At 43.7% G+C, this 71,157-nt stretch overlaps 1 protein-coding gene and 1 long non-coding RNA gene across 7 annotated transcripts; one reads left to right on the forward strand and one right to left on the reverse strand.

The window, feature by feature from the left end:
- Positions 1-7,867: 7,867 nt before the first annotated feature.
- Positions 7,868-11,132, reverse strand: IRX5 (iroquois homeobox 5). Its single transcript, XM_062586302.1, has 3 exons — positions 10,658-11,132; positions 9,318-9,723; positions 7,868-9,097 (listed from the first exon to the last, which is right to left on the reverse strand). The coding sequence occupies exons 1-3, from the start codon at positions 10,904-10,906 to the stop codon at positions 8,331-8,333; spliced, it is 1,422 nt and encodes a 473-aa protein (XP_062442286.1). The 5' UTR covers positions 10,907-11,132; the 3' UTR covers positions 7,868-8,330.
- Positions 11,133-11,981: 849 nt separating this feature from the next.
- On the forward strand, positions 11,982-30,679 carry LOC134146382 (uncharacterized). Of its 6 annotated transcripts, none has more exons than XR_009959829.1 (6): positions 12,463-12,538; positions 13,797-13,837; positions 19,006-19,169; positions 19,419-19,554; positions 21,593-21,702; positions 26,154-30,679. It is a non-coding gene; the product is annotated as an uncharacterized LOC134146382 (long non-coding RNA). The 6 variants fall into 6 exon arrangements; XR_009959827.1 differs by lacking the exon at positions 12,463-12,538 and adding an exon at positions 13,013-13,137; XR_009959830.1 differs by lacking the exon at positions 12,463-12,538 and adding an exon at positions 13,350-13,659.
- The last annotated feature ends 40,478 nt before the right edge of the window (positions 30,680-71,157 follow it).

The raw sequence follows: 71,157 nt of genomic DNA on the forward strand, positions 1-71,157 counted from the left end.
CATGTGCCCGGTGCTGAAGCATCTGGGTGGTTCACTGCAGAACAGGTCACAGAAAGGGAGAAAAAAAGCACGAGATGGAATATTAAGATGGATGGGCAGCAAAAGGAATGATTTTCCCACTGTTTCATCCAGAGCCTGCTTTGAATTCATGACTCCCTCTCAAGGCCTATGTAGCAGGCCACACTCTCTAACTTGCGTGCAGAGGGCACGAAGGGAGGGCAAACAGGCTGTCGTGACTCTAAAGCACTTCACTACTGTTCCTGCTCCTCTGAGCTTTATTGGAGCCCAAAATACTACATCATTTCAGTAAGTGTTCGTTACTACCTCAGCAGTACTGCAAAATGTTCTCGTTGCACCTTCTCGGTCTTCAGCATGGTGGCCTGCTGACACACAGGGCCTGAGATGCTGCTGTGAAGTCCCAGAGGTAATGAGAGAAGCTGGCTTTCTGTCTGTTGGCTCCAGCTAACTGCGTAGCCATGTGCACCTTTGCTGGAAGATGTGCAAGCTGCAGCTCCCTCAACAAGCTAGACCCATTGCTCTGGACCTTCCGGAAACAGGATGTGGAAGTGAAGAGCTGGATTGATTCACTCCTAGGAAGATGCTGGCTTCAAATCTCAGGCAAACTTACTGCTGACATCCCCTAGAACATGTTTAAATGTTTCTGGTCTTCTGAGGTCCCAAGCTATTGAAAGTATACATGTTGCATATATCAAAAGCAATGCATGGAGCATATGATAGCCTGTTGGTCACATCTGTACACAGGTGAGCACTGAATCACACTTAGGTTGTTTAGAGGAGAAGTGGTATGTCATTTCTCTTAGTCCCTACCCCCCAAAACAGTGATTCAAGCATTAGTAGTACTTGGAAAAGAACCCCCCAAACTGTTTCAGTAGAGGAAAAGGATTTAAAACGTGTAGGCTCAAAACAGTTGCATCAGATCTGACCAGAGCACTGATTAGGTTACAGGGTGGCATCGGGCATGGTCAGTGTGCAGGGATGTTGCCCACATGTCTCCACCCATGGCCGTGTGGCAAGGGGGTGCCTGTGTGTGATTGCTCAGGAATGGCAGCAGATCCCTTTACTCATTCTTTCTTTCAGGCAGCAATAAAGTTGTTTGCCTGGATCCTTTATGAAAGTTAAAATTGGTTTGTCATTTTCTTTTTGCTTCTCGCACCTTATCTAGTTTCTACATTCTTCCCACTTCAGTAGTCAAAGTGATTGAAAGCTGAAAACTGAGCAGATCTGTCCCTGCAGCAACTTTCCTCACATTTCTCATTTGCCGTTTTATCAAACAGGCTCTTTGTCTCTGCCGTCCCCTGATGTTGCCTCTGTTACATGGAGATATTCTTCAGGTCATGAGGGTTAAAAGGGGGCTAAAAAGGAGATCATATTGGACTTGCTTTACACAGACATGTAGCATTAGACCCAACGCCCAATAGAGGAAAGATATACTACTGCTATTTGATGAGCAGCAGGCCAATAAATTCATTAATCATCATTTTATGCCTCATCAAACACTTCCCAAGTTCCTCCATGGGAGTTATACAAATTAGCCACTGAAAAGGCAGTAATTTTAGTTTAGCTAGGTAAGTGCTTTTTGATTGCCTTCCTGAACAATGCTTCCCTTGACAAGCTAATAAATCAGCCCTTTCTGAATCAGAAGTGCAGCAAGTGCGAACAATAACTCCACATAGTTTCTCCGCTGATTTCAGCTGGAAGGCCTAAGAGGATGATCTGGGATCAAAGTCTCTTACTTTATTGCAGAGCAAAAGCTTTCTTTATGAAGAAGAGCAACAGAGAAATGAAGGAAGGGGGGATTTTTTTAAAATCAATTAATGAGCAGAAAAAGTCTGGAAACAAAAAGGGGGACTAAGCCCGGGGTGGCGGGGCTGCGCGGCCGCGGGTGAGGCCGCCGGGAGCCGCGGCTTCCCGGGGCACGCCGTAGTCGAGACTGCGGTTCATCTGCGACCAATCGATTACTTGAGCGTTGCAGGTATTTTGTAGCGTAGGTTTGGATTTGTTGGGTGGCTTTACAGTGGAAAGCCTGGAGGCTGTGCTGTCTTATCTTTTTTTCAAATTGCTGCCTTTGACAGTATCATTTTTTTTTAACTTGGCCGTAAATCATTTCACTAATCAGCTGTCACCAGCCAACATGCATACATTGGCGTTCAGCCGGAGAATTTGTTTTGGAAGGCCTTTAGCAACAAAAACTAGGTTTGTATCAATAACCGTCTGTTAATGCCCCGCGCAGACGGATGTAGAACACGGGGAGGAACAAGGGGGGCGGCAGTGCGGGCGCAGAGCGGGCCGGGGGGGCCGGGGAAGGGGCATTAACTGCCTCGCGCGGCGCATCCTCCCCCGGGGCACCGGCTGCGCGGGGCTGCGCGCGGGCCCGCGCGCCGCCGGGGCCGCCCGCGCGCCGCCGCTCCGCGCCGCTCCGCCCTGCTCCGCCGCGCTCCGCCCCGGCGGGGTCCGAGCCTTCCCCCTCTCCCAGTCTAGACCCGAGGTATTTTAAGTACAGTGTCTCTTCTCCTCTTCATTAACTTTCCTTCCACACATCGCTGCATGCCTCTGAAAATAACTTGGCAAACTGGGAGCCGTTTATCTCTTTTATCTTGGGACCTGATCCAATTAAATAAGTGCACATTTACATTTGCATCCATCAGGCCTGAGCGCGGAGAGGTCTGTGGTTTGCTTTAAGCAAATAAAAGTCGATTTCGGTGGAAAAGAGGTGTCTGAGCGAAATACGCCCCGTTTCGGAGACGGGGCCGCGCTCGGCCCGGCGGCCGGAGGGGCGCCAGGGCCGCGCAGCGGGCAGGATGCGGCCCGCGCTGCGCCCTTCGCCGGGCGGGCGCGGAGCGGCACCGCGCTGCACAGGGGGCTCCTTGCAGAGCTGCCTGCAGCCGCCCGCGCCGGGCTGCGGGCGCGCAGCGAGTTGCCTAATGGTAACCGGGGAGGAGCGGCGTGCCGAGGAGCCCCGTTTTCTCTGGAAGTTTGGGGGGCGCAGAGCTTCCCGCGAAGGGCGAGGGGGCTGGCGGCGGCCGCGGCGAGGCAGCGCGGGCTTCCCCGCGGCGGGCGGCTCCCCCCCGCGCCCGGCAGCGGCCCTGGGAGCCGCGCACGTCGCTCCCGTTGCGTTCGGGTGTTGCACAAAGGCGGCCGCCCCCACGGGGATGGGGACTGGGAAGCCCCGGGCGCGGGGCTGCCGTCGGCGGGGCGGCCCGGGGGCCCCGCGCAGCTCTGCGCGCCCGCGCGACCCCTCCCCGACCCCCCCGCCGGCCGGCGTCAGCTCCCGGAGCGCAGCGCAGCCCTCCCGGGGGTATCGCGCCTCCGGGCCGCGCAGAAAGCGCGCAGGGAAACGCCTCTGCCCTCGCAGGGGGAACACGCGTGCCCATGTGGAGGGGAACCGCCGAGGCTGGGCTGGAGGCGCGTAGCGCCACGCCGGGTGGGCCGGCGGCCGCGGGGGTCCCGTCGGGGCCGCGGCGGGGGCAGGCGCTGCGAGCGGCGCCCGGGGCTGCGGCCGCCCCGCAGAGCGTGCCGAGGCCGCGCGCGGCAGCCGCCGGCCGCACCGCGAGGGCTCCGCACCCGCGCAGCAGCCGCCTCCGCCGGGCGCGCCGTCGGGCTGGGCCGGCGCCTCCGCGGGGCGCGGCCCGGAGGCGGGCGAGGCCGTCGGGCGGCAGAGGGGCGCGGAGACGGGGCCTGGCCGCTTGCGCGCCCGCGGAGCTGCGGTGGAGGAATGCGGGACAAAGCGCCATCTGTGCCCCGCGCCCGCACCGCGGCCCGCAGCGCCGCCGAGGGCGCTGATTTATGCTGAGTGTGCCTTAGGAGAGCTCGACGTCGACTTCGTCTTTCTCTGTCAGAGCCGCGTAAAAAGAAACAGCTGGCCTGAATTTTTAGCACCCATAATTAATTAAGAGCTTCATTCCTGGGATTTGATGATTCAATAAAGCAAGACCCTTATTCCCCTATGTGATTCCAGTGAATATCTACTCCACTCCAATCCTTTGGGGTCCCAAGATAGGGCAGATTAACACCCTTTTTCTGTGGGAGAGAGAGGAAAAAAATGCCTCAAGATTGCATCTGAGGCGCACACAAAAGGTAAATTCAAAACTGCCACTTGTTCTCTGCAAAGGCTCCTTATTCTCCGCTATTGATGTATTTGTGCCAGGTTTTAAAGAAACCAGAGGGGGGATGAGGAATTAACATATTGCTCATTTGGAAAAACAGCCGGTTCTGTTTTTGGTAACACTTGTTCCGTTGCCAGCCACAGATGTCCTTACTAATAATCTAAGCAGGTCATATAAAGAGGGGAGCGGGGGGGGTCCCTGTGCGCGCTGCACCGCGGCCGAGCCTGCGCCGCAGCCCCGGCGGCCCCGCGGAGCTGCCCCGGCGGTTTGTCAGAGCGAAGCGGGCCGTAGGGGACGTGACTTCACCCCGCGCAGTGCCAGCGGTCAAGAGCCCGGCGCTCCGCTTGTGCGCAGAGCGGCTGCGGAGCCGCGCGGGGCGCGCTGCGGCTGCGGGCCGGCTCCGCGGCCGCCGCGCTCGCGCTTCGCCCGCTCGCTGCCGTCGAGCGCGGGCGCGGGCGGTGCGCTTGGGGGTTTCTCCGTCCGTGTTTTAACTTCACGCGCGTTTCCCCCATCCCCAGTTTGAGAGACGAGGGGGTTTAGGTTTAAACTCCTATACTTTACCGCCACGGAAGAACTCGGCATTTCCCCCACCCCAGTCGCCTCCTCTAAACTCGCTGCCCGTGTGGTTCCCCCTTGCCCTCGTAGCGGAGGGGCTTTCGAGCAGTTCCTCGGCGCGACAAGAAACGGTGCTGCTTAGATCCTCTTACCCGAGTTTGTGTGTGGGGGGAGAAGCCCTACCAGCCAGTGTCCCCCCCCCCCGCCCCGGGAGCGCGCTGCCCGCCGGAGCGGCCGCTTGCCCGCGAGGTGCCGCGCCGCGGAGCGGGTCGCTCGGCACCGCGGAGGCGGCGGCCGGGAGAGCAGCGGGGTGGATGTAAGCACGGGCCGCTGCGCCGAGGGGCTAAACTGGGATTTGTTTTGTTTTTAAGCGTGAAAGAGGACGCAGCAGGCTGCGGGCCGCCCGACGGCCCCGCGCCCCCCCGGCTCCGCTCCGTCCTCGCGGCGGCCGCCGGCTCGGGGGCCTTTGGGGCACCCGGCGACGGGCACCCCCGGGGCCGCCCCCCCCACACCCCAGCGGGGGCGCGGAGCGGGGGTGCCGCTGCGCCTCGGCGCAGTCAGCCGCCGCTTTCCGCCAGGCCCCTCGACGGCTTTCTTTTTTTTTTTTTTTTTTTTTTTTTTGAGGGGGGGGGGGGGATATTTTGGCTCATCGTTTGCTGGAGAGGCCGCGGGGGCCGACGTCCCTCCCGCGGGCGCGGAGCAGCGCCGCGCGGGCCGGGCCGGGCCGGGCCGCCCCGGGGGGAGACACCTGCCGCCGCCCCGCTTCCCCCCCGCCCCCAGGCCTCGGCTCGGGCGAGCTTTAATTGGCAGCAGGCGTTATTTTTATTTTAAGATGATCCTCTTTTTTTTTTCTTTTTTTTTTTTCTCCTCTCCTGAGCAACAAATTAACGTGCCAGAGGCAAAAAGGGTGGGCGCTGCTTCACACCCCCCTCCGGTCTATTATAAGAAGTTAGAAGAAAATGGTTCTTATTTTAAAGGCAGACTGTATAGTACATCTCCCGTTGTGGAGAGAAAGGTGTATGAAATCGATGGGGCTATAATAATAGTTAAGGTTTAAAATAGGAGACAGGCTGCAACCTAAAGGAAATGGCTAATTCCCTTAGGAATTTATACATCAAACGAAAACGGTATTGAGATCGCTGATAGACCTATTCAAAATAGCCCTTATTATAAGAAATAGGGCTTTTGAACGAGCGAAGCTCCTAAGCTTCTTTGCAAAGTAGCTTTTTTTTTTTTTTTTTTTTTTTTTTTTTTTTTTTTTGAGATAGGAAGATCAGCTGGGGAAAGGTAGAGCGACAATTAAAAAAAAATCCGTAGCTAGATGAATAATTAAAATCTATTTATTTTGATATAGTCGCTTAACTGCGGGACCTGTTGTCTCTGGAGGGCTGCTGGGGGGGGGGTCGTCTCCCTACTGCGAAGGGGGCTCGGAAGTTTTACCCGAGTTCAGGCAAATACAGAAGTCTGCCTAAAGGTGCCCGGGAAGAGCGAGGGCTTCCCATAACCCGCAGCGATTTACTTCGAAACCAGAGCGGCAGCGGAGCTGCCCGTACTGACATTAGCCCTGCACCTTCACCCCCCCTCGCCCCCAGCACTAGGCAAACTTTCTTCCATTTTAAATAAAGCAGGTGAGTTCTACAAAGCTAACTTCCCTGCGAAAAATACGGCTTCCTACGGGTCTCCCCGACTGTAAAGAAAAGATCCAACGGAGGAATCCGAGTGTTTTTTAAAAAGTCATTTATAATTTATAATTTATAAAGTGACAAAATAACATACTATTATCCCAGGAATATTTGATTTCTTTACACATTCAGTTGGAAACAATTTTGATTTTTAAACCAGATTATCTACAAAGATCATATAACCAAGTGAACATTGACTGCATCTTTAAAACATAAAATACAAACTACTATTTAAAAATCCCGTAAAATGTAAATATGCATGAATAAACCTGTTACAGCTAATAAATGGCTCTGACAAAGTTGAAGAGATTACAAAATAATTATCTGGCTTCTAAAAAAAAACAAACAAAAAGAAAAAGCAACTCACAAATGTAACCGAGGGGTGACTTAGTACCGGCTCCAACGGCACCGCACCTATTCCCAGCGAATTAATCGCGTCGACAGAGTCGCACGCGCTGCGGACACGCTCACCGCGCGTTTTGCGCGGCGAGGACCTGTTCCCGGAGCTGGCGGCGGAGCCGGCTCTGCGCGCTCGCGGCCCGTCCTGGGGGCGAGGCGGGCTGCGCGCGGCTTGCGCGCACGGCGGTGACTGCGGCCGCGGCCGCCGCCCTCCGCGCCCGGCGGCGCTGCGCCCCGCGCTTCGCGGGCGGCCGCGGAGCCCCGCGCTGCCCTCCGCGGCGGCGGCCAAAGCCGGGCCGAGTGTGACACCTACCTGCGAGCGCGGGGAAGCACCGCGGGCCCCGCGCCGCGCCGCTCCGCGCCCCGCGGTGCCGGGCGGCGCGCAGGGGGCGGCCCGGCCCCCCCGGCGCCCTCCCTGCCGCGCCAGCCCCGGCTCCCGCCTTCGTAACGCGGCAGCACCTTTGAAATAGCAATAAGGGCTAAATCTGGCATAAAATCGAACTCATTAGCAAAGTTCACCAGCTGATTGCTTTGCATAAAACACGACACTGATTGGAAGTAATTAGGTTAAAAGATGGGGGCTGCACTTCGGTTTGGTGTTTCTAACAAGTGCTTTTGTGCATGTCCTGATTTAAGCCTTCACCTACAAAACCGCCGCTTCTTTCTGCCCCCTGCTAGCGCAGCCGCTCGCTGCCGGCGCGCAGCTCCCCCCGCGGAGCGCGGAACCGGCCGCGCGCCGCTGCCAGCTCCTGCTGGCGCTTCCCAGCCTTTCAGAAACCGTCAGTCACTTTGGAAACCCTTCAGGTATATTACAAGGGCTTAAACTGAGCTCCGCTTTTCTCTTCAAAAATGTATTCCCTCCCCCACAAGCTATGCACGTATTTGCCCGTTGCAGAAAGAGAGTGGTTTGGATTCTGTTAAAAATCTCTTTTAATTAAATATTTGCATTTTACAAAGGCGACTGCAGTTTTTGTATCTAGTAAGTATAGCCTATTTCCTTTTTTTTTTGCATTAAACTTTAGCTCACACCCAAGGGAAAAAAAACAATAGGCATAAAAAAATTAAATTAAACTTGTATATATATATTTTTAAAACTATGAAACAATTCGGAAAAAAGACACAGAAATGTATATATTTATATTACGAAAACAACATTAATGCCTGTACAGGTGTCTTGATTTCATAATTTACTTCAAAGATACTGTATTATCAATTTAAATACAAAAAGCTACATTAAATATACAGAATAAGATTTAATACAAATCTTTCTCCTTTGTGTGTGTGTGAGAGAGAGCGTGTCACTCGTTTGCTTTTCACTCGGTTAAGACATTTCTGAGCGGTTTCCACCCAGCCATTTCCAATAGACTATAAACTTTTGAGCAGAGTGTTGGGGGCAGGCGGGGGGGGGGGAAGCTGGTCTTTTTCTGTTTGTTTTGTTTTTCTTTTGGTAGTGGAAAAATAACTGCCAAAGCAATTTATTACTCCTTTCAATAAATTAAAAAAAGGAAAAAAAAAAAAAAAAAAAGAACCAAACCGCAGTCCCAGGAGGGGTAAGGAGAAGAAGCCGATATTAAATGTTGGACATACCTTTCTTCAGTTCGTAAGGTGAGTCTTTGCACAGGTCCACTTGGGACTGGCTGCGGATCATTTTCGCCTCCTTGGCCAAGGTGTCGGCTCTGCCGAGGACAGTCTGGTTTAATCCATTGAAGGGGGCGGCGGGGGCGGCGGGCGCGCCGGCGGGGCCGTGCAGGGCCCCGAAGGAGCCGTAGTTCGTGTAGCCGGGGTAGAAGGGCGCCGTGTAGTAGAGCGGCCGCGGCAGGACCGCGCCGTTGGGGAAGGGGCACTGCGCCGGCGGCGAGCGCGGCCGCGGCGGCGAGCGCGACGGGCCGCCGCCGCCCAGCGCCGCGGGGCCGGGGGCCGCCGCCGCCGCCGCCTCGCCGCCGCCGGGCTCCTTGCACTTGTCCGCGGAGGTGGCGATCTCGGCCAGCGACCAGAGCTTGGGCTTGGCCAGGGCCGCCTGCTGCGGGGAGTGGATCACCGAGGCGCCGGCGGGCAGCAGCGGGTGCAGGTCGGCGGCGTGCGGCGGCGCGGCGGCCGCCGAGGGCGGGCGGTAGTGCGGCGGCTCCTCGCCGCCGGCCGCCGGCTGCAGCCCCCGCGCCGCCGGGCACGGCCCCAGCGGCGAGGAGCCGGGCGCCTTGGCGGGGGCGGCCAGCCCGTCGAGCCGCTCCTCCGCCGCCTCCTTGCAATCCGAGTCGCTCAGGCCGCCCTCGGCCTCCTTGGGGCTGGGGGTCTCCCGCAGGCGCTCGCAGCCCGCCGCTGCCTTGGGCTCCGCCGCTCCTGCAGGGGGGCAAAGGAAAGGGGCGTGGGGGGGCAGCCGCGGGGTGCTCGAGGGCTCGCCTGGCCCCCAAAGCCGCCCCCGCCGCCGCCAGGCCCGGCCGCGCTCTCCGCCCCGCTCCCGGGGTCCCCCCGGCACGGTGCCCCCGAGGGTCCCGCCACCCCCGGGGGTCCCGGCCCCGAGGGCGCGGCCGCGGCCGCCTGCCCAAGCCCGCTGCCCTACCTGTGTCCGGCGTGCCGGGGTCCCCTTTCTCCTCCAGTTTCTGGGGCTCGTCCTCGTCGTTTTTCTCCAGGTCGATGTTCTCCTCTTCCTCCTCGTCCTCGCTGCGGTTGCGGGGCGTCCAGGTCATTTTATTCTCCTTTTTGAGCCGCCGGCGGGCGTTGGCGAACCAGGTGGAGACCTGGGTGAGGGTCATTTTGGTGATGATGGCCAGCATGATCTTCTCGCCCTTGGTGGGGTAGGGGTTTTTGCGGTGCTCGTTGAGCCAGGCCTTGAGGGTGGCCGTGGCGTCCCGCGTGGCGTTCTTGCGGTACGCGGGGTCGCCGTAGGGGTAGGAGCCCAGCGGCGCCGCGTACGGGTGGTAGCCCAGGGAGCCGGCCATGCCCGGCGTGTGGTCGTAGGGCGAGCCCTGCGGAGAGAGCGAGACGGCGGTGGCGGGCGGCCTGCGGCGGCTGCGGGGCCTGCCCGCGCCTGCCCCGGCCCGGCCCGGCCCGGCCCGGCCGCGGAGCCGAGCGCCGAGAGGCCGCGGGCGCCGCGCCGAGGGAGCGGGGAACGGGCGGGACGCGCCGGCCGCCGCGGGTGGGCACCGAGCGGGCAGCGCGCCGGGCCCGGGCGGCCGCGACAGGGAAAGAAAAGGGAAAGAAGAAGAAGAAAAAAGAAAAGAGGCAGAGAGCAGGCAGGGCGGAGGCGCGCTCCGGCCGCCCCGCGCCGCGCGGAGGGGAGAAGCCGGGCAGAGGCGCCCGCGCTGGCGCTGGCGCGGGGGCGGGCGGCCGCCCGCTGCCTCCCCCTCGCCGGCAGCTTGCGGCGACGGGATCAGAGCCCCGCAGCGCTGAAGAAGCCCAATTATCGGCGCCGCGCAGCGGAAAGTTGCGTGGCTTTAGCGCCCGGATTTCTCCCACCGCCCGCCGCTGCTGGGTTAATTTCCTTTCAAATCAGAGCGGTCAAATTTTCGCGGAATTAAGATTGCTCTTAAAAATAATTTTTCCCTTTTTTTCTCTTTTCCTTTTTTAAATTTTCTTTTCTTTTCTCCCCGAGGCGCGGCGCGCGTGCCCGGCGCGCTGCGGCCGGCGGTGCCCCCGGGCGCTGCCCTCCCCGCGGCCCCGGCTCGCCCCAGCCGCTGAGGCGGCTCTCGCCCGCTCGCCAGCCCTGCCCGGCGCTGGGTCCAGCAACAGCGTGTGCAAACACACGGGAAACAATGCAGAAAAGTTGCAGGGCGAGGCCGGGCGCCGGGGCTGCCTTTTGTCCGCGGCACCTCGGGCCGGCGCTGGAAGGGGCCGCGGCCGGCGCGGAGGCCCCGAGCGGGCGGGGGATGCCGCCGGCCCGCTGCCCGGCGCGGTGCTTACCACGTAGGAAGAGAAGGCGGCGGCGGCGGCGGCGGCCGGGTCGGTGCCGTACTGGAGGTGGGAGTTGTAACCCGGGGAAGGGGCAGTAAAGGCGGTAGATCCGGCATAAGGGGAAAAAGCGGAGCCCGAAGAAGATCTCCCAAGTTCATCGGTCCTGGGTCCGGAAATCACGCTGGTGCTGTACGCCGGGCAGGAGTAGAGAGCCAAGGAAGCTGACGGCTGGTACAAGTAACCCTGAGGATACGACATGGCCAGGCGCACACATATACCCGGGAGCCCAAGGCGCCGGGAGGGAGCCGCCGCGCTGCCGGGCTGGGGCCGCTGCGGCCGGGGCTTCGCGGGCGCCTCTCCGCCCTCGCCAGCCGGGCAGCGGCGGCACCTTGCCTCTGCGCCTGGGCGGCTGCTCCTCGCTCGCCTGCAGCCTGGCACCGCTTCCTTTTTTCTTCCCCCTTCCTTTCCCCCCACACTCTCTCTCTCTCTCTATTTTTTTCCTTCCCTCGCTCTCTCCCCCCTTGCACTGGGGGGGGGGCGCTTTTATTTTCCCCCTTCCTCCTCGCTCTCGCTTTCCGAAGGGTCCTGCCAAGATGCTAAGTTGGAAATTGCAGCTCCTGACGCCTTGTGCGCGGCGCGGCGAGGCTCCTCCTTCGCGGGGTGTTGTCAGTGGAAGGACTGGCAGGACCCCGCTGCGCGGCCGCGGCCGGGCCCAACCAGCGGGAGGGCTGCGCGCTGCGCGCCCCGCTCTGCCCTCCCCGCCCGCCGCGGCTCCACTGCGCCGCTCCCGGAGCGCAGTCACCTCCGAGACATTTAAGATCAGCTCCAACTTTCTGCATGTGCTAAATACCGCGCGGAGCCGGGCTGCGCTGGAATGCAAGCCAATCAGTATATGAAAAAAAAAAAAGATATTTAATAAGATTTATTAGCCACCCATCTCCCTCCGCCTCCCGCCTCCCCCCCCCCCGCAGCCACCCCTCCTCCTGCTCTCTGCCCCCTGCCCCTCCCTCCACTAAATCACTGGAGCCGCGACAACGTGGGATATACGGGTGGCGGCGGTGTGCGTAGGGGTGTTTGTTGGTTTTTCTTTTTTTAAACTGGAAAAAACCCAAACGATTTTCAGCGGGGCAGCGGTGCGCGCGGGCCAGGAGCGGCGGGGATGGGCGGCCGTCGGGACCGGGGGGGCCGGGCCGGGCCGGGCCGGGCCGGACCTGTTGCGGGAGCCGCCGGGCTGGCGGGCGGCTCGGCGGCGGCTCCCCGGCAGGGTTTGGGTCCGGCCTCGCCGGGCGCTGCTGGAGCCGCGGCGGGGAGCGGGCGGGCGGCCGAGCGGGTCTCTCCCGGCGGAAGGGGCTGCGGGCGGCGCCCGGCCGGGGGCAGAGAGGGCTCGGGAGAAACCTTTCAAAATGAGGCGTTAGCGGCGGATCTAAATAATAAACCAGGTATCTCCCCCCCCAGCCCCTCCGCGCTCGTGAATGCGAGGAAGCGAAAGCAGATTAAAACCATATGAACTCGGGTAAATCCCCGCCGATCAGAAGATGTAATCTCCGTTGATTCCCCCAGATATATTTCCCACCGGGAAGGCATCCCGGTGTACCCCCCCCCGCCTCCCCCCGGGCCCCGCCGCCGCCAGCAGCCCGGAGCCGCCGCGGACAGCGGCCGCGGCCCCCGACGTCTTCGGAGGGGAACAGCTGCCCCGGCCCGGGGCGGCGCGGCTGTTGTTATTTTTTCCCCGCCCGCAGGCGGCCCTCGGGGGGTTGCTCCGCTCCCTCCGCCCGCTCCCGCGGTGGCGCCCACGGACACGCGTGTCGGTGCGAGGGCAGCGCACGAGGCGCGGCAGGGGGCGAGCGCGGCGGCCCCGCGGCGGCGGCAGGCACCGACGCCGGAACAAAGGTGAGCGGCGGGGCCGGCGCCAGCCCCCGCGGGCCTCGCGGCGGCGCCCCGCACGCCCCGCTCCTTTTTTTCCCTTTTCTTCCTTTTTTTCTCTTCTTTTTTCGCGAGTATTGTGAGGCGGGTGCGGGCTGCCCCGCGCCGCCGCGGCCCTGCGACGGCGAAAGCCATGAAGATGAACGGGAAAGAGCGCAAAGAGGAAAGGCAGACGCGCCCCCCGCCCCGGGACGCCCCCTCCCACCCCCTCGGGGCCTCCCCCGCGGCGGGGGCCGGGCGGGGGCCGAGCCGCCGCCGCACTACACTACCCAGCAGCCCCCGCGCCTGGTCCCGCCCCCCGCGGCCCCCGGTTGGCTGCGCTCTCCGCGGCGGCGGGCCCGCCCCTTCTCCCATTGGCCTCTCGGGCTGTCCCTCAGCGCGGAGGCGGGACGGGCGTGTGTAGAGGGCGAGGGAGGGGTAGCGGCTGGCGGCCACGGGTGCCGCCGAGTCCGGAAGCGGCACGGGTAGGAGGGCGCGCGGAGGCGCTGCGGGCCGAGGCGGCGGCGCGTGCCGTGCCGTGCCGTGCCGTGCCGGCGATCCGGGCACTGCCAGCCCCGTGGGGCGAGGTGAGGCGATGGGGCGGCGGCGCCGCCGCGCTGCCCCTGGCGCGCGGGCGCCCCCTGGCGGGCGGGCGGGCGCGCGCTGCCGGCCGTTGGGGTGTCGCCGGCCGCTGAGGGGCCGTTGACCTCTTCCCCCCCCCCCCCCCCCCCCGGTCCCGTCCCGTCGAGGCGGTTGGGGCTGGGGGGAGAAAGCCCTGTTTGTGCCGGTCTCCCGCAGCAATTCCTGTAGTTACTAAAGGACTTATGGAAATCCTGCTTAGATTAAGTGGCTCTCCGGGAGTCTCGGCGGCGCAGCGGCGCGGGCCGGCGGCTCTCCGCGGTGCTCCTCACCGGCACCGCGCCGCGCCCGCCCCCTCCTTCTCTCTCTCTCTTTTTTTTGCTTTTTTCATTTTTTCTATTTTTTTTTAATTTTTCGTGGACGGGTACGTGGTTTCCTCTCCTCAGAGAGCCTGGCGGGGCCGCCCGCGGTCGCGGGGAAGGGCCGTAGCGGCGCGGCCGCGCACTTGCTTACAAGCTCAATCCACACAGGTGTGCACTTTCATCAGTTTTCAGCTCTGCCGTGTCGCCGGTGTTGCCACCGGGTTAATTCTAGCCGCCGCTCCAAAGCATTCTGTGGGTTTTTTTTTTTCTTTCTTTCTTTCTTTTTTTCTTGTTCCCCCACTCAGAAGAGCTGATGCTGTACTCCTCTGACGGGACCTGTCCTTCAGTAAGTAAGATAACCTGGTAGAGTTTCACGTGCTTAACTTTTATTTTATATGTGTGTAGAATGAGTAACTGCTTTTCCTTGCCAACTTACTTGCCGGGAGAAGCAGAAGTTTTAACTGTCTTTTTCCGGGCATCTGATTTTTTTTTATTATTATTTTTTTTTGAGGAGGAGGAGGTAAGGCTAATGTCATGTAAAATGACTTAATTTCTGGTATTTTGTTAATCTTACTTCTGTGTGTGTGCATTTTGCAAATGTAGTGGGTTCGTGCATACTTCCATGCATTGCAGGGTAATACCAAAGCTGATTAGTAAAAGGTAGCTGTAGGACTCAAACACCACCAGGAATGTGTCTATCAAACCAGCATTCTCTCTGTATTATTCCACTATTTTATTCTTTGCAGTTTTAAAAGAACTGTAGATAATTCTTCAAGATATTGAAATATTTAGTTTATATTTATACTGCTCTGGTTGTCACCTTCGCTTTATGTCAAATTTTAGACTCATTTCCTAAGGATATCTCTATTTTCTGCTTTATTTGCACATTGATAGCTCTACTGAGTGACTAGTCACAGCCACTCTTTCTCTGATAGAAGCATATTAAAATGTGAAAGCCTAAGACTAATCTGCTTTGCAGGACTGTTCAGCCCTTCTTTTGATTAAAGGGAACCAAGTTCATTTTAACATTCTCGTTTCCTTGTTCATACAATTCTTACAGTTTTATTAACAAATATAGGGCTCTGAGGATACATTTGCTGCTTCTCGTATTTACTGAAGGTAGGAACATTTGGAGGTATGGATACGGTCTTGTTATGAGGAGTCTGATTTCTAGATGCCAGTGAAATGATGTAACTGCAGGCTGACATTAAAATCCCATGCCTTATATATTTTCATTGTTATTTCTTAGAAAAATTGTTAATACAATGGAAGAAACATTTAACAGTCAGATCTGACTTAACAATGGGTAGGATTTCAGGTTAGCTCTGCAGTTGTTATTTTGTTTGAATTAAGGCTTGTGAATTTAATTTCAGCTGTATAAATAATTAAAATCACTATTTTTATAGTCTTCAGTCTGACGGGCAGATCCTGCGAAGCTTTTTAAAATGGTCTTTGCTTACTTTAGTAGTCTGACTGCAGTAGGATTTCTGACATGAGTGAAACTTGGATTTGAGATGACTGCACAAAATGTGGTGACCCAAAATGTAACAGTATTTAAACCTGTGTATTTGTTTTTCTACACTGATTTTATTTGCCTAATTTCATTTAGGATGTGCAAACATATGTGGTACAGCATAAAATAGCTTAATAAAGTAGTGCATGAATGTATAATAGGGATCAGCTGTGACTATTTTCCTTCTGGGAAGCAAAGGGGGGGGGGTGGGTGATCTTGACAATGACAGCAAACAATGTATTTAAAAAGGACAATTATTGATAATTTCTAACTCCAAGTGGTATGGGTGCAGGTGGCTTGTAGTGGATAGAGTTAAGCTTAGGTATCTTGGATATAATATACCTTAATTTAATTACTTTAATAGCTATTTTCTGTTGAAACTTTAAAATCTAACAATCTTACTTTTATTGCAGACTTTAAAGATCTAATCATTCTTGCGTGCACCTGAAATATAAAACTAGTGCAAGGAAAGGCAACAGATGATTGGTTCAATCATATGATTTTTGTTGTTTTTTGGGGGGTTTTTTTGAGTGTACTTAAAAGATTATGATGGATAATGCTGTCTTGCCAAAGAATGCCGACACAGGTGTTCATCGTTATCTTAATTAAGATCCCGAGAAAATGTCATCTTTCGGCATGAATTATGAAGGGAGATGCATTAGGAGAACATTTCAACATTTTATTTTTTTTTTTTACGGGGCAGACGAGAAGGAGGCTGTTTTCTCAGAACAGTTTTGATATTTCTTTATCACAGTACTTGACCTTAGACACTTACTGATTAATTCTTTCCCCTCTTCAATTCATGAATGTGTTACAGAGAGGTACACACACAACTTCAAGCAATCCTTTAACACCCCGTCTTCCCCCAAATGCCCTCTGTTCTTTTTAAAGCTAGGTGCTATAAATAAATAGTAAGATATGTTGTAGCAGAAGTTGACTGCTTAGAGGTGTTTTTTTTTTTGCAGTGTTTTTACAAGTATTAACAACTCAGACTAATAGCAGAACAAAACAAATGCGTAGGTATTTTATGTATGTGAATGTACTTTAAGCCTGAAGAGAAAAGAAGATATTTTTCTATCCTCACCTTTACAGTAACATGGAAGTAAAACTAATTCATGTGTTGATGGAGGGTGTTTCTGTGTTCTACCATTTTAAATCAGTATGTTATTAACTGAACAATAGCTTAAAATTATGCCCCCAAAATATTGGCAGGAGCATTAGCAGTAAAACTTTGGGGCACTTACCTGCAAATGCTTACTCATGTACATGTTGCTGTTGGCATGTAAGATGAGTTGCTGAGAGTTACAGGTATTTGCAGTGGAGGTGCCAGTGTAAGGTGGTTCTTGGAATAGGTGAATATTCTCATAAGAGTTCTATAAGAACTTCTTAATTCCTCTGCTATTTCTACTGCCTGCATTTACCGGTCAGAGAAATTTTGTCAGCGCTCTTTCTGTGCTTGTGGTCTGAGATTCAGGTATAAACTCATAGACACCTGGCAGAACTTCTCTTTTCTCTATCCAGCAATTGGGTATTAGGTAGCTAAAGTAGATTTTTTTTGTCTTGATTTTCTCAGCAAGCCTCTATATGCAAAATAACTTTTTGTCTACTAAAAGAAACTTCATTATTAATCTTGATTCTTTTTTAGTAGATCAAATAACTTGTTTAGTGTGTGGAATAATATCATATGGAGAAGTGCAGCTGGCAGCCTTGAGCACATAGTTACTGTATTGGACATGTAACTCTCAAGATCTTGATAGTATCTTGGGAGAACCTGAAACTATTTAGGTTCCCTTGAAGGTTCCTTTAATTAACTGGTGCTACTTGCTTGATTTTGTTGGCATGATATGGACTAAGTTTAAAAATGTCTTGAGGGTTTATTTTGCTTACAGTTCTATGGGCATATGCAGAAAAAAGGTTCTAATGGTTGGCTTTAGTGGGGGGGTGGGAAGAAAGTTAGTTGTCTTACGGAACACGTGTGTGTCCGTAGCTCCCAATGCGGAGGTAAATTCTGTTTCTCTGGTTCAACCCCAGGTGCTGCTGTTGGATGGGTGTTGCTGGAGCTAGTATGTGACCTGGTGCGTGAATGTTAGGGGGTGGGTGACTTCTAATGGCAGCATTTTCTTAAAATGAAAACCCCTTTGATCTAATTTATGCTCACACTTACTAATCCCAGTATATATTTGCAGTCCTAACAACTGTTTTAGCAGTAGCTCAGCATTACCTCTGTAATGAGAAACTCAAGGACAGGAGCCTTTTGAGTTTCACGCTCAAAAAAATCTTTTCTTAATGGTTCATAATTCCTTACTTCTATTAATATCAAATTTCTCTAGTTTCTAGGCCTTAATATGGGTAATTCAAAGATGAAGAATTCTTGAATCAGCTTCCTGCAGATTAACGTGAATGCATGCATAGAGCCACAGTCTTCATTTGTTGCTCTCATTGTTTCACAAAAGCTAACTAGTCAAACCATTCAGAGTGAATCCAGGCAATCCTAACAGAAATTCTACTATACTAACAAACTTGTGACTGATCATTCTCTCATAGCCTCTCCCCAGAAGATGCATCTTCCTGGATTCCCTTTTCCCAACAGAGCGAGTTCCTGCCTTTTCTTTTGATAAGCTTATCTTTGCCGCAGATTTCCTAAACATTTCTGTCACAAATTAAGAATTCAGAGTTAACCTCTGAAATATTCTCTGCTGGCTTCTACAAAACTTTTCATGCCCTTCATATTTATTTTATATAGAATAATGTACAATGTAATATTTGGGTCTCCTGTTTTCAATTAAGCTATATTAGGTAACTAAGATCTTCTTTCATATCCCATAAAAAAGTATCAATATCCAGACAGCAGTGTGCTGGGATAAAACAGCTACAGACTTGGCTGCTACTGTAAAGTCAAGAACTAACGTTTTAGCCGGCATGATAAATAAAACTGAGATTGTAACTCTTAGTGTATCGGAGTTGCACTAAATAATGCTACAGTAGGGTTTATTACTGGTTTCGTTGGATAATATGCAGCTGTAAAACCTCCTTGAAGCTTTTATTAAGAATACTCTGTCATTTTAAAAAGATGCCTACAACTTCTTTTTTAATAATAATCATGCAAGAACTACTTGTTTATGCTGACTTTGTCTGTTACACTGGGAGCCCCTGAGTCGCTCCAAGCTTCTGCATGCTTTGAGTTGCATGGACATGTCTTGGGAAGAACACAGCTCTACAGAGACTAGGTTTGAAAGATAACTTTTAAGGTATTTTTGTTTTGCTTGCTTTTTGCTTTTTCTTAAGTTTATTCCAGCATTTAATTTCTTGCTTCAGTTAGACTCGAGCTATTACTCTCTAGGTATAAACGGTGCTACTTTGCGTATATGAAGCTAACCCAGGTAGTATCTGAGGTTGCAGAATGGCTGAGAAACTTTTTTACTAGCTGAGAAGCATATGGGAAAGATTTTTGTGGTAGGGAAGGGACAAGAGTCCTGAATCCTAGAATTTTTTCCTCATTCAATTTCTGGCACATCACGTGACCTAGATTAGTTCATGTAACCTCCTTGCCTCTGTTTACTTAACTGGAACCCTTTGAATGTCTCAGAAACATTCATATTTAAATTACTGCCCATGCTCATAACTTAGACTGCTGTTCTTTTGAGCAAAAGCAAATTCTTATAATTTGTATGATATTTATATAATTTAAATAATTTGGTAAATTATTATTTATTCATTAGTAAAATGCTGTTAAACTTCCATATTCCATAGATGTGTGGTTTCCACATGCACTTGTTTATGATGCACCTTTTAGAAAATATGTAATTGAACATCATCCAGTGGGATGTGGTAGTAAGTGATGGGATTTAACAAGCCAGGAAGATAAATAGGTGAAGAAACTGGAGTATGTATTGCTCAGTCCATAATCCATGTATGTAAGAGAAATTTGCTGTCTCAGTTAGTGACAAATACTATCTTTTCCTTCCATTGCCTCTTTCTCCATATGTCCATTCTTCACCAAGAGAACCCAAAAGAAGAAGCAATGAGCTCCGCAATGAGGAAAATGAATCCGCAGTCCATCCTAGCAAGCACGTCCGAGTACAGGAGGAGACATCATATGAAGCTAGAATGTGTGGATTAGCCAGAAGTTCTTTTTAACCATGTAAAGTCCTACTCAAAGATAATGGTAAGTGATTTTGTGTGTGGGCAGGTGATGATTGATTCATGAAGTAAGGTATTACAGTTGTGGCAATTGCTGTTTTCCTTTGTGGTGCTGGGTTCTGCCTCTTACAAAACACAGAATTAATATTTCCAGGTACATGTAGTCTTGTTTATAGTTAGAGAATCATATGGAGTAGATGGCAAATTCTGTAGTAAGTACTTTTTTTTTCCTTTGCTTTCTTCCCTTTTTTCTTTTTTTTCCCTCTCTCTCCAGATGATCTCGGTGAGTCTGGTCTAAGTGGTCTAAGCAATGCTGAAGGGAAGAACAGAGTTGGAAGGCAGGAGTTGTTTCAGAGGTGCATTCTTCCTTCTATAAAGCCCAAACATGAAGATTTTTGTATTGCTAAACGGTAATATTACCAGTAATACTGCATGATGCAACTGTGAGGGCACTGCTTTATTGTAATTGTTTATTGATCATGTGGAGCTACATTTAATAAATGAACATATACTAGTGATTAAAATCAACATTATGAGTGAGAGCAGTAAATCAAGAAGGTCAGTACTAAAGGAACTAATACTAGCTTTTTTTTTTTTTTTAAGCTGGTATCTGTCCTGTTTCAGATGTTTCCATAACACACAGTTCTGTGAGATGAGAAAGACACAATTAAGAAAATACATTTTCATTGAAAGTAAAGTAACTCTTCTTAGTTAAAATGATCTCTATTGTGTCCTTCACAGTCCTTTTAGCTATTATAGCATCTTAATGCATTGTCCAGCAGAAAGAAGCACTCGTGATGCTGACCCGTGAAATCTCCATAAACATCTGCAGTGCTGCAGCATATGCTGCTCTTTCTTCTCAGGGCTTCCTTTGCTGAGGAGCGTTTTTGTAATGTCCACCACGGTGCAGCCCTCTGTGACCTCTTGCTCCCAAAGATAGAATTTGCATTTCTCTTTCCATTTGGGATTTGTGGAAACTCCCTCCTGGGCCAAATAATTCTCAAATATTGCAAGAAGAGATCTGACAGTATTGTCTGGGAGATGTGACTGGGTGACTGATTTAATTAGTATTAACGTTTATTAAGTGCTTTACAATGGAGGGGAAGAGTTGTTGTTCTTGTTTTTCATGAGTAGGAGAATCAGCATGCAGGAAGAATGGATTCTGTGATTCTATGATCTCTTCTATCTTCTGTGATTCTCGACCCCTCTAACTGGGTGACTGTCACGAGAACTAACAACCCGGCTCGGGAGGAGTGCTGAGGAAAAGTGCCGACATTGTTAGTGTGGCACGCTGCTTCTCCCTCCTAGAATGGCTTCATGTGCTAGGCAGTGCCTTCCCCCTGCAAGTGTCAGTTGGCCACTGAAGAGATTTAGAAGGGCTGATCAGCCTGAGGCTGTCTCTATCTGATAGCTTCATTCTAGAGCTCATCCAAGGAAAAAGAAAACATCTTCCACAGTGTGTTACTGCAACTCATTTCTAGGAGCTGCTCTTGTCTTTTTTAGCTATTCCTTCCCCCTAGCCTCTTTCACTTTCTTAGTAGAGTGGCCTGTCCCCAGGATAAGTTTTCCTGCACCTGGATAGCCTCTAAGACTGCAACTGTGTTTGGGGCTGAGATTTTAGTTTTCTTTTTTAATGGTTCATTTTGCTAAGAGGAGACTCTCTCCAGCTGCTACAAAGAGTGGTTTTAATATGTATCAGTGATGGGTTTGTCTTGGAGATATGTGGCTCCCATGTAGAAGACAGAGACTTAACATCTATTTGAAAGTACCACCAACCTTGGAGGTGCTTGCTTAGATTTAAAGTAAGCCCTGTTCTTTTACCGTTAAAACCAGTGTTAGGGAAAGATGGGGTATTCTTTTGCAAGTGAAGTGAAAATAACTTCATTTCTTTTACTGCTTTTTTTCTCTCAATTTCACAGTTGCAAGATAAATACCCAGAAATAAGTTGGTAAGGCTCATATGGTTAAAATGAATGTGTGATAACAAGTTCTGCACATTAAAGAGTGAGAGCTCAAACCATAGACTCCAAAGTGAAACTCTCCATAAGCAAGTTGGATTTTTCACTTGTACAAGGAACGCGGGCTTAGGCCCACAGTTACACGACAACTTTATCCTGTCTGCTGCTTTCTTATCTTGATTGATCTGCACACGGGTGTATCAAATGCTGCAGTGTTGGGGTGAAAATGGAGTGCGGGGTGAGGCGGAGTGGCAACAAGTAAATAATTTCAGTCCAAGTATTAGTGTTACTCTGTAAAGATAGATTAGTTTTACACCAATGATTTACATTAACAAAGATCTGTTTATAGCATTTTAACAGCACAATAGTTAATTCTTTGTGTAAATTAATCCTTATACAAATTTAATTCCATATACAACAGTAATCTCTGAGTATGAGTTGAAAATATATTTTCAGTTAATTTATGTAGGTATGACTTTTCTTCTCTGCAGTGGTTACCTACTCTAAAGTTGAGTCAGTGTGTGCCTAATGAAAATTGGATGTGAAATGTAATATCTAGAGGACAAAGAAGCATTGAAATCTATTGCTCTTGAAGACAAAGGTACTTCAGACAATTTTTTCTTTCCTAATCTCTTGAGAATTTGATGCGTTAATTCTGTTATGAGCAGTTTGGAGTGAATGAAATTGAAATATCTTTAGAAATAGTATTAATACCAGATATTATGCATACCTTTTCTGAAGCTTAGCTTCATTTTCAAATGTACAGCATTTTGAGAGGCTAGTTTATAGAGAATCTCCTGTTGAGGAATAACAGCTATACTTGTCTCTGCACAAAAGGTTTAAGATGATGTTTTCTCTGTGAAATTTGCCAGTGCTGCAACCATTTAAGTAAAATGTTTGTTTACATAACAGCAGTGGCATTTCTCCTCCTCTTCCTTGTGGTTTTGTCCAACTGGATGTTGTGAGTGACAGTTGCAGTGACTGCTAAGTGTTTAAATGATGACACCATTATGTGAAGTGATTTTGAAATGAGAGATTTCAGCCAAGAATTACATCTGCTCTCATCTCCTTCAAATCATACTCTCTGGCTGTGCAGATTATGATTGATTTGTTTGTGACAGATTGCAGGAAACAGTCATTGATTTTTCAATATTTTACCTTAAAATTATTTACAGTTGTAACCAAGGGGAGGTATTTCCATGGGCTGTCAGCCCCTGAAAGACTGGGATAATATTCCCTGCTCCCTGACAAGACAAATTACCCGTAATGAGTGCAGTAGCTGAAGGGTATACTTTTATTTTAAAATATGTCAATAACCCCAGTGACTAAACGAATATTGATTCAGCATAATGAAGCCTGAGTAATGTGAAAATGAGCTCTTCAAGGAGCATGGTAAAGACTTTCTTTTTAGCTTGTAGCAAGAAGCTTTTCATTCTTTACTGTTAGGTAGTGAAAATATGCGGTCTTAAACAAGTCGTCCTTGAACAGTAGTACTATGTAGTGTCAGGTAACAAAAGACCTTCCTTTTATTTATTTATTTTATTGCAAGTTCTTTTTCTTCTGTGTGGTTTAGCAGATTTGTTGATTGAAGAGAAAAATGCAAGTTATCCCAGGCAAAGATAGAATTACTATTGGTGTTAATGTCTTTTGCAATAATATTCTTCAGCCAGCCTAATGGCATTTTTCAAGTGGATTCTGCATATATGAGCATGGAAATGTATCTAAATAAACTATGGATTTAATTTCTTATTATTGACTTCTTGGACATATTGATGTGTGTTCTATATGATCAGTCTAATATTCTTGTCCTTTAACAATTTAGAATAGCCAGTTTATGAGAACCGAGATATACTGTGCTATAAAACTTAGTTACTGTAGTGCACATTTTTCTTTCTGGGGACTTGTAACATTGCATGTTTCTTACCAAATGAGAATTTTCAAGCAGTAATTCATTTAAATTACAGTAATTTATGCAGTGCCATAGATGTGGTGTGGCAAAGCATATAACAGATTAATATGGATGTACTACAGTCATTCAATTTTGGGATTAGATTAGAAAGCTCGTTGAGGTACAACTTGTAAAAAATATTGAAAACTATAATCTGAAAGGATCAGTCTTTCATTTGTATTTCAGCTTGTTGTGTCATGTTTGGAAAGCTCTGTAAAAGCATTGGGTATAAATAGCTGTGTAATTCAGACGTGTACAAAGATATTTTTGGGGGGGTGTTCATTTATAATGTATCAATGATGAAACAGTATCATAGCCAGAATACTTAGTGAACGTGTCTAACTGGGTACAAAGATGACTTTCCTTATTTTTTGAGGACCAACTTCAATTGCATTAAAGTAGATATTCGGACAGAAGTTTTTCATATTGGCACATAGTTGATCTTTGCAAATATCATTCCTTTAGTACAGCTGAAAAGTATTTCAGGAGGCACTTGAGAACCTGTGGCATTGCAAGTTAAATCACAACCCTGGAATGCGAGATATGCTAGCATTTCTAGTTTGTTTATTTGCAGAATAATATGATGTACATTTGTTAGTTTGTATGGGTTTGTGCACAAAACCTGGGATTTGCAAAATAGTGGAGAATCGTTAATGGGGAGGGAGTAATAACCCCAGCAATAAAAACAGCAGTGATAACAGGAAAATTGGAGACTTTTGGAGATTAAGGTTCAACTGGTAGCATTACACAGCTCACTGCTATTTTATACGTCCCAAATTCTCTGACTGTTCTTTGTTTCTGCACCTCTGTCTCTTCAGCAAACAGCAGGAGATGGGAAGGGAAGGGCTCCTCTTGGTAGCTTTCCTACAGTAGCAAGGAGTCTGTTCAGGGCAGGGTGCCAGTTCTGATGCAGAACAAAGGGCATGTAAACATTTGCTTTAACCACGTCTTTATTTCCTGGAAAACCCTGCGTGAGCTCAGTGGTACCAAACTGAACAAAAGCGGATACTGCTGGAGGTACTGTTGAGCATTAAACAAAAGTGGGCTCTGCTTCAGGGCTACTGGCTTGTTTCACTTGTGAGACAAGTAGCATCTATTGCTCTGCTGCATTTCCCCAAGATCAGTTTGCTCATTAAATGGCTGCTTACGTGGTATTCTGGTTCAGGCCTGAACTACCCGTTTGGCAGTAACGGCAGACGGCATGACCTTGTCCTCAAGAAAAATTGGCAAGTGATTTGCATGCTCTCTAGGTGATGACAGAGACTTTTGGTGATGGTGACTTGGCAGCTCTAATGTTTATTTCTACGTCTCCTTTTAGTGTTACAATTGCTGCAACTTTCAGGTGACTAGTGAGAAACAACCCAAAAAATCAGTAGTCAGCTAAACGTTCTAGTGGCATTTGGAATCTGCAAGGAGCAGAACCTAAACCCAATTGCAATTCAGTTCAGTAAAACTAAAAGCAGAAAATGCTGTGGAATGAAGACTGGGGTAAAGAAAGGAAAACCTCCTTTGTGGCAGAGAGGGTGTTGATGGTAAATCATGAATGGTTGAAAATAGGGTTAATATTTATGGGTCGTGTGTCCCTACACCTTGGGAGACTTGGAAATTCTGATGCATTTCGGTTCACTTGATGCATGGCTCAAAGACAGTATTTTAGTATTCTCTTGTAGTGGAAAGGTCATGCGTTAGTGGTGTGTGTGTTTGCCACAGTTAAGTTATCTGTATACCTGTTTGCTTGTAGGATTCCACTTCTGGTAATGTGGCAGCCAGAGCCAGTAGCTGATTTTTGTACATGTGGTATTTACACGCGTTCTAGGAAGCACCATATACTAAAAGCTCTTACGAGTTTGAGTGGTGATTACATTGCAGAATGTCCTTTTTTTTATGTGTGTGTGTGTATTAACTTATCTTTTAATGTAATGTCCTTGGGCTAGTGGCAACAGTTGGAGTTGCAGTATTCATAAATAATTCAGAGAGGGATAAAGGGTAGGGGTGCTTTGTCATTTGAATCTTCATTATGTGCACACGTTTCATTTTAGATATGGCATTGTTTGAATTCATTCGATGTGATGATTGCACTGACCTGTCATATTTATTTTGATGTCCCTTCGAAGGACCATATGTTCCATCCTTACAATACTTGGCATGAAAAAGAATGCAAGTTGCTAACTAAAAAGGCAGCTAACATCCCACATAGATGAAAATCCTTACTTCCTGTTGTCGCATCAGTAGACGTACTACTTGCAGTGCAGTGGAAGAAAGTACAGTTCTTAAGTCAATGCAGTAACTAAGTGGCTTCATAGTGTAGTGGAAGGTGGAAGAAATCAATGCAAAACTTATTTGTGTTAAATCTGGTATTTAAAAGCTCAGCTGTCACTGAGGTTCTCTTGGTGTGAGAAACCTGGCATATGGAAGAGGGAAAGTACTGAAGCCAACTAGAAATCTGCCATGATGGAGGTATGCCACGATAGCTTTGGGAATACAATTAATCACTGTGTACTTCGAAGTGGGATTGTCACGGACAGTCTTCCAGGAGTGCACTAGAGCCAGTCTGGTTATGCCAGGTTCAGGTCTTTCTTTGACAATCCGAATGTTCCTTTCCTCTTGGAGAAATTGCCTGCTTAGCCAGAAAAAATGTTGGTTAATGCTTTTGGGAAAGCATACTGTGGTAGTTTTCTCTAATTCTGTCATAACAGTTGCATCTGTTCCTGCACTCATTTCTGTACACGAGGAGTATAATCTCTAGAAGTTAGAGAAGTGTAACAGTTTCAAGTTCAACCACGTACACTAAGTAATTTAACTGCATGATAATGAGTAATGTCCAATTCCTACTGACGAATGCAGTAGCAATTCATAGTTGCTAGATAATAGTACCACATTAATGTCACCTTTGTATGCACTGTTAGTGTGGCAGGATGCAACCACTACAATATTTCCACGGTATGAAGTGTAATTGCAGCAGTGAGTGGTGACTTGTGCGAAGTAGGTTGTCCATTGTGCTCTTGTCAGTGACAGAAGGAAGCTAATTAAGTGCAAGTTAGTGAAATACGGTAATGAGAAGCTGTGAATGGGAATAACTGTATGCAAAACTGTTTCTTTTCTAGATCCTGCCATCAAGGACTGAGCCTCCCTGAAATCTTCTTATCAGTTACTGCCGAGATGAGAAGGATAACAGGAAGGAGTGCTTAAGTGGTTTTAATGACAGCTAATTTCATCTGTTTATCAAATGACAGGTTGTTTGTTTCCTCAAAAGTCAATTGTAATGACAATATGCTTTTGGAAGTCATCTTTGTAAAATAAAACTGACAATTTTAGGTTACAGAGTTACTGTAATCTTTCTGTACAATGTTGTGTCACTATAGTAAACTGCTGGAAAGTCTGTATTTTTTCTGAAGTAACTTAACTTGTGTACTTTACTCATTTGTTTGAATGTCTGTTGACTGCCATGTGAGAAGTTCCTTTCCAGAGTTTTGTTCAATAGAACAGTTATTCTTACAGCGCTCAATTTATTATTGTCTAAATTACTGTTGCCTTAGCCTCCCGCAAAAATGTTTCTTTTCAGTAATTCTTAAACAAGGAATGAATGGGTTTTTGTCCTCTTCCTATTTTGATCGGCATATTTTTCCTTTTAGTGAAAGCTTCTTCAGTCTTCATAATGACACTATTACAAAGAAAGGTGCTTTGGAAAAAGGAAAAGAAAAAAAAAAGTGTCTTTTGATGCAGTGATTTTTGAATGTGTACATTGCCTAGACACAGTTGCTGGAGGGAGAGACAAACTTGGGAATGTCATGCCATGCAAAATTAAGAATTAGTAGCTCTTACATTGAGCAGTCTCTTCAACTAGAATTGGACCTATTGCATCTGGCTTATCCTTTGACTCTAGTGGAACTAATGTGTCCTTGGAGTTGCATTTTTAGAGTAACTTCAGATTTATGTTTTCTTCACAAGTCTGCTTTAAACTGTTGGGATTAACTTCAGAGAAGGCAAGAGATACAGTCTCTTTGTCAGCATCTGTGCTGGTTAAAGAAGGAGGCTCCATGTACTCTCTCTACTGGAGATTATTGCCCCTGCTAGGCAAGCGGGCTGACATATTTCCATGAGCGCACTCAGACTTACCTCAGGCAGTGGTAATCATATTAGTTAACTAATGATTAATTAACTAATTAGTGACAATCAAGTATTAGTTAACTAGTAGCTTGTTTTGGTGAAAGGGCAGGGGGTATGCAGACCAGTTGCCCAGCTGGCATATCTGCGAGGAGGGGTGTTGAGGACCTGGTGGTGGCATAGTCTTTTTATCAGGTGCAGTTATGCCTCTAAGAGGATGTGGCCAGAGTTTGATGCGTTAGAAAGTTGTGCAGTTCTGTTGAGTATAATTTGCATGTTTCAGAGACATGCTAGATAATACAAAATACAGCTGTGCTCCTTAGTCCTTGTGCTTGACAACATGAGTGGAGAGAGTTGATATGAGTGTGTGTAGGTGACAGAGGACACACACATGTTTCAGGGAAGTTTGTGGTCGAGATGAGTAAATGGTACAAGTGTTTCTGTACCTCAAGGTACAGTCTGTTGTGCTTTATTCAAAGTTTTGACATACGGTGCCCTGAGCTGCTTTTAGAGGAGGAAAACAAAACAAAACCCACCCCGCAACAGAACACCTCTCCCCCACTAGTATACGCTGCTGCTTTGCTGTCTGATAGTGCTACTGGTGCTGGCATCTGGTGAGGCATGCAAGCTAAGGGCCCTGCTCCTGCTGTTCCCTATGTCAAAAGGGGAACAGGAGCGATGATCTCTGGAACTGGAAGGTGCACTGTACAAAAACAGTACACTAAGCAGCTTCTTCAGGCTTGACTCTTTTCACAGGAAGGCTATCAAATATAGGTGCTGTCCCACAAGCAATGCTTGAGAATACAAAAAGCATCTAGTCCATCAGAACCTTGAGGGCAGCAACTCTGCTCGTGCCTTGTCTTGGGGGACTGCTAGAGGAAAGGAAATGAGTCATCTCCAGCTCAGCAGTTTTGGATTAGATTTTCTTTAGGTGGTCCTAAGCTAAAGGAGGAGAAAATAGCCTCCATCTTGCCTACCATAAGTAAACTGAATTAGGGAGGAAAATAACGTACTACGTCTGGAAAGGCACTGGTGTGAAAGAGCCCCACACAGTGCTGATCTGCAGGAAAAGAGCAGTTTCTCCTGGCTGCTTTGTCCTTAGTCACACTACCCTACCATAGTGCTTTCAGACCAGATCCCACGCCTGCTCTCCCCTGAATGCCTGCGGACCTCAAGAGTTGTGGGATGAAGAGACAGGGCATGGGGATTCTTAAGATTGAAGCTTGCAGAAAAATTTGGAGATGGACACAAACTTAGAAGTCACTAATATGTTGAAATTGTATGCAAGAAGTAGAGATGATGTGGCAGTTTGTGCAAATGTATTGTTTTCCTGCCAAGTTTTCAGCTAACTTGGCTTTGTACTGCTATATACTAAGAAAATGTTGGACTTTTCAGTCAGATTCTTTTACTAGCCTGCGCTTGCAGCGTAATGCTCTGTGTGTGCATAGTTCATGGAGGCAGCATGCCAACCACATAGTTTCCAAAATCCTCCACTTGCCACGGGTTCAATCTGTGCAAGTTTAAGGTGAAATGGGGTGCGGTTCCTGGTCTGAGAGCTGCGCTCGGTAATGGCATCCTGTGGTCAAGCCATGGCTGAGCTCACAGCAGCATTGCTAAGTTCAGGGTACTAACAGTGTGGAAGTGAAATACCTCATCCAAAGGGATGCTTTAACATCCCTAGCGACCTTTAGTTCAGAGTGTCTGAGCATCCACAGATCTTTGAGGCAGCCCGTAATTCATATAATCCTGTTATCGTAATACAGACTATTGTAGAACCTATGTTAAAATAGTTACTGAGATGCTTGTGATTTCCTAATAATCTTTTTTGTCTGCTCAAGTGCCTGTATGTAATAATCCTATATATATATATATATATATGTATATATATATAAAAATACCATATAGCTATATAGAATTAAACCAATATTGTAAAATAACTCCTCTCATATAGGATGCTGTCATGCTGTGTTATGCCAGTGACTAAAACTTTACTTCTGAGCACTTAAAATGATCAAGTACTATACTTAAGAGTGTCATACTGTTTATGTAGCATGAAAAAGAAAATAAAATACAATTTTAGAGCAGACTTTTTTCTTATAAATACTCCAAATAATATGTTGGCTTCAACTAGACTTCCTGGCTCTATGCTATTGCTGCATTCTGTATGAGTATAGCAGGATCCCAAGCATTTCATAATGTGCTTAGTGTTTTAAGCACATGATTTTTATGTATTTTCTCCATAAATATATCGGATAAAACGTAATTTTCCTTAACTGGTAGCGTATTTACTTTCTAGCTCCTTTAACTTTAATTCAAAAATATTTGAATGAAATATAGCTCATTCCTTAAAATAATCTTTACATCTATAATATGACTGTTGATTTCATATGACTGTTTTTGTATTTCAGACGTAGCAAAACATTTCCAAGGCATTGTGCATTGACAGCATAGAGAGATAAAAATCAGGTAATGATAAATTCTATGGTGCAAACTTTTAATAAGAATAATGAATCATTAAAAATGTTTAGAAAGAGAATAGGAGATTTGCTATCAGTTGAGGTCTTTGAATGAAGATGGAATGTTTTTATAGAGATACATACTTGAGTAAATACCTGTCTGAGGTACAGAAATTCCTACCTGGGTCTGTGGCTTTCATTACCCCTGGGGTCAGCCTAGATTATCTTGGAGGTTCTTCTGCCTTAGAAGAGAGGAAGGCATCAGTACTCTAGTTTTAACAAATATATTTACAGAAGAGCAGCTTCTACTGAAAACTTATGAAAAGTTACTTGCACTTCTTTTAAACAAAAAAACCCTCTGTGTGTGTGCGTGTGTGCGCGCGTGTGTGTGTTGGGGAGAGGGGGGTGTCACTTAATTACTAAGTTGGCAAGTTTCCTGCCTTCTAACATCATGTGTTTTCAAAGATCCTTAATCACCTGGCTACTTGGTTTGGAACACTGTAACATTTCAGTAGCTTTAGGTGGGTTTGTTTGCTCATCCATGCATGCTTTCTTCAACTGTCTGTCTTACACTGCCCGTTTTCAGCAAGAGCCTAAGGTCTGTTGGGTAATTCATATGTTTTGCACTGAAGGACTTTTGAAAACTATTTCTGATTCTTTTGGTTGTTTTGTTGAAATATAGACTAAATACCAGAACTCTCTGAATGTTGTGCAAAATACGTATTTCTGTAGAATCTCAACTTACTCTTCTCTGTTCCTCCCAAATTAATCAATCAGCACATTAATTTTTTTTTCAGAGCAAATGTCTCTTATATATTTCTGCAAAGTGTAATGTTGTCTTGTCTCTAGAAATAATTATTCGGTTTAAAATAATCTTGATAGCAACCCGCTGTGCATAAATTAGGTTTGTTCTCTATTAAGATTAGTTTGCTGGCATCCATTCACAGGCATATCACAAAAAAAAAAAAAAATGGTGAGTTTATTGCATCTGGTTATTCTTCCTTTTTTCTTTTTAATGGGCTTTTTGTTGCTGTGCTGTCACCAAGGCTGAAATAAATGTGTGCAAATCATTTATGTTTCTACGTTCTCTATAGCCTGAGGAGATGACATTGGCTCTTCTGTATCACGAAAAGATTTGGGGACATAAGCATTTGGAGAAAGGGAGGAGTTGTTTGCACTTAGATTTCTGCATCTTATGCACCTTTATTTTTGGCTAGTTTAGATATTATGTATTCTACTGGAAGCAGTATGTTATCAGTGGAGTCCAAAATGCCAGGTATAGTTAGCTTGTATGTTTAAAGAGAAATATATATTTTTAATTGTATGTGCTAGCCTGCTTTCATGCAGAAGTACATATTTTACATGGGGAAAATGCTATGTGTATCAGAAAAAGCAGAAAAGTGATTTAAAGTTGTGCACTAGTGTTTTAGATATGAAAAATAACTGTGACTTTTATGTCTTTGTTTACAATTTATTAGGGTGAGAGTTTTAAAAGCTTAGTACAGGCTGTAAGTGCTTTATGGTCAGTCACTGAGAATTATGGGCTCAGCATGGTTCAGGTTTTTATTCTTCAGTATATTCATTATTGTTAGATGCTGAGTAGTTATTGCACATAGATGACTGATTTTTTGGTATTTTACATTTTTACAAGTTCAGAAAAATACTTTGTTAAAGCTCCTGGGTGAATGAGGTAATTAAAGAAATGTAGCACTTTTATTGAAATTGACACATACTGCATGTTCTTTAAAACTCTGTATGTGAGCAGAATGCATCCAGGATTTATTGCATTCAGACAGCTAGAGATACTGGGAAAGCTTTTAATAGCAGTAAAGATAACTTCAATTTTTACACTGTTAAATAAATCTGTCTTTAGGAAAAGGGCTATTATTGCAATATATTGCTCATGTCCTTCATATTTACTGTTTGTATATGTTACATGTACGCAAACCTATACACAAATGCTTAAGATCAGAACACTTTTATTTGTCAGAAATTGTGTATTCTATTTAGTATTTATTTGGAAAAAATAATGTCTTAATGCTAACTGAGAATTTTAATTTACTTGGTGCCAGCAGAAATCTGCACTTTATTGATTTTTTTTTCACCTGAAGTGCAAATCCTGCTTTGTTCGAATTGCAACTTTTAGTCTTTCAAGAGTTTAGTGCAGCAGGTGAAGAATCTTATTTAACCTACACCAGAGACTTAGTCTCATTTTAAATAAGATAATGAATGCCATGCCCTGCAAGCCTAATACTTTGCAATTTATGAAAAAAAATAGGCACGTAATTGCAACACACAATAACCAAATACATTATAAATGAATTTCCTTAAGAAGTCTACTGAATATAGTTACTGATACTATGATTTTTAGCAAGATGATCTTTTTCCTTTTTTTCCTCCCCTTTTGCAACGTATTGTGACAAATGTGCAATTAGTCTGTCTCTCCTGTTAACAACTCATATCTTAAAACCATCTTTAATATTTCTGGTTTAAAGTTATAGTGATTATGCATTTAAGTCAGAGGTAAAAAACATAGGGATTTCAGGATCAGAACGTTTTCTTTACCTCACTTCTATGTACCTATTTGTTTACAAGGCCCATGATATGGAGGACTTTGCCAAGTGCACACAGCTCCCATGATTTTAATGAGAATCGAATGATCAGAGCCACACACAATTAAATACACAGCGTTATCAGTGTTCATGCTTTCTGTAGATATAGGCACAAAGTACTTTCCTGAACAAGCAATTGTGCAAAATATCAGATGGCCAGATTCCCCTGCTGTAACTCTTTCGAGTAACCCCAGAGCCTAACCAATACCATCAGAAGCAGCCCCATCTCTTTCAAACCCGGGTGATGCCAAGTGTGTGGAAGTGTAATAGTCTCGTGCCCCCTCCGGCAAGCAAAGCAGGCAGCAGGTCGCAGAGGCAGGCAGGGGTGAGCAGGGTGTGGGAACCAGACCAGGGCAGAAGGCAAGAGCGGTACTAAAATACTGCTAGTTCTTCTTTTGTGGATGCTTCCAGTTTAAAGTACAGCCATCTTCGTTACCACACTAGAATAAAGTCTTGGCAAAGTATCACAGTGGTTGGAGATGCTCTTTTCAAAGTCTCCTTTTCATGTAGCCATACTGAGTCACAGAAAACTTCGGACTAGGAAAAACCTGTTGCATCTGTATAAAGTTTTTTTTTTTTTTTTTTTTTTAATGCTTTGTTAGTGTTAAATTCTTAGCAATGCACTCTGAACTGACTGTTATATATCACAGTTATGTAGCATCCATGTATGATTTTAGAGTAGAAAGTTGCCTGCACTGTTCAGTTATCTAGCTAAAACCTTTATACCATCACACGTATATTCTGGGTATTTAAACCTTTGTAGCTTAACTGCCTTTCAGGCATTATGTTTGAGTTAGTATTCCATACTGTAACATATAATAAAGCACATTGTTAAAACACATACTGAAAGAACATCATTCATCAGCTACAAATAAAAATGTGGAATTTATTTTTAATTTTACTTTTTTGCCACTTCACAACAGATTTTTGCAATACATTTAATATGGAAAGGGCAGAAAAGAGGGTACTTTCACTTATTGGGATACATGAAGTGCTATTATGCATTTGTATTTCTAGGACATTGTATTGTATAAATTGAAAATGTACTTTTTAGTTTTTGCATTTTGTTATATTTGCAGTATAGTTGTTTTTATGCCTGTGTGTCTTGAGTAAGAAAGCTAGGTATTTTTAACTATCCACATATTCCAAAAAATTCATCTTCTATCCGTATTTTCCTACGTAGTTTTACAAGTTGAAAACCAAAGAACTGGTTTATAAACTGCCTGTCTGCATGTTTTAATATTATGACTCAATTATGTAAGTGTAAACTACTAACTAATCCATAAGAGTTTATGCAAGAGAAAGTTATCTAATTAAATACTTCTAATTTTAGCTGTGAAAGAAGCCAAAAATGAGGTCTGAAGAATTTAGAGAGGCTTTGTTTTTCATAGCTGAAGATCACTTTACTGCAAGTCTGATGATCGTGTACACAGGCCATCTCCTTCCTGCTAATTAGGCCTCATAAACATGGGCTCTAGAAATGCGTTGTGGAACTTTTTTCAAAAAAACCACTACACCTTCATAAATAAGGAAACTGTATTGTATGTAAGTATTATACAATGCTCATTTGGCAGACTATAATTTAATAGAAGAACAAAGATCAGACTAGTGTATCAGATAATTTTCAAAACATTTTATTCCACACAAATTAGCTCAGGTCCTAGAGGGCAAAATGACAAGAGGTTACTCGTACACTATGTATTTAATTAATTGAAAAATGCTCAAATTGCTTTTACGGTTGTTATTAAAAAGTAGAATCAGTGTTGCCAGTGCTCAACCATAATTAGAACCTCAGGGAATTAAATATTTAGCATTAGTAATGTAACAGCACTTAGGACACAAATTTCTATTTTTGTAATGAAAGCAATACAGTGTAAGTGCAAATGGCTGAAACGACAGCTGTGACAAGTGAAACAGCCTGGGATATTTCAATAAGACACCTCATTGGACAGCAAGTCTTACCACATTACTCGTTTGTAAAAGATCTACAAGTTTAAATCCCAGTAGTAATGCATTACACCACGTATTTAGATTTCTAATTGCTCACAGGATGAACAGTTGGGCAAATGTCATGCCATAAGTGGTAGAAACCTACAGCGTTTTCCTAAATAACGGGGCAGCGGCTGACACCTTTGCCAGGCGTGAGCAGCCCGGTCGGGCCGGTGGGAGAGTGTCCCAGACTGCGGTGAGGGTGTGGGGGGGGTGAGATCCTGTTTGTTTTCAGTTTAATTACGTTTTAAGCAAAGCGCTTTCAGTGATGCAATGTGAAAAGTCAGTATTGGGCTCTAATGAGCTGTAGTGGTAGATGGCTGGAGACCCTGAGGGATTCATTCACTGAATTAACTGGATAAAAGTCCTTGGATTGGGCACGGCCTGACGGCTGAGCTGTGCCTGAAAACTCCGTTACAGAGCTGTCTCTCATTCCTGTTTTCATCCCAAACAGGCCACGGAGCGACTTTTAACAGCCGCCTGCTACAACCGTTCAGCTTGTCAGACGGTATTATATTACCGTCTAATAGGTAATAAAGCATATTTGACTTCATTTTTCTCTTCTGGGGTGGAAAGGGAAGGAGGAGAGAGTGAAGCTGGTTGCCTAGCTGTCAAATTAAAAGAAAAAGAAAAAAGGCAGATGTAGGCAAGGCACAACAGTACATTTTTAAAGCACCAGTTTGTTTCCCCCAAACAGGACGATCGGATGGAAGAGGTGGAATACGCGTTTCCGAGGGGCGGTGGGCGGGCGCCTGCGAGGCGAGTGCCGTGCTCGTGCCCGCCGTGCTCGTGCGTGGCCCGCCGCTTGGCGCGGTTTCTGCAGCCTGCGAGGGGAGACGCGCCGGGCCGCCCCGTCCTCGCCCCGGCAGCGCGTCCCCCCTGCCGGGGAGTTCCACGCCGTGTCGCGGGCCCCGGGGCCGGCAGCGAGCCCGCGCCGGCGTCCGCTGCCGCCGCAGGCCTCCGCGCAGAAGCCGGTTGCTGTAGCGCTGCCAAAAACCGGACTCCGCTTTGCCCTAAAACTTGGCGAACGGTGTCAGGGCCTACAGGGATGTCTCTGGTTTTGAAGCTGTTGCCTGAAGCGTTTCAGATAACGGCTACAGAAGACAGTGCCCAGTGACGGGGCCCTTGAGGGGCTTTCCGCTAGCACGGTGGGCCGAGGCAGCCGCAGGCCGAGTCGGCGGCGCTGGGCGCCTGTCCCGCTGCAGGCGGCGGTGCAGGTGTGGCCGTGGAGTGCGGTCCCACACGCCGCTGGGGTGCTTCAAAGCCTCGGGACGCAGGGTTAGTCCCTCCCGCGGCTCTGCTCCCTGGGCTGCCACAGCGGCGGCCATTTTGTGGTGCTCCCACCCGAGCGGCCATTTTGTCCTCCCCTCACTGCCACGCTCCCTCTGCCGCCGGCCGCTCTCGCAGCGCGGCCCGTGCTGGCGGGTCTCTGCCTGTCCCCGCCGGCTAGCTCCCTCGCCACAGCTGCCCCCATCCAAGCCCCATCTCCTTACCAGGCAGCCTGAGTGCCGCCTTTTGCCTCAGGTGCCATTATGCCCTGGAGACTGCTGTAGCCCCTCATGGCGTTGCTCCCTGCCAGCCCCATCACACACTTGGCCCCAGGCCCCGCTCCTCAACCCTGGCTCCTTCCCTGCCCGTGGGGCTGGGCCTCCGTGGGCCCGGCGGGCAGGCGCAGGGCTGCCCCAGCTGGCCCCTCGTGGCGCCGTCTGCCTCCGGCCTCCCCTGACCTGAACCCCGACCTGATGCTACGTCACTGAACGTGGTGCGTCCTTTCCTTCAGCTGTACTCCCAGAAAGCGTTTGGACTTCTCAGTTGAAAGTTTCTCCTAAATATTTGCCCTGGAATCTTAAGCAGATGCTTTTAGATTGAAGTTTTGAGCTTTAGTAAAGCAAAAAGCAGCGGCCGCTTGGGTGTGTGTAAGGAAGTACTGGAAAGCCGGCTGCTACCCCGGGCACTGTCGCCGAGCCGGCAGGCCTGCTGCAGGTGAGCGGAAAGCGATCACCAACGAGGTCTGAATAAACGCCTCCCTTCTCCTGGTGATGTGCTAGGGCACAGTTACTGTGGATTGTGCTGGCTGGAAAAACCGTCATCAGCTCTTAGTTTTGTGTATCACATATATAACAGTTCCCCCCCCCCAACACACACCCCATTTCTTTGAGGACTTCCAGCTCTTGCCCCCGACTAGATTACACTGGAATAACGCTGAGCTCTCATAGGCAGCCTTGATTTACACCAATATGAGTCGTAGCAGGATTTTTTTTTTCTGTTGTATCTGAAAGCTGGGCTGAGCCTCTTGTGTGGACGAGCAGGCAGCTGCGTGGACATGATAGTAGAGCTATTGCTGACTATCGTGGCAGTGATCTGTGATTTAAGAAGTCTCTATTCTGGCCTGGAACAACTTACTTATTTTTTAAAAGTCCCTTTTGACAAAGCTGCTCTCCTAAGGTTTGGAGGCTTGGATCTCGTCTGTCATTGCCGGGATCAATTCTTGCGAGTCCTGCTCCAATCTGTCGCTCTCCGAGGATGTCGGCCCGGGAGCGGGGCGGAAGGGGGGACTGCTTGCTGTAGTTGCCTGGAGATTGGCAGCCGTAAAGACATTTTTCGTTTCTGCTTTATTTTTGTTCTTTGGCATCTCTTCTTCCAATCTCTACCCACTGTGCCCAGTGCTGTAAAAAAAAAACCACAAAGGCAGTCGCTGATCCTTGCTGGTTTCTCATCCTTCAAGTTGAGGATAAAATGCCCTTTTCTGCTCCAAATTCCATCAGCCTCTTCTCGTCAGAAACATGTCACAAGCTACTTCATGGCTAACTTCTACCTGAAAGCATAAATAAACGTGAGACATGATTAATCCCAGCCAAAGGACATCTGAGGTTACCTCATTGGCTTGCTAGTTAGTGCAGGGCTCTGCTGTGAGCTCTGTGCTCCTACGAGGAAGGCAGGCAGAGCTAAAGCAAACATTGCAGTGTCTCACGAGTGTCCCAAAACGTGTGGACTTGTCAGCACAAATCCCATTCTAAAATGGGTTAAGAGAAGCATCGCATGCTGCTGGGGGGCCAGTAAGTTTTTCTTAGCGGTACAGTTCACAGTGAAACTGGATCCTCTCAGCAGTTATGAAAATTTTTCGTGGGTCCCACTGCCAGTCCAGCCTAGCCGGATTTGACAGCCCCCAGTGCCTAAGGCAGGATTTACTTTTAGCACACTTCATTATATTTCACTGATTAAGATAATCCTTTTTTTTTTTAGAACAGAATAAATAGATGAAATATTTGAAATATGTTTTACAATATCCAACTTAGCCTAATAGTGCTTCTACTTTTTAAAGCAGATGCACATCCCAGAGGTGAATGTGTGATTCCAGTCATATATATGATTTTTCCAGAGGTTCCTAGTTTTAAAAGGCAACATACCTGAAAGCTTTCCTCCTAGCAAGGATTTGCAGGTACAGTTTTCATTTTTAAAAAGATCTCAGCAAAAATGTTTGAAACAGTAATTAAACTGCATAGAAGCAATTGAATCGTACTGACAGATGTTTCTGTTGTTGAACAAATGTAAACCTCATTTGAAAAATAAGACTTAAACTGCAAAAATGTCTGTGCACTGCTTAAAAATTTTCCTCTAGCCCTGATTCAATGACTCCCCAGTTACGTGCTGCTTTTTACAATGCAACACAGAGTATTGTAACTGAATTGCATTTCAGTGATGATGCAGTTCCCTTTAGCTTGAGAAAGGTTATGTTTTGATGCCAGTCTAAAAGAAAGCAAATGAGAATGAGATGAAAACATGGCATGGTTAGAGACAGAAGGAATCTTTTCTTTGTTGTTCTTGCTTAAATTATGGTTTCTGGTGGTATTGATTATCTTCTTTTAATTATTGTCAAGCATGAAAGGGAAGCAGTTCAACAAGAAAAGTTATTCTTTTTTTCTTTGTATTTTCAATTACTTATTGAGAGAGGGTTCATTTCTTTCCTCTATTCCTTTTAGATATTGGCTCTTATTTCCTTAGTGACCTAAACTTCTAAAACTATGCCATGAAAAAATAAAGCTTTGCTGTTTGTGACTTCCTGCCCTTGGCCCCTGTTGTATTTATGTTATTGTACTTACTTATATAATATTAACTCTCCCCTCCCCCAAAAGATTAGCAGTGTTGTAGATCTTCTCAGAATATCTTCATCTGTGTTTTTTGTTGGTTTTGTTTGGTTTCTGTTTGTTTGTTTTCTAATGTAATCCCTATCCTGAGTCCTCAGGCAGCTGCTAATGTTTTTGGACCAACCTTGCCATTGAGGAACAATGTGATGTTTCAAGTCATCCTCCAACTATCTGTAGTTTCAGGGCCTGATTCTGCAGTGCTGCTGGGTGTCGTGCTTACAGCAATAAGTCTATCAGTGTAATAAGGATGACAACTCATCTAACTGTGCTTGCGGAACTGGACCCATAGAGAGTGGGTTTTCCTGCTGCTACTGCTTTAGTATAAATAGGGAAGCTGGACCACAAAAATATATTCAAACCCTTGCATCCTGCTGTTCAGAAAACTCTGAAATTGGGTTCACACTGTGTTGTGTTGCTGATCTTCATGTTTCCAGACAGTTGGAAAACTTAAACTTGCATTACAAACCTAGGCCATATTGAACATATGAAGGGCAGATTTTCAGCTTCAGCTCTGCGTTTTGGGGCGGGGGGGGGGGGGGGGGGGGCGGGGAGAGAGAGTGGGGAAGTAGGGTTGTTAGGCTCTTAATGTTACATTCACATAGCGTGTGTGACTATGAAATGAATTGGTTAATGAGTGCCTAAGCATCTGTTCAGACTCTGGTAGATACTTTGCCAAGGTTCAAGTTCCCTAAGGAGGATTAGCCACCTGGTACAGTTTTCATGATATACTGACAAAGGGGACACCCACCTTAGTTTTACTGCAGATGATGAACAAATGCTAGGATATTGTTTAGCCAAATGTAGAGGTCCTCAGGAAGGCTATGAGTTTGAATGATGTAATTTTGAAATTTCATGATTGCTTTTGTAATTATTATGATTTAGAATACAGCAGAGGCTGCAAATGCCTTGTATTTCCCTTGGAAGAGTGGCATGTATTCTCTCAGCTTGTCTCACAGTTTCTCCAAATTGACTTATTTGTTTCCCTTTTTCTTAAACGACATGTAGCTCTTTGCACACAATTATCTCTCTTGCTATATAATATATAAAATCAATATACACCATAGGGCAACAAGAAATGGTGATGAAAAAGAGTTTTGAAGAGAAAAATGAGCATTTCATAGCCTGAACTCACAATTAGGCCTTCTAAAGTGTCTAGATTTCACTGCACGGACAGCATTATGAGTTGATGAAAGGCCTGCACTAAAAAGCTTAAATTTATGTGACGGCAATATCACTTTACGATGAGGATGACTTAGTAGGGCTTTGACCCATCAGACATATTATAGCAAAGCAACTTAGTATGCTTGAAAGACAGAAACATTACACATTTGTTGCTAAAGTTTGAAATAGCTGAAATCACACAACTGACCTGAATTAAGACAATTAAGTGGGTCTGATGTCTCAGTGAACTGCAAGGAGGGCTTCACTACCTTTTCACCCCAGGGTTACCTGTTCTGCTGATGCCCTGCCAAATCACTTTCTGATGCTAGTTTGATTTTTGGGGGGGGGGTGGGCAGAGGAGGTGGATTTTTTTACCCTTTGCTTATTGACAAGGTATTATTTGTGGTATGAACTACTACCATGAGCTCTCTGGCAGAATGGGGCCCCATTGGAAGAAGGAGCTGCTCTACTGCTGCTGCCGCCTGTTCCCTGAGATGCAGTACAGGTGTGTTGACCTAAGTGAAATCAAAGGCTGGGAACAGAGCTCTTCCCCAGCTGGACTGCTTTTGTGTGTGAGTCCTGGGGGATGCTCTGGGGTTGCTGCACAGTGGTGGAGCTTCTCTGCTGCTGCAGGACGTGGTGCCTCAGCTACAGCCTGTGGTGGGCTATCGGCCACAGCCAGCATAGCAGTGGCCACTGTGCTGTGTTGCTCAGCCGCAAGTTGTGGGTGCTGCTGTGGAAAATGGCGAGGGAGAGCCTGTTCTGGAAGAAGCTTAACAGGGTGGAGACAGGACAGTTGGAAAGGAGGAGGTATGTCTCCTTGCCCCTGGCCTTTGTGCAACTGCTGCGGATGTAGCCTGTCAGCACAAAGAGACGCACACGTATGTGGAGGAATTTCAGAGCTGTAAGGCTCCTCTGTCTGCTGGACTTGGCAGTATTTGAGGTGCCCGCGGGGGAGAGGAGACAATAAGACCGTTTGTTGGGCTGATCATCCTGCTAAATGTTTTGTTCTGTGTGGCTCACCACTGCTCCAGCTGGGCACCATGACTGCAGTATGGCTGTGCTCTGAGGTCTGGCCCAAGCTGATGGGTGGGAGAATCCAGTCAGTGTGTGTTTATCTGAGATATTTAAAAATACGTGTATGTGCATTGCTCTTAGCCTGCATTTCAGCACAGAGCTAGAAGTGTGCTAAAAGGAGCCACTCCTAAGTTCATAGCTCAATAGCTTGGGAGTAAGGGACTTTTGAAAAAGATTTTGGTTTTGTTTTCCTCTTAAGATTTTGCCCACTCAATTTACAAGCCCTGTTTTCCATCTGAAATCAGGTGATCTCCCTCAACAGCTTGGCCTACACTGTTTTCAGTTATTTGGTGTGCTAATGCCTTTCTAATATTGGTATAAACTGGCATTTCAGCCATACTGCATTCATAGCACCAGTTTGCTTTCTGAGTTGCAAATTAGAAGGTTACTTTTCTCTAACTGCCTAAAGTAACTTGCAGTCATGGGTTTTGGATCCAGTTTTACTTGGCCTTATGTGGTCAGTGGTGTTTACAGAGAAGAAGTGACGGTCTCTTCCCACAGTGAACCAGGGGATGTTACAGTGTGGTTTGACACAAAAAGCTCAGGATGCTCTGCCATTCTTACGTTTTTGTTTCTGAATGTTTCTGCCACCTAACAGTGATTTTTTTAAATTAGTTTTAAAGTAAAATAACAATCCAATGTATCATCTGTGGAATGTGACCAACAGAATGTGCAAGACGAACACAGTAGAAAAGTCTCATTATTGTTAGTTATGCACTTGGTCTTATTGCACTGTTTGCTTTTCTTATAGTCTGCAGTAAAGAACTACATTTGCAGTAGCATGCATGTGGGAGCACATGCAATGCACATTTCCCCCAGCAAAGACTTCCTTTGGCTTGGGAACAATTGGTATGACAAAACTTCGTGATGAAAAGGTCATGGTAAATAATGCACAGTGACCATTTCAAGTTTTTTTTAAAAATAGCCTTCCAACCAAGTAGCATCATGTAACTTGCTTTCCCTTCCAGCTAAAACATTTGTTGGAAAAAGTAATTGAGAAATTCTTTCAGGTTTCTAAAATCTTGTGGCAAGACAAAACGTCTGAAGCTGCAACCTTTTCGCTGAGTGTAACAGGACCCGTACCGTTTTGTGGGGTTTAGCGCTGCAGCTGGATCCCTAAGATGCTGTAGATCAGTTTACTATGACTAGTTTTATCTGGCAGATCATAGCAGCCTCCCAGTATGCCTTTTTACATAGTGCAGAACCATTCGTAGTTCATTTGGTATTTACCAGCTTCAGCTCAAATACACTTTGTAAGTAGTTCTGATTTTCTGTGCATGTGTTTTGGATGTTCAGACTTGCCAGGAGTGAGAATAAGCAGTCTTTTTTCCTTCTTATTTTTGTCACTTTTTCTTCCAGTTTGCTTGTTCTAGCATATCACAAGTAGATTTCTTCTGTGCTTCCAAACTGAAACATCAGTCTAAGATGGCCTTTCTTAGGTAATAGATGCTTTAGTGAATCTGGATAGATGAAAATGTTTTCATTAAATAGGCCATAATGGTAAAAAATTTTGTTCAAAAGAATGCTTGACTGTATTACACACGGTAAGAGACACTTACTGGATGAGCTTTTTCACTTAAGGTTATGTGGATTTCTGTTATTTCTTTAATCAATTTTGTTATAGACAAGTGTGTCCCACCTACTGGTGTGTGAACCTATCTCTTTTTGTTAAGTGCTTGAGTGTGTGCACTGGGGAAGCTAATAGGATCCTAAAGGCGACCTGTGTTGGCAGTCAGAATTCCCTTCCATTGGTTGTGCCTGCCCAGTCATGTTTATAAGTAAGTGCACAAAGTTTTTTCTTTTTTCTTTTTTTTTTTTTTTCCTTTTTTTTCCATCTTGTTAAAGGCTGAGCTTGTCTGCTTGGAAAAGTGCCCATTTACAGGTGAGAAATTGTCTGTCTCGGTTTGGACAAGGGAACTAATTGTTTGGTCCTATCTGGTTTTAAGTGCTCCGAGCAATCTGGGTTCTTCTACTTCCTTTGGGAGATTATGTTGTTTAATACACCTGAGTACAAGGAAGTTGATTTCTTGCCCGTGGTATTCGGTTTAAAAGTTTCTTTAATTTAATCTCATTAGTAGAGTTGGCGAGAAAAACACTATTTTTTAGAATCCGGATTTGCTTCTTTCTCAAGATCCGTTAAGTTGCGTGCATAACATACCCATTTCCAAGTGAAATTTCAGAAGATATCAATTGAGTTATTTTTCTAATGGAACTTTCTCTGTTTTCCTAAAGGCTCCTAACCTGTTTGGCCTTCAAGAGTTGTGACTTGTTTTTGTAGGGTGTTATAACATGTATGACACATTTACACATAATTACTTTGACCTTTCTGCAAATTCTCAGGCTGGTAAAACTTTATCATGGAAGAATCTATCTAAGAATGTGAATATTTCTAAAATATGAGTAATTAGAAGGAGATGGGATTGTGTGCATGAGAGATTCTATGTCGTATAAATACATGGTGATTCTTGCACCAACCCTTGCATAGTTGAACTGGAGATGAAGAATGGTCTTGCGCTAGAGCTCATGGCTTAGAGACAGAATACATGAGTTTTGCTCTAACTTACACAGATTTATCTTGTGACCTTGTACAGATCACTTAACCTCCTCTGTCCGCAGTTTCAGTCTGTAAAAGACGGGTAATGTTCTCCTATCTCACAGAAGTGCTGGACACTTAATTCATTAGCACTTGTAAAGCATTCTCAGGCCTTTTAAAGGAAACTGCTGTATGTGTGTGAAGTCTTAATAATGATGCAAGCACAACTTCTGAGGCCTGGACCTTGACGCTCTGTACTAAGGACTGTAGCTGACAAGCTTATTTTTACCATGGAACTGAAGCTCATCTGTACTATCCCAAGACTTATGGGAGAGAAATTCCCTAAGAATAATGGCATTTCCAAACCTTATGGTTTCCTGTGCTGAGTGCTATGTGCATCTCTTTGGCCTGGAGTTCTCTATCACAAACACAAACTAGCATGTGCATTAACAATACCTCGACAGAAAGAACAAACAAAATATTTTAACTTACACGTTTTTTCCCCCCATGGAGGATTAAAAAAAGCCTCCAATTTATAACAGAGGTCAGTCCTGTGGCCTTATGGAAAGTGCTTAGATATAGTGATAAAGGAAAAATGGAAGAACATATTAAAATTGAAATGTTTCTATTTTATGATGGATTGCAGATATATGCTTATTTTGAAAAGAAACAAAAACTTCTCACAGGCTTTTTGAAAGCAGGTGGTGTTAAGATGCTAAGTTCTATGCTGATTTTGAAGAGTCTTCATGAAAATACTGAGAAAAAGGCATATTTTTTCAATCCTCATTTTATATTTCTATGTTTTCTGTCCTAATATGGAATTGTTAGGAGATATTAGTTATTCAGGTAAATGTTATCACATTCAGCATGGTGGGCATGTCATTTTCCATTGGCATCATGTCATAGGCCAGTGTAATATGTCAGAAGTATTTTATTGCAATGGCTTCATCACGTAAATGAGACATGACGGGTTGCAAATCAAATTTACCGTACCTACCTTTAACATACACTATATAAGCTAACAGAATAGATCAAGAACTGGTTGACAGAGAATGTTATTGCATTGGCAGAAATCTGAGTTCAAATTTTCAGAGAGGTCATGAGGAAAAACTACTTTTATAGTTACCTCTACCTGTGTGTGTACCTTTTACTGTCTTCAATTAGAAATCCCAAGATAGCAAGTTTTGGCACTGGTAGTCTGCTACAGATTTGGAAAACATAGTGGTGGCAGAAGAACGTTCAATAACTGTCTCACCTTTTGCTTTGTTAGGACTGTAACTTCTCATCCTTAGCAATACCAAATATGACAAACCCACCCTCTTCCAGTCTCTCAACATCAATTCACATTTTTAGGAGGACATCCTCGTGTCTACTAGTAATGCATCAAAAAAGAGCAGATTTTAGCCATTGCCAAGTTCATTTCCGAGAAAATCAAGAACGTTTAGCTTCTCATAGAAATTGATAGCTACTTACTAAAAATCAAGGTGCACAGGTAAAATGTGCCCTCTGCTTGGAACACTGAAATTCTGGTGTTTGTGTGATGGACTCATAAAGCCATTGTTCAGTCATGCTGATTTGGAAGCCTTACTGTAGAGGAATATCAAAGAAGCCAAGATAATTCATGCCACAATTAAACATATTAGCATTTATTTCAGCAATCCAGTTAAAGATTAATTTACAGTAAAGCTTCCTATGTAATTATAATAATTATGTTATTTGGTAATTGTAGAATGAAATACATTTGTTGTAATAGAAATATTACACTTTTTTTTTTTTCTTTTTTTTTTCCCCATGGCTGAGAGTGCTATTAAATCTTCCTTGGGAGAAAAAGGAGAGATGTTCATCTTCTGCACATGAACAATAAAGTGTGCAGATTAGCAGGTTATTCTCTAAGGAAATTCTAAATGAAAGTCAAATAAAACTTAAATGCCATCTATAAATTGAAAATACTTCTTTTTAAACATTGAGGCTTGCTTCTCTAAAATACAAGAAAAAATGAAGTCTTTGTCCTGAAAATAAGATAATCTAACTGACGCTGTTGTGAGTGTTTGCAAGACCCAGATGAGGAAAAAACACACAGAACAATACAGAGAAAGCTTAGGCTAAGAGAGAAAAGAGGGAGGAGGTCAAAAGTGGTATAATCGCATGGTCATTAGAAAAATTAGTTCTCAGAGTGCAAAATTTTCTGTACTGGCAGAATAGCCTTGGTGAAGAAAATCATTTTTACAGGAGATCATTCCACAGCCTTTCACAAACTTTGCTCTTGGCTTCATCTGTAATTGAATTCTGTGGATATGGATTTCACAATAATGTTGCCATCATGATATAAAATCTAAGACAGTGATGCTGCGAAGAACCAGAGAACAAGTGACATGCTTGATTTAGTTTTTACTTCAAGAGACAAGAGTATTTCAGTCATCAGATGCTAGCACAAGGAAGGCTGGTTGTTGGTCTTTATTTTTTTTTTTCCTCCCCCTTCCCTCCCTGTCCCTTACAAAGGAAATACTGGTAGCTGGGTGACCTTTAGTAGTTTTTCACTTCTGGAAGGCTCCCTTCCAGAAGCCACTGGAGAATTACAAACACGGATGGTTAGTGAAGAGATAACAGAAGTAGTTTTGAGCCCACTATGGCAGGGAAAGAGGATAAGGGTGGATGTGCTAGGGGTGGGTTAGCTGTGGGACAGTGCAGGGAGGTGGAAGGGAGCTGCGGGTCTTGTAGGGTAGTGAAGGCAGGATGGCTTTGTGTGTGTGAAGGGGAAGGAGGAGGGTAGAGAGTACTTAGGAGGAGCAATATTTAGGAGAAAGGTGCTGTGAAGCCCAGCACAGAGTGAATAGAAGGTGAAACGAGGCGCATTCCATTCCCTTGAGAAAGTACCTTTTTAACGTTTCTTTCTTTTGTTTGAAAAATCAGGTCATGTGTGCTGGTATTCAGGTCTAAAAAGCTTGCATGCTTGTGTTCATCGTGGAAGACTCAGAGATGCAGAATGGAGGCGGGCCAAAGGCCTGACTCAAATACTGGGCCCCTTTTGATTTTTATGCCATCCATATCTCCACTGTTTTTCTCTTCTCCATAGCAGCTGTCTACTCCTTATTCCTGTCTCAATCCATTCTGCACACACAGGCATGCACTTGGTTTTCAAAATATCTATTTTTAAAAACGCAGTTCGAACTGGAGGTTCTTGGATTTGCTGGATTTCTGGATAAGCATGACAGATGTTGAAAAATGGAAAGCATCAGCATATAAAAATGCCTAGATCTGCACTACTGCTTCTTTTTCCCCATGTAACCAACTATAGGGTAATTACTATTTGGGGGGGCATAAGTGACTGAAAAAAATGCTTCATTTTCTCACCAGGCAGAAATCTCACCCATATGCTCTTAGTAATGTTCCATTCAAACAGCTTTCTTTGGGCATGCACTGGAAGCTGTTTTGAACCCCGATGGAAGGGGAAATAAGCCTTATCTTTTGCAATTAGCCAGCAGTTTCTCTTTAAGAACAGTTTGTACTTGGCCACCCTTCTTTCAACACTGGTATTACATTTAACATAATGTGGTTGTTTGTATCGTATGAGGCCAATCACATGGTACTGCTGGAATTTGTATTCCATATGCCTTTCCAAAGACGAGAGGTGTGATTTGACCCTGTAGCTGTCTTGCTAGCAAAGAAGTTGTAGGCAAGAGTCTGACTACAGTGCAGCGGTCAGTGGGACAAGACTGTATGCTTAGTTTTAAAATCAAGCTCTGTAGCACTGTTTGTGCACTGTTGGTTTCCATCAGGCGGTCAGGATCTTAGACTCCCTGTTCAGCACAAAAGCTGCCCAAGAAATGGTTTTCACGTAGGTCAGGCTTGGTGTGCTTCAAGTAAAGTTTGCATGAGGGTTAGTGAAAATAGAGAAAAAAGCTCCTAATACACAACTTTTTTGGAGACAGTAAAATGGAAAGACTGTCTCTGACTGTAACATATTATGAATGAGGTCTTAGGAGTTTTATGACCTGTATTTAAAAAAAAATGGTCAAGGCAAACTTTAAACAGTCTGCATGGATTTGTTACTAAAGATAATGGGAAATAATAGGTCCTTCTAATGTTGTAATTGTTCTAGGGGTAGGTGGATGTTAATGGAAGAGGAAGGCCTTGAAAGTTTGACTTCAGCTTGCATGTCAGGTTCAATTTGTTTTTGAATAACTAGAATATTTGGAAGCTTTGGGTGGATAGAAAGGCTGCAGCTGGCAATAATAGTAATGCCTTTTATGCTGTCAATTTAACAGTTGTAAAACAATTAGGGAGAATTATGTAAATAGAAGATTTTGTTCACACTTCTCTTGCCCAATTCCCCCCCCCTTTTTTTTTTAATAACTTACCCTTTCTAGTTTGCACTGAGAGCACATAAACAGCAAAGCTTTGTGTGTTTTTATTAATGTGAATGGTCAGCGTTATCCATTAAACCATGGCTGGAGTAGATCATCTGAAATTTTAACAAATCAATTTTCCAGTGCTTTGGCTATTGCATTTTAATGCGGCTCCTTCTAAACAAACACAATTATGTTTTAGGGAAGCTAAGACAGGATAAGAAGTGATTTGTATGGGAAATGGTGGCCGATTTGCTCGGACTGCTGCAGCTGTTTCCTTCTGTGATATGAACAAAAGCCCTTCAAATCGATCGGATCCATGTTGGCTGAGCCCTACTACCCAAGTGGAGGGGCAGCCAAGCTGGCCTGCGGGGCCCCTTCCGCAGGCAGGAGGTCAGCGCCTCCTCCCACCAGTGGGAAAACAATTTTGCTCGTGCGTATCTGAGCCTTGGCACCCACACTGAAACGTTGCTTTGTCTGTTGCTCAGTTCAGCCTGTTCCAGTTCTAGACTATCTTAAGGATCCATTAATACTGAGACTAATGTGGATAGATGTCTGTCTGGCGGGATAACGCAGCCTGCGTTGTGTGCCTCTTTTGCTGCCCTCCTGCTCCGCATCGCAGAGGGCTTGGTCTGGCGACTTCCTTCCAGTGCTGAGGGCTCCTCGAGCTGGAGCAGTTTGACATCTGGTTAAAGAGCCTCATCCTGTGCTCGACTCTCTTCCTTCATACTGATGCCGCATAGAGGTTTTAGCGCTGCACAAGATCAGCAATTTAAAATGGAGTAAGCTCTTTTCCATTCAAACCACAGAATGATTAAACTGAAATCAAGAGCACTATTAATGTAGTCCTTTCCTTTCAGTCCTAAAAGGAAGAACAGCTCTGAAAATTTGGAGGCAACGTCGCACGCAGATAACGAGCGTGCATAGGTGATCCTTCAAGAGAGAAGGATCTCCAAGTTCCATTTACCTTGACAGCTGTCATTCGGCCCTTGTAGTTGTCATGGCAGTGTGCAGTTTTTCATGAATTACTGGTGCTGTTTTCTGTTTTGGGGCTTTTTTTCTTTATCAGTCATCAGCCCATCAGCCGGGCCATTCGTAACGACTTCTGGCAGCTCATCAGGGGAGATCAGTGCCACTGAATTGTGCCCTATCAACCCTCGCACCTCATTGTGTGAGACTGTTTACTGCCTTGCCTCCTTCTGTAAATATTACAAGCAGTGCACTAAAAGGAGAGATGCGTGAAAATGAAATGGCTTAACCTTGTAACAGTTAGCTTAGATGGCAAGTCTGTGTTGACTGATAATTCACAAGTCCTCGAGTTTCAGTTACTTTGCTAAATAACATGTAGGCATTCCGCTTTGAAGTCTTGTATATGATAGTTAATTAGACAACATTTAATTTGGCTTAACATTTGTGTCAGTTTTGCGAAAGGGAGCCTCTATAATTAGGGAATACAGATCAGGTTTCTGTCAGACTTATAACCTCTCACTCTAATTTAATGCCTCCTTCTCTAGTGCCGTGTCACACTTGGTGCACAGAATTTTTTTTCCACTGTCTTTTATGCTTGACTAGTAACAAAGTTGCTTGAATTACACAACTGACAGCAAATGGAATCATTCAGATAGATGTAAGGGCATATGATTTGCCAGTATTTAACAGTGAACTCGCCCATCAAAACAGATTACATGATTGGAATCAGTGTAAATAATACTATGCTGTGCATTTACACAAGCCTGGAATTTAGTTAAAACTGTTCTACATATCTATGGTACTTGATACTTTTTTTTTTATGATGCTTTTTAATAGAAGTTTACATGCAATATGTACCATGGAATTAATGGTTTATAATTAGGAAGGCATTTTCTGGTATTTATCAATAGACTTTTTTTTTTTTTTTTTTAAGTGTGCTTTCCATTTGAAAATATTTTTGTATGGGATAATTAAGACACTGTTTATTGCAGGTTTCTAGGTGTGACATCATATTCATATGCAGAAGCATATTTAATATTCCATTTAATATTTTTAGCATCTTGAACAAAAGGAAAAGGTCTAAGGTTTTGGCATTTGGAAGTATTTATTATCCACTAAAGTCTCCCTGATGATATTTCTACCAGTTTGTTCTAAGGTTCCAGTCAAATGCAGAGATGTACCTCTTAATAAATTTTCTGTTCTGAGGTCAAGAAGTTTCTTTAAAGATAAAGGATCCAGCTGTAGCACAGTTTTAATCAATAATTTGCTTTCTCATCCAGTGCAAAGGGAGATCTTGGGCATCTGCCTGTTTTTACTGTGTGCAAGGGGAGCACCTCAGTCAGACAGCACGCTCCGATGAACCTGCTGTGTGTAGTTTGTCTCTAATTAGAGAGGAAACCACTGCTCTTTCTCCAGCTTGCATTGGTTACCATCTCTGAATGAGCAGCAGGTGATGGTCTGTAGAGAAGGGCTGTGCTCTGGGGGCTCGAAGGCCACCTGGACTGAGACAGCAAAGCAAAGGGCTCGAGTTAAGCAGCTGTTTGCCGCTAACCAGGCCAAGGAGAGTGTCTAGTATAGAGTTTTTAACTAACTGGCACAAGGTTTCTTTTTCCTTTCTTTTTCTCTGTTGTGAAATCTTATGCATTCCTGCTTCACTGTTGTTACTTGAGAATTCAGTATTGCCCATCCTGGAGAAAGAAGGGAGATGAAGTGGAGCATGGTCCACAGGCTAGAGGGCTAGGCTGAACCGCTGGCTTCGTGAACTGCTTACCCGAGCTATGGCAGAGGAAGGGGTGGCCCTGCCCTTGCTCTTCTCCTGTACCAGAAAGATACTTGTGTGGCCAAAGTATGTGGCCAAACGAGTGAATTAAATGGAGGGCTTATTTACAGCCAAATTATAAAATGGTGCAGGGCGGGAGTTCTCAGGTGGATCGCTTTGCAAGCTGGCAGCCTCTGTCGCTGCACTAGCTGCTCCCATGTCAGCACTGGCAGAAGAGTGGTGACAGGGATGTACGACCAAAGACGGAGTCGGGAAAATCGGAATTGCTTTACTAGCAACCAACACTAGTTTGTCTCAAGTTTATTAGAAAGCTTTACTTTCAGAGCACTTGTCCCTTACTGTGTTTAGCATGAAATTTCTTTTTCAGAACTAAAGGAGGACTTCTCTTAACCAAGAGCTTGCCAGTTCAGAGCTTGCTATATGTCAGTTAATCAGTAAAAGACAACATCTCTCCGCACAAGCTTTTATTTCCTCGTATCCTTCTGCTATCACAGCTGCTTGCTGTACATGTATTGTCTGGACTGCAGAAACTGAACCAGGTCTGTGTCTGAGAAGTTGAGCTGGTTTTACAGTTTGCATGCTGTCTTTCTAAGCACATCACAAGTGTCTGATGGGCATCTGCAGCATCTTGAGGAAATACTGAATGGCTTTAATCTGAATTCTTACCACTTTTGCGGGTCAAGATATGACTTCAGGGCCAGTTGCATTATGAAAAATATGTAGCAAATCAACAGCATTCAAGAATTTAGATTTTAATCAACAAGGCTGCTTTCTGACCTGTAACTCTGATCCTAGGCCAGGTATCCAGCAGATATAAAGGAGCTTATTACCGTGTTAATTTGCTATTATGAGACAGGAACTCATTCACTGTATTGTGATGAAGCTCCCTTAGCATATGTTTTGCACATATTTAAGGTTATTCTGCAGCTCCCCAAAATTTGAACTTTTCACAAATACAGCCATAAATTTTGGTCTCCATTAGTGAGCAGTGATCATTATGGCTTTACTGGGCTGCATAATTGACCAATGTTAATTTGATGCATAGCTTTTAATAAAAGTGAAACTCCAGGCTTGCATGGAGTTCCTGCCTGGTATACAAGTCCTTGAAAATATGCTTTGCATGGAAATCAACGTTATGTCATTTTTAGTTACAGAATATTTCCCTTTTGTAGGAAATTATGTCCTGTGTCACTTGGAAGGTCATACTGTGCCAATTAAAAAAAAAAAAGAAAAAAAAGAAAAAAAAAGAGTAGTTTTGTTCAAAGGCCAGAATTAGAAACAATTAAAGTAACAATTCTAACAAAATAATTTCTTTTTTTATAATCAGAGGCCAAATTTCAGGGTTGTATAGTGTACATCTGTGGATTGCATAAAAGAACGTGAGCTTGTGCTTACACACACAGTAATAAATTTTTTTTCCTGGATGAAGAGAAGATGCGTGTTGCATATCCTAAACGAGAATTCACCCAATGCTGAAACCTGAAATTTTGTGGGAGAGGAACATCAAATATGTGGGAAAGCATTTAATAATACCATCCTGAGCATGGATTATTTGGATGTGTAAAGCATTGTATTTTGTATGCAAACACAGTGCTAATAAGATGAGTTTAACTGCGGTGCTGATGCACTCTGCCGTCCCTCCTAGACAGACTAACTCATTTTCCTGATGGGTTACACAGCTAGCCCATATAGTTCAGCTTTCCACTGCGAGCAGCAGCCCACACCAGGTGTTTCGGAGGGAGTGAGAAAACCTTTCAATAATCTGATCTAGGAGTATATTCTGATTCTTGTGGTAGCAGTGAGTGCATTTTAAAAATTCTTCTTCTTGTGGAGACTTGTGTGTTTATTTGATATAGATGGTGTGCATTCCCCCCCCCCCACCACCACCCTTTTTTGTGAAGGATTTCTCTGTGGAAAGGGATGAATGTTACTGTAATAATTTTGTTTTGCAGCATCTTTTCCCTGAGAAATATACCGTACAAGCTTTGAAATTTTATAGTCTCAGGCATCATACATGCTTAGGATCCCTTATGTATCAAATACAGTTCAAGGCAAAGCTAAAGAAGTCACTGTCCTATTGAAAGGCCCTTTATGTCTTGTCTTTTCTTTATTCAACAGGGAACAAAGTTTGTCATCCTAAGACACCAGACCTTTGACGAGGCTCAGGTAACCCCTGACAGTGTGTATAGCGCTCACAAAGAGTCCCTGTCAGCCTTTGTAGAAGACTTTGAGACTTCAGTCAGCATTGACTTTCCAGAAGATGAGGAGTACGTTGGTGAAGTGCTAGACTCTGGTTCTTCGGATCTATCAGTTCATGGAGGAACAGAAGAAGCTCAGCATGCAGATGAAAAGATGACAGAAACAGCAGCATCCCAGAAGTTGTGATCACACAGGCAGATGAGGTGGGTGATAGACAATACTTGATATAAAATTCCCTTTTATCTTATCTGATTTGTGTTCTTGGCTGCGATCAGAAATACAGCTTGTTGTTTCCAATTAATTCTTTAATTTTCTTTTATTTATGTTTTGAATTTAGCAAAATTCTATTTCATGTTAGAAACATTTTCCACGAACCCAAAATGAGTTAAAAAGGCCGTTTGCTTTAATCAGCGGAATTTTTAATCTTATTATATGCGCCTCAAAAATGAATATTTCTTTGTATTGTAGAGTACATATTTACATAAATTAGTGTTATCCTTGCTTATTTTGCCAACCGTAATTTATACGCTTTTTAGTTTTATCATAAAATAAAATCTCGCCTCTGATATTCTGAGACCATTTTTAGTACCACAGCAAATTACCTTGGGAGGAACTATTACACAGCCAGTGAACTATCTTGTGTTTTAAAAGAATTAGAACATATATCAAATACTCAGCTTCCACTAAAAAATCCAGTCTGTCTCATGTTCGCAGATTTTTGAAAACTGCCGATTTGTAAAAATCACATGCAAAATTCACAAGAAATGTAAAAAAAAAAAAAAAATTTAAAGTAGTTAGTTCTTTGAACACATCTAAAATTCCTTGACTCAATTAAATATTTTACATGTTAAGATGATTTTCTCCTCATGAAGTTACTTGGTTTGTTTGTTTATGTATCTTTTCTACAGAAGGTTCACTTCAAATATTGCACTCGGATGTTGACAAAACATTTGTCAAGAATTTCTTTGAAGTAATATTGAAAATACCTAATCTTAGAAGATACTATTAAATGGAGAGCTTGTCTCTGACAGTTGAAGACCCTATGTCCAAATGCATTCTATAGGCTCTCTGTTTCCCTGCCATAACATTAAAATATAATGAAAAAATTTACTCCATTCACTCCAATATTCCTCAGTTCAGCTAATTTCTCCTTCTGTTCTCAATAATCTTATGGATCTTTGGGGTGTTTTGTGATTGACTCACATTCCCAAGATGCTTCTCAGAGGTTACTATCATGTAGAAGTCTGCAGATTCTTATCTGAAGAATCATTTAAGTTTATTGGCCCCTGAGAGCATTAGCAACAATATCTCCAATGATAAAGTTATTGTGTTCTGGGCAATCACGTTGTTTGACCAAGTCAGTGAAAGTTGATTGCTTTCTTCAGGATCTGATGGCAACTGAGTCATGAATGAAAACTAGCAGTTAGTCTGTTTGAAAGGGGTTGAGTTGGTGATGGCTGTTTAAGGAAAACAACTGAAAGAGCAGATGACGTTCTTAACGTGTGGAATTCAGGGTTTTGCTAGTATCCAAATACAGTGAGAATGCTTATCATAGTGGTCGGTGCAAGTCTTTTCATTAGTGCATTAATCAAAATAAGAAAAATAAATTGAAAGATTACCCCTAAGGACACAGCAGCTTGTATTGCCTCCTGTTCCTGCAGATCACCTGAAGTTTTCCAGGGCTCCTGGTTGCTGTCAGATCTGTGGTTAGTAACAATGAGAAGAATGTTTGTAAATTATAAGAAGATGAAATCCCAAAGCAAATGGTATCAAATCATTGCCAAGAACATATACTGTCCGATAGCTGCTTTGCTTTCCATTGCTTGTGGAAGTTAGGTATTCTTGTTCTCCAGAGACTTTACGTGGAAAGCCAAGGGCTGTCTATCCTATGGTGACTTTGTGGCTAACTGAGGAGCTTAATGTGTGGGTGGGTGCATGATGTCGTCAGAGATTGCAAAATTCTATATCCAGCGCTATTTGTTCCTCTTCACGCACACTGATAGGCAGCATCTTGCTGTCTAGTTCATCAGTAGTTTATGTTCAAGGCCTGTTGCCCAATAACGATGGGTAATGAAGATTTCCAATCATTAGAAGAAAATATGAAATTTTCACACAAGTTATCCAAATTGTTATGCAGATGTAAATGAAAGCCTCTATAGCTAATAGAAATGGATATTTACTGTAACTTTCTTTGTCTTTCAGAGCAACATGTTGGTTTGCAATGTGTCTGTTGTCTTCATTTCAGGCACAAAGCAGTATTTCTATAGATTTCTATTGATAAGTATTTATGTACTTAGTTCATGTTAAGTGTTACTGATATAGCATATATGCAATGAATTACACATGCAACTAGGTATCTCTAAAGAGTTAGTATCTGTGTGTGGGTAGTTAGTACAGAACATATAGGCAGCAGAAATAATGTCTGAGCCAGGAAATTATGTTACGTTATACATGTAGAACAGGGTTCTAGCCTTTTGTTGGGTCATTTGCTTAAACTGTGTTTTAGGTAGCATAGGATGCCTATACATTTTCTCCTATTCTAACCATGGTGTAGCTGAGAAATCTTGCCTTTTTTTTTTTTAAGGGGATATGCATCTCAAATTTCTCTTAGAATGGATTCAAATGCTAAAGTTGACAATTTCTTTCTTCCTAAAGCAGCCTGAAAAATAAATAAGTCTGGCATTAGTGTTAGATGTTAAAAGGGACTGGAAATCATGCTTTTATTTGGAATAAATGTCTTACCTACCTATACTGATATAGGCAGTAGAAAATAATTTTGTTTTTCCTGTGGTCTCCAGCAGTATTTAAAGACTGAATGGTCCTTGATATGTTATCCTTTTGGCCCTTATTATTCTGGAACTCTGTGGTTATACATACTTCAGTATCTTCTTTTCATGTTCCCTAGGTCTTTGTAACTGTCAGACAAGTTAGTACCTGAGATGTCTCATTTAGTGTGCATTAAATTTTGTAAGTTTCTCAAGAGGGGAGTAATTAAAAAACTTTTTTCAAATGAGTTATCCACCACAGTAATAACTTATCTGTAGGCTAATTAAAGTAGCTATTTGTAGTTGAAAATGACTAAACAACAGTTCTATAATCTCAAAATTGCAATATATTGTAATTCTTACTGGATTTGGAACAACTATGACTTCTGAATGTGTTTAAGTGCTGATGTCTGACAGTTGTAAATATCATATTTGCATATATGGGGGGAGGATATGGGGAGGACACAGTTCCTGTTATTGCATATTCTGCGTGTTCATGCTGTAATTATTCTTCCTGTTTTCTTATCAGCTGGTGCTAGAGAGGAAACTTCATTTAAAGGGCATGGGTGTGTGTGTGTGGAACCAGCAATGATAGATATCTACCAGAGTTTGTTAGCTTTTTGAAGTCAAAGGTAATATGATATGTGTCACCTGTATTACAGAAGAGACTTTGCAGCACTTGGACCCTTCCTCCTTAGAGGGCTTGTTTCTCCCTATTTATGTATAAGGAAGCGGAGGCACAGGAAGGAAGGCAATTGGCCTGAGAAGTTCTGCCAGTGGCAGAACAAGCATTAAACATCGCAACCGTGATCTGATGTGTTATCCATCAGACCCCTCTGCAAAAGTTCTCAAGTCTGTTTGACAGTTGGATATTTGCTATTATAAAGCCAAGTAGGTATGTGTGACACCACAGCACAGCATATCTGTTTGGACAGAAGATAAAATTCTGTACTGGAACAGAGTCATTGGTACAAAAATGACAGGAATCTGCTCTGCAGAGCTGAGGTCAAGCTCAGGGGTGTTTTAAGGACTCCTGAGTGTGGAACTAAGTAGTTCTTTGCCATTTCCACTGAGGCTCGGTGGATCAGAGCTACTTCAGATGTCCTTTAAACATGGCATTCAGGTATCCTTTCTGAGGAGAGTCAGAGTGCTTAAGCAGTCCTTGTGCGAGTGTTTTCCGTGGGGATAACGTCCATCTCTCCCCTGTGGCGTAGGGAATGGCTAGCCTTTCTGAGACCTTTGTGTCAAGGGGCAAGATCTGTGTAACGGGGAGAAAATGGAGAAGGGAATAGAACAAGTTTCTGTCCTGCAGCTCGGGTATGTGTATGCCTGCTAAATTTTTCCTTCTAATGGAGTTCAGCTCTTCTTTTTCATACTATTGGATCAATGAAATGCTCCTAAAATAAGCTCCAATGGTTGTTTTTTTTTTTTTATTACAGCCTTAAGGAACAATTTAATTTTGCCTTTGAAATGCATCTAATATGACCATTTGCTCCTGGGATCACCAATAAGATTTTTGCCTTCCTTTCTGCAAATGACTCCTCAACTGTAGTGACTGGCAACTGCATGTATGCTGTGTGCATATCCTGGAGGAGCAGGAAGCAGGGTAGCTGACCCAGGCAGAATCGATGAGAACAGAATTGCTAGCAAAATTGCAGGCTTTAGATTGGACTTCATTGCAGCATTTGTTAATGAGTCTATATTTTGGGAGGTAGTTGGAAAAAGAGTGTCAAGTTAAAATTTTTCTGAGAGCTACTGTTTCGTGTGATACACTCCTTAGGCTTTGAAAACCTCTGCACTCAGTTTCAGTGTGAAAGGGGAAACTTTTGAATGACAGAAAGGAATGTCCTGTCCAAACTGAATAAGAAGCATAGGAAATGGAGTAAAATGTACTTTCACTGATCTCCCTTACAACTGGATACACGTGCACTGAGGGATGTTGGCACCTGCAGGAATGTGACACACACAAAAAAAGGAATGCTTTGTGTCCCCTAAGCGAAGCATATGGGGTGCCTTTTCCCGTTGTTCACTCTGTTGTTATCTCTTCTTCAAGATTATACCCGAGCTCCAGCTGCCTCATGGGCCAGATGTGCTAACCATCTCTTCCCTAACGATGACTATTTGTGTCTGTTTAAATCCTGTTTGCGTTTTGCACTGGTTATTCTCCATCCCAGTACAAACACGGCATTTCGGCTCGCTCTTCTGGCGTACCTATTTTACTGTTCTCTGAGTGAATGCCACTAGTGCTGAAACCTGCGCTCTGTGCCCCCGCGCTTGGTGCCGTTGCTGCCCTTTTGTGGGGAGGTGATGAGTAAAACTGGTGGGGAGGGGAACCGACTGTGTTAGTTCTGGAAGAGCATCGAGGGGCCTTGCTGGTATAATGATGAGTTACGACTGAGAACAGGGGCAGCCTCCTACTTCCAGATCCTCCTCCTGTAGCTTTACTTCTGCATATACAAAATAGACCCTTGATGTTTCTTTTTGGACTGGCTTTTTGTAAAGGAACAAAAGAGGCTTCGATGTGCAGTGCCTGGGGAAGCTCTCTGGCAGGCGAGAGTCGAACTGCTTTGCAGATGCTGACCTTACGTGTTGTCTTCCTCCCCAAATCTAGAAAGGCCAAGAGGCTATGAAATCATCTAGGCCACTCTATTTGCAGGAAAATATTATATAATCCAATTCTGGGGAATGCCTTTTCAGTATTCAATGTATTGCTCCTAGTTGCGTTCCTAGAAGACTAACTTTTCTTGTGTATAAGATTTCACTATCAGCACTGACTTGGTTTTATTAAAATTAGCCATTTCCATTGAATTAAAATGCTATAATGAATTAAAAATTAATAGTTATTTGACATATTCCCCTACATTTCAGTTACTTGAAACTGAGCCCCATGAAACTGACTTCTGATTCTATTTCAGTTGAATATATTCATCTAGCTGATGTATGTGGTATGGATTACCATACCATATTTTAACATACTCTAACAACATATCAGCAGATATGTAAAAAAGTGAGTTAATAATGTAAATGTCTGCTATCATGCTGCTTTGTAAAGCTATTCTTAATTTAATCCATACACTAAGTGTGCTTTCCAGTTACAGAAATTTATGATAAGTATCAGGCAGAAGTGAAACCGTGATACAGAATTGTGACTGATGTAAAACAGACACACAAAATGAGTAGCATTAGGACACTTACTTTGAAGTTTGTTAAAACCAGTAAAGTGATATCCACTTTAAGTGAAACCTGCTGTTACAGATACCTACTGGATTTTGGGAACACTTCACTTTTGAACTTACTCCTTGCACTCTCCTTTACCATTTGCTTGCTTTTTTTTTTTTTTTTTTTTTTTTTTTTTTTTAATGTAGCAGGAAAGGTTAAAATAGCTGACCTACTCAAAAACCTTATTATCTTTGCTCATAGATAGTACCACAGATAGTACGACATATTCAATATCTGCAAAAAGAACATTTCTTCAAATACCTTTTAGAGATTAGCTTGACAGAACTGTGTGAGGTTGCAACAAATAGCAGTTTACTTCTATTTGGTAGTTCCATTGCTAAATAAGAACATGAAAGAAAGAGTCATTTATAAAAGAGTTTTGAAAATGACAAAGCAACCAAATGGGTTGGTCACTGAATAAACTTTTAGTGTCCTATTGACATCGTTGGCGATAATTTGAATCCTTGGGATGGGCTGCGGACAGTGTGAACCATCCCAGTGAAATGGGCAGGTGGAAGGAGACAGGTGTCTCTTTCAATTCATGCCCATTTATTTTATGGAGAGTAGGCAAAGTCTTGACTTCCTGAGCAGAGCCAGGATTCAGCTGTGAGAAACAGTTCAGCATTCCAGGATGTAACATAAGGGTTTATTACGTGGATATATATTGCATGAAGACTTACTCCTATCTGACTGTTTACAGTGATGCATGAAGCGGGGCTGTGAATTACAGGATTATCATTAAGCAGAATTCTCTTCTAACATTGCCATTGAGTTTATACATATATTCTGGATAGAGAAGTACTTATTTTTAACAGAATAAAACATATCAGAATTCTCCCTTAATCATATGAAAGAAATAATTTGGTCATGTGAAATGGGCTGAAAAAGCTCGTTTCTGGAGGGGTCAAAGTGGGTCGTGCTCTTTGCAACTTGTTATTGCTGAGGCAGTATGTGCATGCTGATATTCCAGCGAGACTGACTCTTAGACTGTGTCTGTGCAGTTGGTGTTTGCATGTAGCTGTTCGCATGTAAAATGACTAGAAAAAAAACTCAGGGTGATGGCTTTGCTCTGATTCATAAGAAACTATTTTAACGATGTGTGGTGTTTGAGTGAAGTGTGTTAATTATGTTCTGTGTATGTCTCAATAGGCTAATAACATACTTTTGTCTGTCATAAACGTTGGAGTTGTGTGTTCTGAGGGTAGCTTACTATCCAGAGCTTCTCTTGGAAGGCTTCTTAAAATACTGATTCCATAATCTAAACTGAGTGTTTTTAAGCAAGAGTTACAAACCTTGTTGCTTCTAGGGGGACGATGTGGAAGGCATTTCAACGGATGGAGCGTTTTCTGTTTGCTGGTGAAATGGCGCCTGTGTCCTGCGATTCTGTGAACATTTGGCTGTTAGAGGAATCGGCACCTCCTGCTTCAGCTAACGTACGGATGCAGCTTGGCAGCCTACGGTCTGGGTTATTATTCTGTTGACAATTTACCGTATTGGCCGTGACTTCTAGATCGGTATTCCTGTGGCATCAGTCAGACCTGCGGCTGTCATGGGTCAAAATGAGAACAAAACAAAAGCAGTAGAAAGCTTAGATGAATACTACAAAGTCACAAGCAGATTTCCCTTGAATTTTCTCTTAAACTTAAAAATGCATCTGCTTCAGCTGTACTTAAAAACACCTGAAAAGTCTGCTTGTGAGACTGCAAGCTGGGACTGAATGTGCTCCTCTGTACTTGAGTATTTGTGCTAGCGCTAGCTATACTCTAAATGGGATGCTTGACACGGAAGGATCAGAGTCTGCAGGGCTTCTCACCTCACTCCTGGCACAGAAGCAATTAAATAAACCAGGAAAATGTCATTCCTCACAATTAGAACTATACCTGCACATGCTAACTGTGATCGCTTAAAAGTAAAAAGAAAAGAATTAAATAGAAATTCAGCTTAATTGTCCAAGGAATGATAAATCAATCAAGCATGTTTACTTGTGTCGTAAGAGCAGAAGATTTAACAGTCCTAAATAAAGGCTGCCAAAGAACACGAGATATATTCCCTCTTGCTGAGAGTTTTTAGTAGCTCTAATGCCTTTTCCCTGTGTCCCTTTCAGGCGGGAGGAACACTCGCACAACCCCGGTGCCATGTAATGTACACGGCTATTGCACACTTACATGTTTTGAAGTAAAAGCATGTAGTTAGAATGTAGTTAGCCATGTATAAACAACTCAGAGAAAAGTAATTTGCAAAACAAATGAATTTAGAAAAAGTGAGTTTAGAGAAAGTGTCCAGTTAACTGCATAAGCAGAGAAAGAGATGGAATTTCTTGAGTTATAAACTTACCATGTATGATCTTGTTCATCCCAGCAGACAGAGTGGATGTAACTATCTTCTGGGTAGTGGCTTGTGTGTTCCCTTCTACCACACTGCGATCTAGTCCAGTGAATCGAGGACAGGTGACTTGGGAATAAGCTAAGTCCAAACTGGTGCTGCAACTCAAATCCCTTTCTCTGCAGTGATGTTTGTTTTTTTGAGGGTAAGTGGCAGGAAGGACACAGGCAAATCATAACTGACAGGCTGGAAGATGGTTTGTTGTGCCGTGACTGATGGGGAATTTGATCAGTCTCTGACAAGAACAGCACCCCTTTCGGTTTGCTTTAGCTCACACACTTCTCTTCAGACCCCATTGTCACAAAGCTGCTCCATAACTTTTTCAAGACGACCGTGTGACAAGGGGGGCAGCGGCAGGGACAAATGCAGCCGCCCATGTTTACTATTGCTTTGTTGAAATGCCTGTTTTAAAATCCTAGCTTCTTTGCAGGCAAGAACAGAGGTTTGGGGCCACACCTGGTTTAGCTGTTTTGTCTGGTGAAAGTCAAAAGTAGGGATGAAGTTGGCCTTGTCTCTCTCCCCTGAAAACCTTCCTTTGCAGAAGTTGGAGCACTAGTTGGCACAGGGTCTTCCTGGATTCCTTTTCACCTTGAGCATTCTCCACTGAATTGTCACCACCACTGTCGGAGATGAAACTAGAAAAGGATGGTCAGGTTGGATAAAACCTCTTTTCTCCTGTGTGCGGTTCTTTCTCTGGAGACCTACTTGGACTCTTCCAGCTTACATGCATACGTTAAGCTACTTCTGTATTTTTCACTTTTTGTCTCTAGTTCAATAAAAATTTTTTAAAAAATTAACTGTAGCTTTAGACAGAGGTTAGCTAGAATCTTATGGTTAGATGAACTTTCTTTTGTTTTCAACAGACAATTCAGTGGTAAAGAGAAAACAGAGACTGCCTCCTGTTAGGACTTGTTTCCCCAGAAAATAGCAACTATAACATCCTCAGAAGTTGTGCTTCAGAGTGGTATTTCTGTGACCTAAGCAGAGTCACTGTAGAGGTGACTGCGCAGAGTTTGTGTTTGGCTGATAAACCAAACCAGTGCAAGCCATATCTTTCAGAATTAGTTTCCTGGAGTGGCATCAGGAAACTTTCTGCACCGTGACTTTACTCTGAAGACAGACCATGTGGGGAAGATAAGGACTGCTGAAATATAGAATACACCTTCACGGTGAGTTCAAAATGAGGAAGACACTGCAGTAGTACTGGATTTGCGCTCGCTTCTTTTACCTGGCGATCATTTTTGAAGAAGAATATGCATCTTGCTACACAGAATAGTTACCATGTAACTGTGTTATGGAGTTACAGCAAAAGTGCCTGAAAATGTAGTAAGTCACTGATAGCTTTATAAGATACAAGAGATTTAATTGCCTTGTTTTAGAGATGGGAAACTAGGGCCTCAGGAGATTCAAGTCAAATATTGACATAAGCCTGAGATGTGATTTTTTTTTTTTCTCCCCCCCCCCCCCCCCCCCCCCGCCCCGAGAATTCAGAGTATTGCACAACACATTTTGAAAGACCAACTCGCATTGCCTGCTCCAGCTTAAGGTGTCTGCTTAGATCACGCAGAAACAAGAGAGGCACAATATGAAGAGTTTGGATGAGGTGTCTTGTCTGTTATTACAATGGAGTCTGATTTTGCTGCTTTTGTATTTTTTGTTGCAATTTCTTAGAGCTCTTTGAGTGCATTGTTTTGAAGAATTAAGTAATACTATTCTTGCTCAGTACTGTACCCAGTATTGGATAGTAGGGACCCCACGTGTTCTGGGTGAGACTGCTCACTTTGAATATGAGGCTTGGCTGCAATATTTACTGCAGTCTTTACTGTCACTTTTGCTTTGAGGTTGAGCTAAATCCCACAGAAGTCTGAATCATTTTTGCTTGATTCATTCTTGCTTTATATCCTCCAGTCTTGCCTGGCTTCAGAGTTGTTTCCTCCCATCTTATTGTCCCTTTATCCTAATATAGCTAATTCTGGGTTACAGGTGTGTTCCCTCTGCTCCCCTACCTATATTTTAATAGCAGTTTCCTTGTCCAGTCTTTCCTCCTTTTTCTTTTTTCCTACTCTCCATTTTCTCATGCAGACAGAATCTCTTCTTCGTCTTGGCCCCGTCAGCAGATCTCTCCTTACTGTCTTCTCTGGTCTGCAGCCATCTTACCCAGCCTATATTCTCCTCTCTCTTCAGAGAACAGACCCTTCCAGCAGAAGTGTATGTGTGAAGGAGTTTTACTTTCTCATTTACTTTAAATTTGAGGATTCTGCACATCTGACCCATGAAATCACTGTGATTAGACAAATGCTGAAAAATTTAAGTCTGGCTGCGATGAAGTGCCCAGTGTGTGAGAAAGAAAATCAGATTTGTCCCTGGGGGAGTTCCTTCTCTACAAGATGACCAGCTGAGGTGAAATGCAGATTACTTCTTTTAAGCTTTGGCTTTTATTCCTGTGTTGTATTTTCTTTTTTCTTTCTGTTTTTCCTCCCAAAAGTCAAAAGCTCGTAACATTTTTCAAGAAACACCCTCTATTTGCTGGTTTCTTGTCCTAAAAATGTGGTTTGTGTTTTTCTGTTTCTTCACTGTCCAGACCACGTTCTTGGTTTTGGGGAAATAGATTGATCTGGCAGTGTAATACATTCTGACTAATTTTTCTGGCATCTCTATGATCATGATTTCCTAATGTTATCATTGAATTGTCATCAGTGCCAGAAATTTGAAGGCAACTTGTTCTTCAAAGTGTACATGCACAAAATATATATTTTTTTCTTTTTAATCTCTAAAGCTCTCGTTATAGTTAGACTCTTAAAATTGATTTGACAGTATGCAAGGATGTATATAAAAGACATTTGCTTTTTCTTATCTATTTCTCGCATTTCTTTTGTGTTGATTAGGATTTTGATCCCCAAAAGATTAGATTGGATTAATATTTTGTTTTTCTTTCAACCATGTAAATATACAGTGGCAAAAATGAAACAAAATCCTCATTCCTGTTAAAATTCAGCAGGACTTAATAGCATCTTAGAAAATAAACTTAAGTTTTTTTTGTTTTTTGTTTTTGTTTTTTTTTTGTTTTTTTTTTTTTTTTTTGCACAAAAGATTAAATATGGCCACAGTTCTGCAAAGGATTTACTTGTGTGTAGTTTTACAAACTGTGCATTGACTTTCAATGGCATACTGCATAAAATAGTTTCACAGAATCTTTCAATATCATGATTTAAATGACTGCCCAACATGATACTCTATATCATTATGCTAAAAAGAGTTTTGCTAGAGAAATGCTCTCATGCCTCTGGTTGTATGGCTACTTGTCACTTATAAATCTTTTTTTGATGACAGCAGATGACACTTCCTTTGTTTCACCTGCAGTAATGTTGGCAGCTCTTTTTCTATTACTCGTTTTACTGAATTTTCACCAGAATGTTATACTTTTAGTAAAAAACCTAAAATGACACATCTATCTTCATAGAAGACATTTTTCTGGAATTCTCTGATAAGGGAAAAATTACCAGCTAGTAGTTTATCAACAGAATCTTATTCATTAAGTAGGTAATTAAGATTACAGCATTCACCCCAATGTCGAGATTAAAAAGGAATAAAATATATAGAAAGAAATATCGACGATGAGGTTTCTATTCCCCCACAATTTAAAAAGAAAAATGTAAGATTAAGAAGGCCTTGAAGACTAGCTTTTTTTAATGGTCCTTTTCTGGTTCTTGACAAATGCAAGTAACTTTAAGAAAATTCCAATTCTGTATCATAAAGGTAAAATAGTCACCAGATGCATCAGATCTAAGCAGATCTGAAAAAATACCACAGTCAGCAGAGACAACTGAATTAACATGAAAGTTCACTGCATGTTTACATGTAGCTGAAGTGCCATTGTAAAATTTACTTCAAAATGCAGTAAAACTTTCCTTCAAAAAGAACTTCTCATTTGCCAGATTTTAATGGCAAAGCAGTAAATAGTAAACTAGTCAGATTGCTTAAATCCAATTTAGGAAGCAAGTAGACAGTGCAGAATACCCGTGCCACAAACTGAATCTCTTGTTTCTCTTGGGTTAACCTTCCTTGTTTGAGCAGTGATAAAACAGATGCAAATGTGCATACAGGTATTTTGGCACGTGCAAAGGAGTAGACGCATTTTCAGGAAGATGAACGGGTGTTGTTATTGCCGGGGATTCACTTTCTGTCCCACTCTTATGGGACAGAGCAGTAGAGTGAATGGAGCCGGCCGCAGAAGCGTTGGCCACCGCAGTCCTGTGTGCGAGCAGGCGTTCCTCCTTTGAGAGGCGATCACCAGAGAGAAGCACAAAACTGCAGACGAAGCAGGAAACTCCCCTGGCCCCTGGAAGCTGTAATGAAGCGATCGGGCGTGTGGTTTCACAACAGTTTAAGCCAGTCTGAAGGAGAGTAGAGTGTATCGTGGTCCTCCACCCTCAGTTATCCGTTCCTGTCCTCTAACTGAGACTGACACCGGTTACTGGAGGTAAACTGATGGTAAACTAAATGCTGCCCCCCCCCCAAAAAAAAAAAAAAAATAAAAAAAATAAAAGGGAAAAGAAAAAAGCATAGTTTTGGAGTTGCTCGTAATATTACAACGCTTGGTATTATTTTGTGGTAGAAACCTACTGGAGTTCTGTTACTCTGCGTTAACTAGGGATTCCTTGTGTGTAAGGCAGATGTGAAATTATGCACGTGCCACGAGGACTTTGCTTCCTGTGTAAGCATCCGGGATGCTTCTAACGCACTGAGCCCGGTGGAAAGCGGAGTGAGTAAGCTCTGGGTCGCGTGGTCAGGAGGTAGCTGGGAACAGTTTCATCAGAAGATGGCCGTCTCCGTCAGATTCCTTTCAGCACAAGGCCTCGTGCGGTCACGCTGATCACCGCAGCCTAAGGCCACCCTGCGTGCAACGCCTGGGGAGGCACTTCACAGACCTGTAAGGTAGGTGGCAGGGGGCCTATTCCTAGCCAGTACGAATCCAGAAGGGAAGACCTAGTGTCTTGCTGTGTTTTGCAAGGAATTCCAGGACTGATCTCAGTCCAGAGCCCTGAAATTAGGCATGTCTGAGCTTTCTGCTTTCAGCTTTCATAGAACTGAGCAGGAATCACTCCTGTACAACATGGGGTTTGAGTGAAGGAGCAGTGATATCCCCATTTCCTTATCAATTAACATTCTGTGCTGTGAATACTTAATAAGCTATGAAAGACTTGCTAAATATCCTCCTCTCTCCTCCCCCAAGGAAATATTTTCAGAAGACCTGTTCAGTTTTCTGGGGTAATGTGATAATGGTCTGCCTGTGGTTCTGTAGAAGGGGAGCACCGGTCCATCTCTCTCCCCTTCCATAAAGAACTCAGGTTCTTGAGCCATGCCTTTTTTTACTTTGCTCTTTGACTGAGCAGTTAGGGCAGTCACCTTGCCGTAGCAAAGAGCTGGGCACGTTACGTGTTAGTGACGTAGGGACCTCAAGCCTCTGCCTGTGGGTGTGTGGGATCATTAGACACTCTTTCCAAATACCTGTCCAAGTGGGGCTCAGACGGAAGAATGCCTCGATTCTGATCAAGTTCAGATCCAGTGTTACTCAATGCTAAAGCGTACACGCCAGCAGGCACCTGGGACCTGTACAGCTGAAAGATTTCTTTGGAGTCGAAAGATGAGTTGCTGTCTAGATGAAGCAGATACCACACTGAAGTTTCTGGGATAATAATTTTGCATTAGTCCTTGATATTTCACCTATGTAAGAAATTATCTTTAAGCTTTTTTTTTTTAATGTTCCCCATTGTGATGAAGTTGGAAAGTGTATACAAGAGGTCAAGACTAAGACTATTTTTTCAGTGTATAAGCTGATTATCACTGCTCTTAACTGGGTAAGGGTCTCCTAAAGATGTTTGGCGTTGGTTCCCATTGAACAGGAGTGCAATTAGAAAGCACAGTGCTGGGTGCTTTTGAAAGTACTAAACCACAGCTCAGACTGTAAGATAAGGGAATAGTCACATAAATGTGCCTTGGCAGCTCATTCCTTAGTTATTAGGATTTTGAACATTTCAATGCATTTCTTTAATTTGTACAATTTACATTAAAGGAAAAAAAAAACTCTTGGAGACAGAGTGGAAAAACATGCCCTTGTTTATGATTGTGTTCTTCTCCCATATGATGGGGACAGTTTAATAATGTCATTTTTTCCAGCTTGCCTTTCTGCAGCTGGTCCTTTAATTTTGACAAAATCTGTGCCCTACAGCCCTAAAGTGTCTACCCTCTGCCCCCAGCAGATTGCAGTATTTTGCTTTCCCAGCTGGTTAGAGGCTGTTACATTTTTGTCTTGTTTTATATTGTTTCTCTTTAAGAAATGAGCACGTTTTAAGGTTGCTATCAGTAATGAGCTAGCTTTACACTGATGCAGCAATGTGTGAGGGGAGTTGAGGGAGGGAATTTACTTGGAACTTCAGTGTTTTTCAACTAAGTAACATGGGTGTGCATGCGTGCTCTCTCTCTCTTTTTCTTTTTTTTTTTTAAGTAAAACTTGGGTTCCAGTGGTTGTCTGAGTTTAGAGCAAATGTGCTTTTTTTTTTTTTTTTTTTTTTTTTTTTTTTTTTTTAAATAGATGTTCCCTTGCTTCACATAGTATATATGTAAGCCAAGGTGCATTTCATTAAGGAATATCCATTTATGAAAAGTACCCGAGGGCTTATTGCATAGAGAAGAACTTTAGAAAAACATATTGTACTATAAATTCACATTTCTGTCTTGATCTAAATTAATTTTCAAGTGTAGACAAGCCTTTAGAGTTACTAAGCTCTGTGTTTATAAAGTAGCTATGGTATCTGTGAGGAAAATAATGCATTTAGAGATAGATGATCTTTTTTCAGTGAAGTCTAGCTACAATTTTCTATTTGAGAATTAAAAAAAACCCAAAAAACAAAACAACAAAAAAAACTCGTTATGTACCTGACTGGACAATACTTTAGAAATGGTGAAGTGATAGTGGCATATCCAAAATGAAAAGTATTTCTATTTGCACTGTGGCAATCAAGACTTCACCTCCCCCAAATTATTCTCCAAGTTTATACAGCTGCTGCTGCTTCTTTTCTTTTTCTTTTTTTTTTTTTTTTTAAGACTTAAAATAAGTACACTTAATTCTAATCTAGCAGTTGTATGTTTGAACCCTGATTTATGAAAACAAATGAAGTCGGAATACCTGTTGGTAGTGACAGAGCCACTTAGAACAACTGACTGAGATCATTATAAAAAAGAAAAAAACCCAACAAAAACAAAGATTCAAAATCATCGACAAGGTAAGCCTTCATTTGCTTTCCCCACAGTGCAACTCCAAATAAATGATTAGAGGCAAAATGGCTGAAGAGGACTTCTGCACAAGTTTTTAATGCCAGGCACAATTGGGCTTCTAATAGCCTAAGGGAGAGCTGCACTTGAAAGTTGATTTGGATTAATGCAGGATCTGAATTTGAAGTAGGATAGATATTTCTGAGTAACTATGTTCTTATTCCAGAATAAAAGTGTCTACACAAAGTTATTCAAAAACAGCTATTTCAGAATAATCTATTTGTATCCAAGCCCTAAATCTCTGCCTGTAGGCTGCTAATGGAGAAACAAAGAATGGTTATCAGTGAACAGGATCTCTCACAAAATATCTCCCTTCCAAAACCTGCTAAAAACCTTCCCAAAATGTAACATTTTAACTGTTTATATCCTGATTTTATTTCTATTGAACTGAAAGGAAATCCTTCTGATTAGCCCATAGAGCTTAAATGATAATTTTAATGAAGTGTAACAAAGTGATGAGAACATTAAAAACAAGTCTTTCATTTTAAAATCTTATAAATAAGATTTGTTCCTAAGCTTTTTTGGTTTTAGAGTAAAAATGCAAATGTCCAGTTAGGAAGAGAAAAGACTAACAGTACTCCGTTAATATCAACGGGCAAACATGCAGTTAAGCTCTAGAAAGAAATTTGGGCATTTCCCAGTCTTCACGCTTTATGCTGGTAGAAGAATCCCCCCGCACAGGAGGTTTGCTTCAGGTTTGCAGATGGGGACTCGCAGTTGCAGTGGGTTGCAGAACACATGGTCTGTGAGATGGATGCTTCATGACCTCGTTTTGCAGACCTGATTTGTGGAAGGGCCAAGCTGCCCAGGCTTGGTAGCAGTTATTGAAAACTCATGTGCAACTTGAGTCATTACATCACTGATGAATGTAATGCTTCCTACTTGTACCGTTAGGCTTGGCAGAATCAAACTTTGTGTTTCCCAGGTTTCTTCTTTCGGTTTGCGTATGGTATGGCATGAATCTTGTATTTTAGAATAGGTCTGCATAACCTGAGGTGAAACCACAAATTTCCAGCTTCTGTGCAGAAGTGATTGATAGCATTTGCAGATATTAATACAGCAAGATATTTGATTATTATAGATATTCAACCTATTTGCACTGGAAAAATAGAGATACTGTACTGCAACAAGTTTCAGAAATAAAAACCAGGATAACTTGTGTGCCTCCACCCAGAATAAGCACCAGAAGGATTTAGAAGGGACCTTGTAATATAGCTATTACAACTAGTCATTACATTACTGATACTGCACTTCTGCCTGATGGAGTTCTGTTACTGCAATATCCAAATACCTCAGTATGTAGACATGTAGCATATTGCACAGACAGGCAATGATGCCTCCATGTGGAGGCCCTTGAAATCAAACCACCTCTGGAAGGATTTAGCTATCTCCTTCAGTCCTCTGAGCTACAGGATCTGAGCCTTTTATTTTGATATGCAGTTGGGTTGGGACTGGGATTCGTACCCAGTCATTGGTTGTGTCTTGCAGCTATAACACCTGCTTTTCAGCTGTGGTGTCTGGTGTGTATGCCAGATTTACTACCCATATAGCGCGCGTGCGCTCTCTCTCTCTCTTTTTTTTTTAGAAAATATATTAAAAATGGGCCTTATAAGTTGCTAATAAATGCAATATTTTGTATACATCCTGGGCTTTTATCCTGCAGTTCTGTCAAAACTTAGGGTATATCCTGAAAGCATTAGGATGGCAACATCATTTCCTTGAAGGCTGTCTATTTCTTTTGCTAAAAATAATGGCTAAAAAAATGTATTATAATGCACAGAATAATTCCAAAAGCATGTGTAGTTGCTGTGGTTATATTTGTGATACCTGAGAGTTAGCATGTTCTGAAATACAAGATTGCAAAGTAGGACTATCGCAGCATGCAATTCCCTGAGTGTATCTGTGAACGGATTCCTTAGTGGAAATAAGTTTCTTTATGTCAGCCTAAAGTTTTAATACTTGCCCTTTTTAAGATTCTATCAGTATCATAAGATTAGGTTGTTTATCTAGGGTAGAGTATGATAGTTATTTTTGCTTTACCAACGGCCAATTACATAGGCTGGTTCCAGTCCCTCGCTAAATAGTTTTTTTTCTTTTGGCATTAATTTTAATGTTAAAGTAGCATGTGCATTTTCTTAAGGCTGCATAAAGATGTGTATAAGTAGAAGGCTACTTTGGTTGGGAAGATCCAATGCTCAGTGAAGCCTTTCGCATATATAGAATACTGAATATCTAAACCATTATTTAGCATCAGAATCAGTTATGGTTGTCTGACTGATGGACAATCTTTTCCTGACCCAGTCTCTTTGCAAGTGACCTATACTGTCTAGACAGTTGCATATTATTTATACATTCATTTCAGATTTATAGTTCTTTTAACTAAAGTTGAGGGTGTTAGTTTGCCAATGACTTCATATCCATATTACTATTTGAAACAGGCTAGAACAAAAACAGACACTTAAAAAAGAAGAAAAAAGGGCACACAGTCTTTCTACCTTATCTATTGTTTGCTGGTTCACCCTTTTCCTTCACCTCTCTCCCTCCTGCCCTTCCTCCCTCTCCTAAAAAAAAAATAAATAAAAAAAAGTAAAATCTACTACACAAGATCATATAAAATCCATTAATTTCAAAGAACTGAGGTCAGTTCTGGTTGATCCCATTCCTTGATTGGGGAATCGCTAAACCAGTATTTGCATCCAATTTTCAAGTCTAAAATGTCATAACTAAAACAAAAGAATTGCTCAACGGAGCTATTTCCTGGAGGGTGGAGAAGAGGCTGTGTTAAAACAGGTCTGGATGTGCTGTGTATGATGGAGAGTTCCACAAAAGCAACCTGCAAGAGCCCTTCTTGGTATACAATTTTCTCTTCAGAATCAGGATTTTGACTCCTTTAGGAGTGAGGAAAAGAGCACGAAATAATGCGGTGCTGCTGCTGCTAACTGCTGTTCTGCTCAAGACTTACAGCTGCTAGCAGCCTTTGCAACTACGTAGTGTTATGTGTCAGTTATTTTGAAGGTTATGAGGAGACAAGTATGAAAT

The sequence above is a fragment of the Rhea pennata genome, chromosome 13 (assembly GCF_028389875.1).
Source record: "Rhea pennata isolate bPtePen1 chromosome 13, bPtePen1.pri, whole genome shotgun sequence".
Taxonomy (NCBI): domain Eukaryota; kingdom Metazoa; phylum Chordata; class Aves; order Rheiformes; family Rheidae; genus Rhea; species Rhea pennata.

Bases quoted from the DNA above. Each gene is read 5' to 3' on its own strand.
- IRX5 (XM_062586302.1), bottom strand. From the start codon at position 10,906: ATGTCGTATCCTCAGGGTTACTTGTACCAGCCGTCAGCTTCCTTGGCT. The intron at 9,724-10,657 runs GTAAGCACCGCG...CTCTCTCCGCAG, and splicing joins CCGCCTTCTCTTCCTACGTG to GGCTCGCCCTACGACCACAC. The intron at 9,098-9,317 runs GTAGGGCAGCGG...GCCCCCCTGCAG, and splicing joins CCCCGGCACGCCGGACACAG to GAGCGGCGGAGCCCAAGGCA.